This window comes from Arachis stenosperma, chromosome 7 (assembly GCF_014773155.1).
Source record: "Arachis stenosperma cultivar V10309 chromosome 7, arast.V10309.gnm1.PFL2, whole genome shotgun sequence".
Lineage (NCBI taxonomy): Eukaryota > Viridiplantae > Streptophyta > Magnoliopsida > Fabales > Fabaceae > Arachis > Arachis stenosperma.
The window spans coordinates 28,954,203-29,019,024 of NC_080383.1; the positions used below are offsets into that span (position 1 = coordinate 28,954,203).

General features: G+C 35.6%; 1 long non-coding RNA gene across 5 annotated transcripts; it reads right to left on the bottom strand.

The window, feature by feature from the left end:
* Positions 1-17,139: 17,139 nt before the first annotated feature.
* Positions 17,140-24,701, bottom strand: LOC130941614 (uncharacterized). 5 transcript variants are annotated; one of them, XR_009070664.1, is made up of 4 exons: positions 24,169-24,701; positions 21,121-24,074; positions 20,586-20,884; positions 17,140-18,735 (listed from the first exon to the last, which is right to left on the bottom strand). It is a non-coding gene; the product is annotated as an uncharacterized LOC130941614 (long non-coding RNA). The 5 variants fall into 5 exon arrangements; XR_009070663.1 differs by lacking the exon at positions 17,140-18,735 and having other exon boundaries at positions 19,061-20,704; positions 20,805-20,884; positions 23,347-24,074; XR_009070665.1 differs by lacking the exon at positions 17,140-18,735 and having other exon boundaries at positions 19,061-20,704; positions 20,805-20,884.
* Positions 24,702-64,822: the final 40,121 nt, after the last annotated feature.

A 64,822-nucleotide genomic window follows, 5' to 3' on the forward strand; every position in this document is an offset into this window, starting at 1 on the left:
CTCACATCCATCCTTCATAAAACCCCACCAACCTCACCCTTCAAATTCAAACCACTTTCCCTCCCAAACCCACCCTCAAATGGCCGAACCTTTACCCCCCTCTCTCCTATAAATACCCTTCTTCAACCCTTCATTTTCACACAACCTAAAGACCACTTCTTCCCCCTTTGGCCGAACACACTACCCTCCCCCTCTTCCTCATTTCTTCTTCTTCTACTCCTTTCTTTCTTCTTTTGCTCGAGGACGAGCAAACATTTTAAGTTTGGTGTGGTAAAAGCGTTGCTTTTTCGTTTTTCCATAACCATTATGGCACCAAAGGCCGGAGAAACCTCTAAAAAGAGGAAAGGGAAAGCAAAAGCTTCCACCTCCGAGTCATGGGAGATGGATAGATTCCTCTCAAAGGTGCATCAAGACCACTTCTATGAAGTTGTGGCCTTGAAGAAGGTGATCCCCGAAGTCCCCTTTTTACTCAAAAAGGGTGAATATCTGGAGATCCGCCATGAGATCCAAAGAAGAGGTTGGGAAGTTCTCACCAACCCCATTCAACAAGTTGGAATCTTGATGGTTCAAGAGTTCTATGCCAATGCATGGATCACAAAGAACCATGACCAAAGTGTGAACCCGAATCCAAAGAATTATCTCACTATGGTTCGGGGGAAATACTTGGATTTTAGTCCGGAGAGTGTGAGGGTGGCGTTCAACTTGCCTATGATGCAAGGAGATGAGCATCCTTTCACTAGAAGGGTCAACTTTGATCAAAGGTTGGACCAAGTCCTCACAGTCATATGTGAAGAGGGCGCACAATGGAAGCAAGATTCAAGAGGAAAGCCGGTCCAATTGAGAAGGCATGACCTCAAGCCCGTGGCTAGAGGATGGTTAGAGTTCATACAACGCTCAATCATTCCCACTAGCAACCGGTCCGAAGTTACCATAGACCGGGCCATCATGATCCATAGTATCATGATTGGAGAGGAAATAGAGGTTCATGAGGTTATAGCTCAAGAACTCTATAAAGTGGCAGACAAGACCTCCACTGTGGCAAGGTTAGCCTTTCCTCACCTCATTTGTCACCTCTGTTATTCAGTTGGAGTTGACATAGAGGGTGACATCTCCATTGATGAGGACAAGCCCATCACCAAGAAAAGGATGGAATACACAAGAGACCCCTCTCATCAAGAAATCCCTGAGATTCCTCAAGGGATGAACTTTCCTCCACAAAACTATTGGGAGCAACTAAACACCTCCCTAGGAGAATTAAGTTCCAACATGGGACAACTAAGGGTGGAGCATCAAGAACACTCCATTCTCCTCCATGAAATTAGAGAAGATCAAAGAATCATGAGGGAGGAGCAACAAAGACAAGGAAGAGACATTGAGGAGCTCAAGCACTCCATAGGACCTTCAAAAGCAAGGAAGAGCCGCCATCACTAAGGTGGACCCATTCCTTGATTTCCTTGTTCTTTATTCCTTTGTTTTTCGAATTTTATGCTTTATGTTATCCATGTTTGTGTCTTATGATCATTAGTGTCTTAGTGTCTATGCCTTAAAGTTATGAATGTCCTATGAATCCATCACCTTTCTTGAATAAAAATGTGCTTAATTGAAAAAGGAAGAATTGCATGAATTTTGAATTTTATAATAGTTTAATTATTTTGATGTGGTGGCAATATTTTTGTTCTCTGAATGTATGTGTAAACAGTGCATATGTATCTTGAATTTGTGGTTCATGAATGTTGGCTCTTGAAAGAATGATGAAAAAGGAGACATGTTACTGAGGATCTGAAAAATCAATAAAATGATTCTTGAAGCAAGAAAAAGCTATTCAAAAAAAAAAAAAAAAAAAAAATCGAAAAAAAAGAAAGAAAAGAAAGAAAAAGAAAAGAAATAAAGTTGTGATCCAAGGCAAATAAGAGTGTGCTTAAGAACCCTGGACACCTCTAATTGGGGACTTTAGCAAAGCTGAGTCACAATCTGAAAAGGTTCACCCAATTATGTGTCTGTGGCATGTATGTATCCGGTGGTAATACTGGAAGACAGAGTGCTTTGGGCCACAGCCAAGACTCAATAAATAGCTATGTTCAAGAATCATCATACTTTACTAGGAGAATCATTAACACTATCTGGACTCTGAGTTCCTAAAGAAGCCAACCATTCTGAATTTCAAGGGATAGATTGAGATGCCAAAACTGTTCAGAGACAGAAGGTTAAAAGCCCCGCTCATCTAATTAATACTGATCTTCACAGATGTTTTTGGAATTCATTGCATATTCTCTTCTTTTGATCTTATTTGATTTTCAGTTGCTTGAGGACAAGCAACAATTTAAGTTTGGTGTTGTGATGAGCAGATAATTTGTATACTTTTTGGCATTGTTTTTAGTATGTTTTTGATATCTTTTAGTTAGATTTTAGTACATTTTTATTAGTTTTTATTTAAAATTCACTTTTCTGGACTTTACTATGAGTTTGTGTGTTTTTCTGTGATTTCAGGTATTTTCTGGCTGAAATTGAGGGACCTGAGCAAAAATCTGATTCAGAGACCAAAAAGGACTGCAGATGCTGTTGGATTCTGACCTCCCTGCACTCGAAGTGGATTTTCTGGAGCTACAGAAGCCCAATTGGCGCGCTCTCAACGGCGTTGGAAAGTAGACATCCAGGGCTTTCCAGCAATATATAATAGTCCATACTTTGTCCAAGATTTGATGGCCCAAACCCGCGAAGAAATCCGGCCTCAGGAATTCCAGCGTTAAACGCCGGAACAGGAATAAAAGTTGGAGTTAAACGCCCAAACTGGCATGGGAGCTGGCGTTTAACTCCAGAAAAGGTCTCTACACGAATTTCCTTGATTGCTCAGCCCAAGCACACACCAAGTGGGCCCGGAAGTGGATTTTTATGTCATTTACTCATTTCTGTACACCTTAGGTTACTAGTTTACTATTAATAGGACCTTTTACTATTGTATTAGTAGACTTTGGTAGCTATCTTCACTTTTATGCTATCTTAGATCTTTGGAGGCTGGCCATTCGGCCATGCCTGGACCTTATGCTTATGTATTTTCAACGGTGGAGTTTCTACACACCATAGATTAAGGGTGTGAAGCTCTGCTGTACCTCGAGTATTAATGCAATTACTATTGTTCTTCTATTCAACTCCGCTTGTTCTTTATCTAAGATATCACTCGTTCTTCAACCTATGAACAAGGTGACTGACAACCATTCTTGTTCTACAAGCATTCGAGGCTTTAGTGAATATCTCTTGGATTCCTGATTGCACGATGCATGGTTGATCGCCTGACAACCGAGTGCTCGCCTGACAAACGAGCCAGCCATTCCGTGAGATCAGAGTCTTCGTGGTATAGGCAAGAACTGATGGCAGCATTCAAGAGAATCCGGAAGGTCTAACCTTGTCTGTGGTGTTCTGAGTAGGATTCAATGATTGAATGACTGTGACGTGCTTCAAACCTGTAACTTGCTGGGCGTTAGTGACAGACGCAAAAGAATCACTGGATTCTATTCCAGTAGGGGAGGGAACCACACCGGTGATTGGCAGCACTGTGACAGAGTGTGTGCATTAGCTTTCACTGCGAGGATGGGAGGTAGCTGCTGACAACAGTGAGACCCTATACGAGTTTGCCATGGAAAGGAGTAAGAAGGATTGGATGAAGGCTGTAGGAAAGCAGAGAGACGGAAGGGAAGGCATCTTCATACACTTGTCTGAAGCTCCTACACCAATGATATACATAAGTATCACTATCTTTATTTTCTATGTTATTTTCGTTCATCATCATATACAATTGAGTTTGCCTGACTAAGATTTACAAGATGACCATAGCTTGCTTCAATGCTAACAATCTCCGTGGGATCGACCCTTACTCACGTAAGGTATTACTTGGACGACCCAGTGCACTTGCTGGTTAGTTGTGCGAAGTTGTGTAATGCCATGGAATTGAACCACCAAGTTCTTGGAGTTCATGACCGGGGATTATGAGAGTTGTGAAAAGTATTGTTCACAATTTCGCGCACCACTTCTCCAGCACAGAGCTAACAAGAGCATCGTAGGTGGTTGTCGGCGTCACGATAATACATAGGGGATCCTTATCAGTGAACTTCACGCCGGACCGAGTTTTTCTCTTAATCGACCCTCTGTAATGTAGCAGAACTAGGAAACTCTCCTCACTAGCCATCTCCCCTCTTTGTTGAGAGCATCATGAGTTCACCGCATATATATACAGCCCTGGCTCGCACTATATATATATAATTCGAATCTATATGTTTCGAATTATGTAGTATCACAACATAACCTAGTAATTCGAACTAACTAAATTCGAATTAGTTAAGCGTAATTCGAAACAAGTTGTTTCGAATTACTTAACAATGGCTCCTTCCTAGTAATTCGAATTAACTCAATTCGAATTACCTTTGTTTCTTGCCTCAACATAATTCGAATCATATTGATTCGATTTATATAATAATTTGTTCTGGTTGATTCATGTATGGCTTTTTGAATTGGCTGAATTGGGTAATTTTGAGCTCTCCTTGGCTCATTTTGGTTTTTTACCCTAATTTTAAAGTGGTACCACATCTAAATTTATTATATAAAAAAGGTTAATTGTCCTGTCTACATGCATTTAGTGAATTATAATTTAGGATGCATTTCACATGTAACATGATGTGTAAGACGATATTTTAGTCATTTATCTCATTCATAAAATTAATGTTAACTATTAATTTTAATCATAATATATATAATTAATATTAATGGCTAAAAGTTTTAGAACACCTAATACTATATAGTACATTTAAAATATTGTCTATAGTTTATAGTATAAATTAATAAGATATTTCAGTAATTTTAAGGGATAAGTATTGTTTTGGTCCCTTACATTAAGGGTTGGAATCGAAATCGTCCCTCTTCTAATTTTGAATTTAAAATCATCCTTAACGTATTTTTTTGTATTAAAATCGTCCTTTTTGTTAAAATTTTTAATTTAATTCCTAAACTACCCCTATTTCTATTTTAATAATAAAATATATTAAATTAAAAAAAACGCGTGTTTGGGGAGGGGAGGGGGAAGAAAACGCGTGGATGGGGGGTATACGAAGGTGCAGGGGCAGGGGAGGGGAGGGGAGGGGAGGGGAAGGGAAGGGGGGAGGGGGATGGCACCGGGGAGGGAGCAGCTCGCTGCTGCTCGCGTTGCTGCCGTCAGACTCTGTCGCCGCCGTTCGTGCTTCAGTCGCCGCCACCATCGCGCCGTTTGCGTCGTGCCATCGTGAGCAGAACCACGAAGAGAGATGGATCGCGAGTGAGGGGGTCACGGGCTTGGAGCCGCCGCGTCTTCATCACCACCGCGTCCTCGCCGCGCTGCCGCCGTCGTCCTCACCACGCTACCGGGGGTGGAGAGAGAAAGAAGGGGGGAGAAACAGGGAGGTCGCCGCAGTGACCTCCTCGTCGTCGCCGCCTCGCCGCTGCTACTCGCCGCCTCTGCTTCTTGCTTCGCTGCTTCGTCTTCTGCTTCTTCCGCTTCTTGATTTGTTGAATCATTGTTGGTTTTGAGTTGTTGGTTTTCTTGATTTCTGAATTTCTTGATTTCTGAATTGTTTGCTGTTGATGGAAGAAGTTTGTTAATTGATGACTGAATTGTTTGCTGTTGATTTCTGAATTGTTGCTTTCTGTTTATGATTTGTTGATTTTCTGTTTCTGCTTCTCTGTGTGGAGGTGGAGGTGGAGGTGGAGGTGGAGGTGGGGGAAGGGCAGACGGGGAGGGGCGAGGGAGGGGACGCTGGGTGGGGGGAAGGGGGAGGCAGTGAGGGGGAGGGTGGGGGTGGGGGTGGGGGGAAGGGGAGGGGGAGGGGGAGGGGGAGGGGAAAGGGGAAAGCGGGGAGGGGGACGGCGGCGGCGTTGGTGGTGGTGGAGTGGCAGTGGGTGTTGATGATGATGATGATGTTGATTTTATTGATGTTTTTCTTGGTGGTGGAGGTAAATGTGGTGGTGGATGGTGGGGGGAAGGGGAGACCGGAGGGTGGGGGAGGGGGGAAGGGGGAAGGGGAGACGGGGAGGGGGAGACCGGGGGTGGGGTGGGGTGGGGTGGGGTGGGGGTGGATGGTGGGGGGAAAGGGGAGACTGGAGGGGTGGGGGAGGGGGGAAGGGGAGACCGGAGGTTGGGGGAGGGGGGAAGGAGAGACCGGAGGGTGGGGGAGGGGGAAACCGGAGGGTGGGAAAGGGGAGACCGTGTTTTATTTTTTTTAATTTTTTAAATTTTATTAAAAAGGAAGGGTAGTTTAGGAATAAAAATTAAAAAGGACGATTTTAATATAAAAAAAAACATTAAGGACGATTCTAAATCGAAAATTAGATCGGGGATGGGTTTGATTCCGACCCTCAACGTGAGGGACCAAAACAATACTTATCCCTAATTTTAATTATTAAATTTAATTATAAAATTAATCTTAACTATTAATCTAAATCAATGACTAAAATACTTAATTTCTTAATTAGGATTTTTAATAGTTTATCTTTGCAAAACATTCAATGTCGATAAACAATTGTAGAGTTAGGGATTTATTTCTGTGAAACAAGTTGGCGATAGCCAACATTATTTTATGGTAAAATTTTACATATAATTATTTTTAATTAAAATAATAATTAAAATTTATTAAATAATAATTTAATAAAATAAATTAAATTATTTAATAAATTTTAATTATCAATTTTACGTAAATATAACTGTACGTAAATTTTTATTTTATTTAAAATTTTTCTTCTCAGTTCAAAGTAATTTTAAAGTAATTATATTAATAAAATATTGTCTATTTGACCAATAAAAACGAACAAATGAGAGTAAAAATATCTTTGGTTTGAAAATCTTTTTAACATGTAATTATTTAAATGATGATAATTTAAAATTAGTTTTTGACATATTTAATTAAATTAACATCAATCACCATTAAAACAAAAACAGTATTTTTATTTTAGTAGGATAAACATTTTATTTAGGCAAAAATTTACATGTAAGTAGTTAAATTACTATTAAAATTAAATTTCTATGCCTTAAACTATAACGTTTGTAGAATTGTTGGTATATCATTTTATGGTTATTTATAACTGTCGCATATTAAAAAAAACATTGCAAATTTTCGGTTTTTGTACGGTAACAGTTGCTTTAAATAAAATTGATAATTATAAATTATCAGATAATTTAAAATTTAGCTAAATTATTATTTAAGAGTTTTTAATTATCAATTTTAACTAAAGAGTATTATTGCATGCAAATTTTGTTTTATTTTATGAAGAAGTATAGGGAGCCAACAGAATATTTGTATAATGTGTACAATGAAGGTTTAGAGATGTCCGATTCAGTATTAGAGATATAACTATTAGTGTTACCTTTTTCCATAAGCTTAAACTTTTAGGATGAGTGGTATCAATGAGGAATGAAGAAGATAACATCATACTCATACATTCATACATACAACCCCAAAGACTTTGAAAAATGAAAATCAATTAGTACATACCATTTCTGACAAAATGATTATCTTTTTCATTTTTATTTGTTTGTAAAATAAAAAGTACAGCTATAAAGCTGCGTAATGTTACTTCAGTAGATATTTTAGAATGATTTTTCAAGACAAATTTTAGACTGAAAAGGATAATAGATTTTATAGAGAGACATTTTAGTCAATAAAATAAAAATGTAAATACAAATCAGGAGTTGTTATTTGTGGTTAGGTGTGGTTTAATTTTAACAAGAAAAAGATGCATTGTTTTACTATAATTCGTACGTGATGAGCATTTGTTTTGAGAAAAAAAATTATTTGACGACTTAGTTGGTTAGCAGCATTTTTTTTCATTAGAGCTCCTTTCAAAGATGGACAAAGAAACAAAGGGCTATAAATAGTGATGATGGAATTGAAGTGAAACGAAAGAGTGTATCAGTTAGTATTCAACCGAGAGCTATTGCCTGCTATAGTAGCAGCTATAAAGGTTGAGCCAGGTCTGAAATATATGTTGTTGCTTTTTCTTTCTCTCGCTTTCCCTCCTCTTCTTGATCTTCTTCTTTTTTTTTTGTCTTCTTTTTTTATTTTTCTTGAAATGAAGAGTTAGGGTTCTCTTTTATTGTTGGAGCAAATAAATCATTGATTACTTGCTTACTTTTTTGAGATCTTTACAGCATATTTTGTACATAGTATTTTTATTAATATATTTCAAGTTTTTACCTTTTTTTTCCTTTTTTATACTATCTCTTAAGGAATATAAATGTCACATGCACATAGAGTGAAAACAACCCAGCGCCTCCCCAAGATGACTTCGGAATATGATCTTCTCAAACAAGCCTGGATAATTACAACTATAACTACCGTGATCCAAATAATTTACTTAGGTCGAGGATCTGTTCAAGAAAATCCCCAACTGGCTGTTATAACATTTCAAGATGCAAATACCCCAAATTCAGCACCCAAAAACGCTGCTTATCCGAGGTGATCTAGGTCGACTCAAATTCTGAAATAGATTACTTTTATATAAAATTGATAATTATAAATTATCAGATAATTTAAAATTTAACTAAATTATTATCTAACAGTTTTTAATTATCAATTTTAACTAAAGAGTATTATTGCATGCAAATTTTGTTTTATTTTATGAAGAAGTATAAGGAGCCAATGGAATATTTGTACAATGTGTACAATGGAAGTTTTGGGATGTCCGATTCAGTATTAGAGATATAACCATTAATGCTACCTTTTCCTATCAGCTTAAACTATTGGGATGAGTGGTATCATGACATGTTATCAGAGCTCTAGATCTGAAAGGTCAATTGTTCAATCTTTGGTGAACCCCATTATATAGAGGAGTATAGAAGGAGCCAATCAAGGAGGGATGAGCATTTGTTTTGCGAAAAAAACTAATGTGAGGGCTTAACTGGTTAGCAGCATTTTTCTTTCATGAGAGCTCCTTTCAAAGATGGACAAAGAAACACAGGGATATAAATAGTGATGATAGAATTGAAGTGAAATGAAAGAATGCATCAGTTAGTATTCTACCGCATTTTTCTTTCATGAGAGCTCCTTTCAAAGATGGACAAAGAAACAAAGGGATATAAATAGTGATGATAGAATTGAAGTGAAATGAAAGAATGCATCAGTTAGTATTCTACCGAGAGCTATTGCCTGCTGTAGTATTAGTCACCAAAGGTTGAGTCAGGTCTGTAATATATGTTACTTTTTATTTTTCTCGCTCTCCCTTCTCTTCTTGATCTTTTTCTTTTTCTTTGGTCTTATTTTTTTATTTTTCTTGAAATGAAGAGTTAGGGTTCTCTTTTATTGCCGGAGTAAATAAATCATTGATTGCTTGCTTACTTTTTCGAGATCTTTACAGCATATTTTGTACATAGTATTTTATTGATATATTTCAAGTTTTCACCCTTTTTTCTTTTTTATACTATCTCTAGAGGAGTATAAATGGCACATGCACATAGAGTGAAAACAACCCAGCACCTCCCCAAGGTGACTTCGGAATATGATATTCTCAAACAAGCTTGGATAATTACAACTACAACTACTGTGATCCAAACAATTTATTTAGGTCGAAGATCTGTCAAAGAAAATTCCCAACTGCCTGTTGTATCATTTCTAGATGCAAATACTCCAAATTTAGCACCCAAAAAATGCTGCTTATCCGAGGTGGTCTAAGTCGACTCAGATTCTGAAACAGATTGCCTTTATTTAAAATTGATAATTATAAGTTATCAGATAATTTAAAATTTAACTAAATTATTATCTAACTGTTTTTAATTATCAATTTTAACTAAAGAGTATTATTGCATTAAAATTTTGTTTTATTTTATGAAGAAGTATAGGGAGCCAATGGAATATTTGTACAATGTGTACAATGGAGGTTTAGGGATGTCCGATTCAGTATTAGAGATATAACCATTAGTGTTACCTTTTTCCATCAGCTTAAACTTTTGGGATGAGTGGTAACATGACATGGTATCAGAGCTCTAAATCAGAAAGGTTTTATGCGGAGGACTATAGAAGGAGCCAAACAAGGAGGGAAGCGCTTGGGGCAAGTGACGACACCTACCCTTACTTTTGAACAGTCAAAAGTGTACCTCACTGACGAATGAAGAAGATAACATTATACTCATATATTCATACATACAACCCCAAAAGGCTTTGAATAATGAAAATCAACTAGTACATACCATTTCTGACAAAGTGATTATTTTTTTCATTTTAATTTGTTTGTAAAATAAAAAATAAGGCTATGAAGCTGCATAAATGTTACTTCAGTAGATAATTTAGAATGGTTTTTCTAGACAAATTTTAGACTGAAAAGGATAATAGATTTTATAGAGAGGCATATTTGTCAACAAAATGAAAATGTAAATACAAAACAAAAGTTGTTATTTGTGGTTAGGTGTGGTTTAATTTTAGCAAGAAAAAGATGCATTGTTTTACTATAATTCATACGTGATGAGCATTTGTTTTGAGAAAAAAAATCATATGAGAGCTTAGCTGGTTAGCAGCATTTTTCTTTCATGAGAGCTCCTTTCAAAGATGGACAAAGAAACAAAGGGCTATAAATGAAAGAGTGCATCAGTTCATATTCTACCGAGAACTATTGCCTGCTGTAGTATTAGTAATCAAAGGTTGAGTCAGGTCTGTAATATATGTTGCTTTTTCTTTCTCCCGCTCTCCCTCTTCTTCTTGATCTTCTCCTTTTTCTTTGGTCTTTTTTTTTTATTTTTCTTGAAATGAAGAGTTAGGGATCTCTTTTATTGTTGGAGCAAATAAATCATTGATTGCTTGCTTACTTTTCCAAGATCTTTACAGCATATTTTGTACATAGTATTTTTATTGATATATTTCAAGTTTTCACCCTTTTTTTTCTTTTTTATACTATCTCTAGAGGAGTATAAATGGCACATGCACATAGAGTGAAAACGACCCAACCAAGGTGACTTCGGAATATGATCTTCTCAAACAAGCCTTGATAATTACAACTACAACTACTGTGATCCAAACAATTTACTTAGGTCGAGGATCTGTCCAAGAAAATTCCCAACTGCCTGTTGTAACATTTCTAGATGCAAATACTCCAAATTCAACATATAAAAAATGCTGCTTATCCGAGGTGGTCTAGGTCGACTCAGATTCTTAAACAGATTGCCTTTATATAAAATTGATAATTATAAATTATCAGATAATTTAAAATTTAATTAAATTATTATCTAATTGTTTTTAATTATCAATTTTAACAAAAGAGTATTATTGCATGCAAATTTTGTTTTATTTTATGAAGAAGTATAGGGAGCTAATGGAATATTTGTACAATGTGTACAATTGAGGTTTAGGGATGTCCGATTCAGTATTAGAGATATAACCATTAGTGTTACCTTTTCCCATCAGATTAAACTTTTAGGATGAGTGGTATCATGACATGGTATCAGTGCTCTAGATCAGAATGGTCAAGAGTTCAATCCTTGGTGAACTCCATTATATAGAGGAGTATAGAAGGAACCAATCAAGGAGGGAAGCGCGTGAGACAAGTGACGACACCTACCCTTACTTTTGAACAATCAAAAGTATACCTCACTGAGGAATGAAGAAGATAACATCATACTCATACATTCATACATACAACCCAAAGGCTTTGAAAAATGAAAATCAATTAGTACATACCATTTCTGACAAAGAGATTATTTTTTTTCATTTTTATTTGTTTGTAAAATAAAAAATATAGCTATGAAGCTGCGTAAATGTTACTTCAGTAGATAATTTAGAATGGTTTTTCTAGGCAAATTTTAGACTGAAAAGGATAATAAATTTTATAGAGAGGCATATTTGTCAACAAATTAAAAATGTAAATAAAAAACAAGAGTTGTTATTTGTGTTTAGGTGTGGTTTAATTTTAGCAAGAAAAAGATGCATTATTTTACTATAATTCGTACGTGATGAGCATTTGTTTTGCGAAAAAAAAAAATCATTCGAGGACTTAGTTGGTTAGCAGCATTTTTCTTTCATGAGAGCTCCTTTCAAAGATGGACAAAAAAACAAAGGGCTATAAATAGTGATGATGGAATTGAAGTGAAATAAAAGAGTGTATCAGTTAGATTTTACCGAGAGTTATTGCTTGTTTTAGTACTAGTCATCAAAGGTTGAGTCAGGTCTGTAACATATGTTCTCCCACCTCTTCTTGATATTCTTCTTTTTCTCTGGTCTTCTTTTTTTATTTTTCTTGAAATGAAGAGTTAGGGTTCTCTTTTATTATTGGAGCAAATAAATCATTGATTGCTTGCTTACTTTTTCAAAATCTTTACAGCATATTTTGTACATAGTATTTTTATTGATATATTTCAAGTTTTCACCCTTTTTTTCTTTTTTCATTCTATCTCTAGAGGAGTATAAATGGCACATGCACATGGAGTGAAAACAACCCAGCGCCTTCCCAATGTGACTTCAGAATATGATCTTCTCAAACAAGCCTGGATAATTACAACTACAACTATGTGATCCAAATAATTTACTTAGGTCGAGGATCTGTCCAAGAAAATCTCCAACTGCCTGTTGTAACATTTCTAGATGCAAATACTCCAAATCCAGCACCCAAAAAATGCTGCTTATCCGAGATGGTCTACGTCGACTCAAATTCTGAAACAGATTGCCTTTATATAAAATTGATAATTATAAATTATCAAATAATTTAAAATTTAACTAAATTATTATCTAACAGTTTTTAATTATCAAATTTAACTAAAGAGTATTATTGCATGCAAATTTTGTTTTATTTTATGAAGAAGTATAGGAAGCCAATAGAATATTTATACAATGTGTACAATGGAGGTTAAAGGATGTCCAATTCAGTATTAGAGATATAACCATTAGTGTTACCTTTTTCCATTAGCATAAACTTTTGGGATGAGTGGTATCATGACATGGTATTAGAATTCTAGATTTGAAAGGTCAAGAGCTCAATTCTTGGTGAACCCCATTATATGGAGGAGTATAGAAGTAGCCAATCAAGGAGGGAAGCGTGTGGGGCAATTTACGACATCTGCCCTTACATTTGAACAGTCAAAAGTGTACCTCATTGAGGAATGAAGAAGATAACATTATACTCATACATTCATACCTACAACCCCAAAGGATTTGAAAAATGAAAATCAATTAGTACATACCATTTCTGACAAAGTGATTATTTTTTTCATTTTTATTTTTTTGTAAAAAAAAAATCCAGCTATAAAGCTGCGTAAATGTTACTTCCGTAGAATTTTTAGAATGATTTTTCTAGGCAAATTTTAGACTGAAAAGGATAATAGATTTTATAGAGAGGCATATTAGTCAACAAAATGAAAATGTAAATACAAAACAGGAGTTGTTATTTGTGGTTAGATGTGGTTTAATTTTAGCAAAAAAAAAAAGATGTATTGTTTTACTATAATTCGTACGTAATGAGCATTTGTTTTGCGAAAAAAAAAATCATTTGAGGGCTTAGTTGGTTAGTAACATTTTTCTTTCATGAGAGCTCCTTTCAAAGATGGACAAAAAAACAAAGGGCTATAAATAGTGATGATGGAATTGAAGTGAAATGAAAGAGTGCATCAGTTATTATTCTACCGAGAGCTATTGCGTGTTTTAGTACTAGTCATCAAAGGTTGAGTCAGGTCTGTAATATATGTTCTCCCACCTCTTCTTGATCTTCTTTTTTTTCTTTGGTCTTCTTTTTTTATTTTTCTTGAAATGAAGAGTTAGGATTCTCCTTTATTGTTGGAGCAAATAAATCATTAATTGCTTGCTTACTTTTCCAAGATCTTTATAGCATATTTTGTACATAGTATTTTTATTGATATATTTCAAGTTTTTACCATTTCTTTATTCTATCTCTAGAGGAGTATAAATGGCACATGCACATGGAGTGAAAACAATCCAGCGCCTCCCCAAGGTGACTTCGGAATATGATTTTCTCAAACAAGTCTGGATAATTACAACTACAACTACTGTGATCCAAATAATTTACTTAGGTCGACGATCTGTCCAAGAAAATCTCCAACTGCCTGTTGTAATATTTCTAGATGCAAATAGTCCAAATCCAGCACCCAAAAAATGCTGTTTATCCGAGATGGTCTACGTCGACTCAAATTCTGAAACAGATTGCCTTTATATAAAATTGATAATTATAAATTATCAGATAATTTAAAATTTAACTAAATTATTATCTAACATTTTTTAAGTATCAATTTTAACTAAAGAGTATTATTGCATGCAAATTTTGTTTTATTTTATGAAGAAGTTAGGGAGCCAATGAAATATTTGTACAATGTGTACAATGGAGGTTTAGGGATGTCCGATTCTGTATTAGAGATATAACCATTAGTGTTACCTTTTCCCATCAGTTTCAACTTTTAGGATGAGTGGTATCAAGACATGGTATCAGAGCACTAGATCTGAAAGGTCAAGAGTTCAATCCTTGGTGAACCCCATTATATGAAGGAATATAGAAGTCGCCAATCAAGGAGGGAAGCATGTGGGGGCAAGTGACGACACCTACCCTTACTTTTGAACAGTCAAAAGTGTACCTTACTGAGGAATGAAGAAGATAACATCATACTCTTACATTCATACAGACAACCCCAAAGGCTTTAAAAAATGAAAATCAATTAGTACATACCATTTCTGACAAAGTGATTTTTTTTTCATTTTTAATTGTTTGTAAAATAAAAAATACAGCTATAAAGCTGCGTAAATGTTACTTCAGTAGATATTTTAGAATGATTTTTCAAGTCAAATTTTAGACTGAAAAGATAATAGAATTTATAGAGAAGCATATTAGTCAACAAAATGAAAATGTAAATACAAAACAAGAGTTGTTATTTTTGGTGAGGTGTGGTTTAATTTTAGCAAGAAAAAGATGCATTGTTTTACTATAATTCGTATGTGACGAGCATTTGTTTTGAGAAAAAAAATCATTTGAGGGCTTAACTGGTTAGCAACGTTTTTCTTTCATGAGAGCTCCTTTCAAAGATGGACAAAGAAACAAAGAGCTATAAATAGTGATGATGGAATTGAAGTTAAACGAAAGAGTGCATCAGTTAGTATTCTACCGAGAGCTATTGCCTGCTGTAGTAGTAGTCATCAAAGGTTGAGTCAGGTCTATAATATATGTTGCTTTTTCTTTCTCTCGCTCTACATCCACTTCTTGATCTTCTTCTTTTTCTTTGGTCTTCTATTTTTTTCTTGATATGAAGAGTTAGGGTTCTCTTTTATTGTTGGAGCAAATAAATCATTGATTGCTTGCTAACTTTTCCAAGATCTTTACAGCATATTTTGTACATAGTATTTTTGTTATATTTCAAGTTTTCACCCTTTTTTTTTTTCTTTTTTATAGTATCTCTAGAGGAGTATAAATGACACATGCACATAGAGTGAAAACAACCCAGCGCCTCCCCAAGGTAACTTCGGAATATGATCTAAAGCTCTGATACCATGTCATGATACCACTCATCCCAAAAGTTTAAGCTGATGGGAAAAGATAACACTAATGATTATATTTCTATTACTGAATAAAAGAAAAAAAAGGGGTGAAAACTTGAAATAAAAAAGAACCCTGACTCTTTATTTCTTTCAAGAAAAATAAAAGAAGAAGACCAAAGAAAAAGAAGAAGATCAAGAAGAGGAGGGAGAGCAAGAGAAAGAAAAAGCAACATATATTGCAGACTTGGCTCAACCTTTGATGACTACTACTACAGCAGGCAATAGCTCTCGGTAGAATACTAACTGATAACTAACTGATGCACTCTTTCGTTTCACTTCAATTCCATCATCATTATTTATAGCCCTTTGTTTCTTTGTCCATCTTTGAAAGTAGCTCTTATGAAAGAAAAATGCTGCTAACCAGCTAAGCTCTCGAATGATTTTTTTCTCAAAACAAATGCTCGTCACGTATGAATTATAGTAAAATAATGCATCTTTTTTTTTTTTGCTAAAATTAAACCACATCTAACCACAAATAACAACTCCTGTTTTGTATTTACATTTTCATTTTGTTGACTAATATGCCTCTCTATAAAATCTGTTATCCTTTTCAATCTAAAATTTGTCTAGAAAAATTATTCTAAAATATCTACTGAAGTAACATTTACGCAGCTTTATAGCTGGATTTTTTATTTTACAAACAAATAAAAATGAAAAAATAATCACTTTGTCAGAAATGATATGTACTAATTGATTTTCATTTTTCAAAGCCTTTGCGGTTGTATGTATGAATGTATGAGTATGATATTATCTTCTTCATTTCTCATTGAGGTACACTTTTGACTGTTCAAAAAAGTAAGGGTAGATGTCGTCACTTGCCCCACGCGCTTCCCTCCTTGATTGGCTCCTTCTATACTCCTCCATATAATGGGGTTCACCAAAAATTGAACTCTTGACTTTTCAGATCTAGAGCTCTGATACCATGTCATGATACCACTCATCCCAAAGTTTAAGCTGATGGGAAAAGGTAACACTAATGGTTATATCTCTAATACTGAATCGGACATCCCTAAACCTCCATTGTATATATTGTACAAATATTCCATTGGCTCCCTATACTTCTTCATAAAATAAAACAAAATTTGCATGCAATAATACTCTTTAGTTAAAATTGATAATTAAAAACTGTTAGATAACAACTTAGTTAAATTTTAAATTATCTGATAATTTATAATTATCAATTTTATATATAGGCAATCTGTTTTAGAATCTGAGTTGACGTAAACCTCCTCGGATAAGCAGCATTTTTTGGGTGCTGGATTTGGACTATTTGCATCTAGAAATATTACAACAGGGAGTTGGAAATTTTTTAGGACAGATCGTCGACCTAAGTAAATTGTTTGGATTATAGTAGTTGTAGTTGTAATTATCCAAGCTTGTTTGAGAAGATCATATTCCGAAATCACCTTGGGGAGGCACTGGATCGTTTTCACTCTATGTGCATGTGTCATTTATACTCCTTTAGAGAAAGTATGAAAAAGAAAAAAAAAAGGTGAAAACTTGAAATATATCAATAAAAATACTATGTACAAAATATGTTGTAAAGATCTCGAAAACATAAGTAAGCAATCAATAATTTATTTGCTCCAACAATAAAAGAGAACCCTAACTCTTCATTTTAAGAAAAATAAAAAAAAAGAAGGCCAAAGAAAAAGAAGAAGATCAAGAAGAGGAGGGAGAGCGAGAGAATGAAAAAGCAACATATATTACAGAACCTGGCTCAACCTTTGATGAGTACTACTACAGCAAGCAATAGCTCTCGATAGAATACTAACTGAAGCACTCTTTCGTTTCACTTCAATTCCATCATCACTGTTTATAGTCCTTTGTTTCTTTGTCCATCTTTGAAAAGATCTCTCATGAAAGAAAAATGCTGCTAACCAGTTAAGCCCACAAATAATTTTTTTTTCTCAAAACAAATACTCATCACGTACAAATTATAGTAAAACAATGCATCTTTTTCTTGCTAAAATTAAATCACACCTAACCACAAATAACAACTCCTGTTCTGAAATGTCTACTGAAGTAACATCTATGCAGCTTTATACTTGTATTTTTTATTTTACAAACAAATAAAAATGAAAAAAATAATCACTTTGTCAGAAATGGTATGTACTAATTGATTTTCATTTTTCAAATCCTTGGGATTGTATGTTTGAATGTATGAGTATGATGTTATCTTCTTCATTCCTCAGTGAGGTACACTTTTGACTGTTCAAAAGTAAGGGTAGATGTCGTCACTTGCCCCACGCGCTTCCCTCCTTGATTGGCTCCTTCTATACTCCTCCATATAACCAAGGATTGAACTCTTGACATTTCAGAACAGGAGTTGTTATTTGTAGTTAAGAGTGGTTTAATTTTAACAAGAAAAAGATGCATTATGTTAATATAATTTGTACGTGATCAGCGTTTGTTTTGAGGAAAAAAAATCATTTGAGGGCTTAGCTGGTTAGCAGCATTTTTCTTTCATGAGAGCTCCTTTCAAAGATGGACAAAGAAACAAAGGGCTATAAATAGTGATGATGGAATTGAAGTGAAACGAAAGAGTGCATCAGTTAGTATTCTACCGAGAGCTATTGCCTGCTGTAGTAGTAGTCATCAAAAGTTGAGCCAAGTCTGTAATATATGTTGCTTTTTCTTTCTCTCGCTCTCCCTCCTCTTCTTGATCTTCTTTTTTTTCTTTGGGCTTCTTTTTTTATTTTTCTTGAAATGAAGAATTAGGGTTCTCTTTTATTGTTGGAGCAAATAAATCATTGATTGCTTACTTACTTTTCCAAGATCTTTACAGTATATTTTGTACATAGTATTTTTATTGATATATTTCAAGTTTTCACCTTTTTTTCTTTTTTATACTATCTATAGAGGAGTATAAATGGCACATGCACATAGAGTGAAAACAACCCAGCGCCTTCTCAGGATGACTTCGGAATATGATCTTCTCAAACAAGTCTGGATAATTACAACTACAACTACTGTGATCCAAACAATTAATATAGGTCGAGGATCTGTCCAAAAAAAATCTCCAACTGCCTATTGTAACATTTCTAGATGCAAATACTCCAAATCCAGTACCCAAAAACGCTGCTTATCTGAGGTGGTCTACGTCGACTCAGATTCTGAGATACAAAAAAGAAAGGAATCCAATAGATCTAGCCACGAGGAAGAGGATCCAATGAAAAAAGACCCAGAAGAAAACTCGGAAGAGGATCTGGAAGAGAAATTCCATGCAAAAGTATTGAAAGGAGATGGCAGATATTCCATATTTTGTTAAAAAAATAATTAAAATAGAGTATTCTAATTTTATAACTTTGTTATGTTTTTTAATAAAATATTTAATGTAATTTTGTACCTCTGTTCTCAAGCTTTGTTTTTCATATATATGAAAAACAAAGTCTGGAGGTACAAAATTACATTAAATATTTTACTAAAAAACATAACAAAGTTATAAAATTAAAATACTCTATTTTAATCAATTATATATATATATATATATATATATATATTAATTTTCTAGATATATATAATGTGTCCTTAGTGACTCTGCTAAATGTTTATCAATAAATTTCGAAGAAATAGCTATACCAATAATTCAATTTATCGGATAACCTGTTTTAACTTTCGTTTAGGCTGTTTAAATTTGTAGAATAAGTTTTTTTTTTTTTTGGTCGGTGGATTGGACAACCCCCAATTCTAAGTACCCCAATGAATTGGACAACCCCCAATCCTAAATACACAACACACCCACACACTCCTCACATATTTATCACATTTTTTTCTCAATTGCATCTTCTAGGGTTTGAACCCTAGACCTTGAGGTAGGGAGAGGGGAGAATTACCACTAGAGCCAAGACTCATTGGCGTAGAATAAGTTGGAATAGAAGGAGAGGAAATAAATGTATTTTAGACTTGAATTCGGGGGCTTCAGAAGTGACCATTTGAACTATAACTAGTTGGGCCTTTTTTGGAACTTTAGATTGAATTAAAAATTAAATGTATATAATGGAAAGTCTCTCTTTATTTTGGACTTGATAATCAAAAGTCTAAATGATATATTCTTCTCTTCAGGAGGCTAGGTTAGCATGTGGGCCCAGTGGCCCAACTGGAAGACTTTGGTCTGTTCACAACTTTAAAGAGGACAATGTACAAGCCCAGTTATGTATGTTACCAAAGTTAAGAAAAGAGTAGTATCAAAAAACAATTAACAAATTAGGGTGTATACGAAGTTGGATGAAGTCAGATTCATCTTGATCCGATCCGATACTAAATAATGATTGGGTCTATTTCCAAAACTCTTATCCGATTTAAAATTTAGTGAAATTACGAAATTCTTATCTAATTTTAAATTTGGTGAAATCACACTACTTTCCGGTCACACTAAAATCCGGTCTAGCCCAGTGAAGTCCAAGTCTTAATATACTTTATGTCAAAAAATTATTATGCATTTATTTATAAAGAAGAAAAAAATATACTTATTATCGAAAAGTTAATATCTATATTTGAATTTAAATTTGTCCATAAATTTTAATTTCATGCTTCTTTGATCTATTTTCTAATTCAACAAGTATGATTAAAAATAAAACAATAAACTTATAATTAATATAACATAATATTAGAATTAATTCAAAAATATATACTTTTTTTAGTTCTTTTAAGGTGCATATGAGATCGGATGAAGCCGAATTTACCTTGACTCGGTCCCAACTTTAAATAATAACTGGATCTATTTTTGAGACCCTTATCCGACCCTAAATTCGATAAAACTACACTAAATTAGCCCAAAAAGTATTCGGAGCAAAAATTCGGACCGGATCATGTTCACCTCTTCATCAAATAACACTGATATTAAAAACGAAGGCTTTGTTTGCTAACATGTATGTAGATATATATCTACATGTGAAAAAAAGTTATTAATAGAAGTTTTTTATTTTTTTTAATAGATACATAATATATACATAAAAAATTTTAAATTTTATCACTTTTTCTATGTAATTTTTTTTTTTAATAATTTCAACATCTATCTTAAAGAAACATATCACTTAACCTTTAAAACTATATTACCTTTAAATGCAAAAGCGAACTCAATAAATCTTGAGACACCTTGTGCATACTCAAGAGAATTTCGTGGTCTCTTAATCCACGATTTATCCAGAACTTCCATAGCTTTAAAGTAATTTGTTCTGGTTTAAAGCCATGTGCACTATTTAGTAACAACTATGTAAATATATATTTTTTTAAAAATACTAATCTACCAACCATAGGGAAAGAGATGTTACTTACTTGTTTTTCAAAAAAAAAAAATCAGCAAATAAGTAAAATGGAATAGGTAGGTATGTTACTTCCAAACAAAACAGCATTCACTGCGAAAGAAAAATAAAAAAAAAGAATCAGAATTAGAATCAGAAAAATGAATTAACATGGATGAAAGATAGTAGCTATGTAGATTGGCAAAATCCACAAGAGGTTGGATTGTTATCCTCCCAAATGCACATCAAAAATACAATTCCAAAAACCAGCTCAAATCATAGTTTTTCTCTGCCCCCTCCCCTCTCCTAAAATAATAAAATTTGGATGTCATTGCATGCATTTACCGTACCTACGGGTTGGAATAAATATTCTTGTACATAGCACCAATTTCAGACATAAAACGCAGCAGTTCCAGATGCAGTTGCATTTGCAGTTTCACAAAGAAAGTAAGAGAGAGATGGTACTACTCTTAAGTCTTAACTGTTAATGCATCATCACTATTTACTGTACATTCTCCATTCTTTCAATTCTATCCAAAAAAAGGTTCCTAATTAGTTAGCTAGCTATGCACTCAAAACTAGACAATTTAACTTCAAGACCATCTTAACAACAAAATAAATATCTCTATAGCAAATGCATGAAAATATGATCAGAATAAACGCACGTCCGGTGTTGTTTACGGCAAGTAAAACTAAATAATCGCATACCACGGAGAACACACTAATGAATGATTATGTAAATTAATTTATGATCTAGAGTTTTTATGCAAGTTGACTAATTTTTACGATCCATTACCAGGCTATCTGTCATGTTTAGAAGTTAGGTACTCATTCGGATTTACCTTTAATTAAGTACTAATTATATTCAAAACTAGTCTGAAGTCCTTATTCAACCATATAAGAAGTAATTTTACTCATTGAGCTCTCATTCATGAAAAGTCCTAATGTAAAAGTCTACAAAAATATCAATGATAACACTACGTGTGACTTTTAAATAGACACAAATCTATTGCACAAAATAGCCCAAAGCATGCTTCAACTATTGAATTCCTGATCTACATCTTTATTCCAAGAAATGCCCTTGATATCTGTGTTTCTCAATTAGGTACCACTCATCTTCAATTTAATACTAATAAAATAATAAGTGAATCAATCTTAAAAATAAAAAATACTATTTCTCTTTTATTTCTAGTATTCTCTAGCTAAATCTTTAATTTTTCCCTAACAAATATAATAATAAATAAAAAATAATTTAACTAATATATACTTTAAAAACACTTGATAAAATTACTAATTAAAACAGTTTATAAAAAAAATAACAGGGTAATCCCCATCAACAACCAACTTTGATGAATATGTCTCCATTAAACTTCGCAGTTAGCATAATACTAATTGTTTTAGTCATATTCGCTATGTAAAGTTGAATGGTCTATGCTTCAATAGAGTAATGCTTATTGTTCTCTGCATGGAGTCTCTGCATCATATGATCTATTGAAGTATATAGTAAAATGTCAATAAAAAAGGTGCAGAACAGAGAACATGAAAGAGAAGTAGTGGATAGGAAATCAGCTGTTTTAAGTTTATGTAAAGAACTAATTTCATCCATCTTATTTGAGTATTCATGAACTATTTTAGTTTATAAAAATTTGTAAAAGCTAAATGACTCACATATGTATATATAAAGAGGCACAAAACTAACAAATAACTGTATAATGAATCAAGCCTTTTGGACCTCTAAATGTGTGTGAATGTGTTCTGTTTCTAATCAAAGAAGAGCATGTAAAGTAATAATAAAAAAATCAGGTTAACTTATTCTTTAGCTTGCACTTATGTCCAATTCCTTCTCTTGGGTTGTTTTAGTTTTCAATTAGTTTAAATCCTGAAATCTTCCCTGAGACCTTTTTTGGTTTCAGTTGAAGACAGCAGCAGATGCATGTGACATCAACAAAAAACAGAAGCAATGATGTTTCATCCATGGACATGAATCTCTTATCTTTGCCATTTATCAAGTTTTTAACTGTTTACGGTAGTATAAATTATTATCTTAAAGGAGAATTTTGTTTAAATTGCCCAGTTTTTCTTTTTTTTTTTTAAATTTACAGAAATAGAGAAGGGATAAACTAGAGAAGCTATCAGGCTGTAGGCAATTCTCATAACACGTGTTCATTTCATTTTTTTAACACTTGTTTTTCTGTCATGGTTTGGATACTGTTTTCTTCAAGCATCTCTCACAATTTTCTATTACAGCGTGATGCAATGCAAGGCTCTCAGATTTGATAAATAAATAAAAAAATTGGGACCCTTAATATCAAGCACTAGTGGTGTGGATAAATATAGAATATAGATACATTATAGTACAGCTTTAATTTACCAAAGTTTTACCAAGTATAGACGAGACAAACACAAAGGGATAGTATTGGCACTTGGCAGTAGCTATTTGACTATAGAAGTATGAATACATCAATACCAAACAGGGCTAGCATTCATAATAGAATAAATAATCCAATTTTGCTAACTTTAATTATCAATATTCATCAACAAAATATGACAAATCTAAAAATACTAATAATTATTACCTGTGCCAAAGTTGGTCTTGACTCAATTTGGCTCCCTTTGCTAAAAATATAGACCAGAAAGAATAACTATTTCAGATTAAAAACCTGCAAAACCCTATTAATCAAACACTTCAAATACCTCTCTGATATGCATGCGTGGTGGTTTCTTTGGAGTTTTATTATTCCATTGTAGTCAAATTCTACCTGCAATCAGTTTTGGGTCTATTTCTTCTTGTGTTTTGTATCTCAGATTTTGCTTCTTTTTTTATTTGTCATGATTATTATTCTCTGCAGAATTTTTACTTTGCTCACAAATAAACAAATACACCCTCCCTTCTTCTCTTAGTTGCTCATTTTACTTCATAATTTAGACCTCAATTGAGAACTAATTTAAACAGAAAATATGATCAAATATGCAACTCCGATCCCAATGATGAATTCATCAATGAAATTAGACTGATTGAATACAAATCAAATCACATAAATTGTTCTTCAAGCGCAATACTTCATCGGACAATTTTCCATTATTAGTTTCAAGCTAGATTGTCTTTTAATTAATTAAGTAATAAGTACGAATTCATTCTAATACCAAAAAAAGAAAGTACGAATTTCTCTTTACAATTTATATCCAATAAACCCCTAAATTCCTAATAGTAGAGAAAGAGACAGAGTAACCTTAAATTGCAAAAATTTGCACTTCCAGGAGAGAAATTCGTGCGTTCAGAGCGATGAACAAGAAGGAGAAACAACTAGAGAATAAGATAATCATCTATCAGTGATTGTTAACTAGAAGAAGCATAACATTGAATCAGAAAAGAACAAAGAAAAACACGATTAGCTTACCAGGGACAGGAACAAATGCGTATAATTTTGCTAATCAATGATTTGTTGCAGACTTTCGTTTTGAACGAAGATTTTCTTTTCACTGCACTTGGGGTTCTGGGCGCGCTAGGTTTGGGAAGAACGAAAAATTGGGGTCATGGCAGATAGTAGTGGGTAGTGGAGCTAGCGAGAAGTGCGAAGGAAAGAGAAATTAGGCGGTCTGAGCAAGTAATGGCGCGAATTCATGAACCGCCGTGGAACGAGTGTGATGGCTGCCGCTGGATTTGTGCTTCAGAGGCGGTTGTGTTTTACCGCTGGTATGTGAATGTAGAGATTGCAGCAACGGCAGTTTTGAATGACCGCTTCCCCCAAATGGTCATCTAAATTAGGTTTTGTTGCAGTGATGGCACTCTCTAGTATGAAGAGTATAGGTTAGAATAGAATTGTTTTTGAAAACTGGTTTAAAGAATCTAACTAATTATGGTAATGAATAAAATCACACATGATAATTCAACATAGAGCATAGGTTTTAATTAGTGTATACTGTGCTACAAATTCCTTCGTCTTCAACTCTAATTATTATACGTGCCTATATCAGCTTATTTCATATTAAATGCATTGGTCACTATTAAGTATTAACAGTTCTTTTTAATAGACAAACGACAAGGAGTCACATGTGCGCCACCATATAGAAACAAAATGCCAATATTTTTGACATTTTTCAAAAGCAAGCAAGCTACGCATCCCTATATAACAAAGTATTTTATTGATGAAAAATATTTTTGCATGATTTTATATAATGCTTTTAATACGTAAGTTAATATAACATTTCATGATTCCAATCAATTACTTTTATGTATAGTATTTAAATTTTTATATAATAAATCTTTTTCAGTTTTTTGAAATTCAGAAAATAAAAGTTATAGAAACATACATCGTGACATATAAAAATAATATTCATTTGAACATATTAATATTAATGAGTCTGAAAAAAAATTAGATAGTAACAGGTTATTATTTATTTAGTATACATATGAAAGAGAAGTAAGCATATTTTAGAATAATATTAGATTAGATAATACCACATTAAATAGGACATGACAATAGACTAATTAAGGGTGCGTTTGGTAAATTGCATTTATTTTAAAAGTTGTAATAGTCATATTTGTTCAAACAAATCAAAATATTTTTTAATAATAAGCACAGGTGGCAACAGATTTGATGAAATTGTTTTTAAAATTTAAAATAATTTTAATAGACATAAAGTAATAGAGAATAGTTTAAAATTAAATTTAAATATTAATTGATATATATATATATATATATATATATATATATATAAGACTTTTATTTTAAAAATAAACAAATCACCTTTAAAAATATAGATATTTTTAAAAATACCCAAATTATTTTTAAAAGCTATAAATACAAATGAATTTTTTAAATAAATAAAATAAATATTTTAATTACAAATATACGTTAATTTGAGAATATTTACGAATTTTCATTAAGTGACTTATCTCGTTTATAGTGTAAACGAGATAAATTTGGCTATATCCTGTTTACTTATCCGTTTACACAGTAAACGAGATAAGGCACGACTACGTGGGAAATAGTTGTTTAGTCATATTTCGTTTACACTATAAACGAGATATGACTAAAATTATCTGGTTTACACTGTAAACGAGATACGTGAAAATAAAAAAATGTTTACACAATAAACGAGATAGAATAGGACAAAAATCAATCCCTTATAAAAGAATTAAAAAATCGTTGGTATTCCTCAGAAATCTCTCAATTCTTCTTTCTCTTTCATTTTTCTTCAAAAAGCTTAACAAAAATGTCTAGTGCCAGTGGTTTCTTTTAGGGGTGCACAGACCCGGCCCGGCCCGGTCCCGAACATTTTAGGGGCTAATTTGGTGTGATTTCATCGGGTTTAGGGCCGGGTAAGGGTCTCAAAAATAGACCCGGTCATTATTTCGGGTCGAGTCCGGGCCATAGCTCGGGTCACCCGAAGTCGGCCCGGTGGCCCGGTCATCATACACAATTAATATTTTGTGTTATTAGTGATGGATCATGACTATTCTTATGTGGAATTTAAGTATTGTAAACCTTAATATTTTGTGTTATTAGTCATTATAAGACTATAAGTTAATGTTTTATGTTTAGAATGCATAAGACTTTAGACTAATGCATAATATTGTGTTATTTGTATTGATTTAAATATTTGGTATTATTAGACAATATTAGTATTGATTGTGGTTTTGCTTTAATATTGATTGTGGTTATGCTTTAATTTTAAAGAAGGGTTGGTTCTTATTATATTTTTCTAAGTGAATTTTACCATGTTAAATAATGGTTGGAGTTTTGGAAATTTGGATATTTTTACATGTTAGCTTACAAGAAGGTATTAACGTAATGTAATATTAACGGCCCGGTTTCACCCGGTTTTTACCCGGTATAATTGTGACCCGAAAGTGTATTGGTTTCATCGGGTCTAGGGTCGGGTTCGGGTCTAATAAATAGACCCGGTATATATTTCGGGTCGGGTCTGGGTCCTATCAAACCCGGCTTCACCCGGCCCATGTGCACCCCTAGTTTCTTTGTTGTGATGGTGTATCCCAACTATCATATGAGAAACAGTACAGCAGGGTTATATTTGAGTGTGAGAGTCCTACGTTGTTTCGAACTCGAAGAGTAATTTTGTTGTCGGAGTTAAAGAGTATGATATTGACGCACGTGGGCGGTGGTGAGAGAAAAGAGGTTGATAGGTTTGGGTATAGGACGCTAGCACCGATGAGAAACGGTGTATTTCGGTTTCGTCTATTCTGCCTCAATGGCGATGAGCATGGGCGCCTAATGTTTGATGTGCGTGGCAGAATTATGGTAGAACAAGTAACGGAGCTTCCTACAAAGGTTTGTGGTGTTGGTGGTGGTGGTGCTGGTGGATCAAATTTTGTACCAGATGACCCTCTACTCGCACCACCATTGTTGCACTGTGCTAGTCCAGTGCAGGACATGAAGGTTGAGGACAAGCGATTCGACGAAGAGTACGTTGTCGATAGTCATGAAAGTGGTTCCTCTGATGATGATGACGACGATGAGTTCATACTTGAGACTCTTGTTAGTGGATCAATTTGATACTTTTTGCCTGCTCCGCCTCAAATTTCAGAGTTATCATCTATACCTAGCCACTACCATACATTGGATTTGGATGCGATGCATAAGAAAACTTTGTATTCGAATATGGGGGCCGATGATTATAACACCGATGATGGTGTGGAGTTTCGGGTTGGTCACAGATTCAGGAGTAGAGAGGCAGTGTTGTACGGCGTGAATAATTACCAAGGTTCTGAATACCGGAACGGACCGGTCGGTTCAATCGAGTTAACCGAAAACCGATCACCTAGCCGGTCATGTTGAATGTCAGAATCGTTCTGTAAAAAATCGATGAAAAAACCAGCCGAACCGACAGTTAACCGGCAAACTGGACGGGTTTTTTTGAGTTCCTGTTTCTTAACATTCCCTAAAATGGTGTCGTTTCCAACACTGAATAAAAACAACAAGTCACTCCCCTACCTAACCCAACGAAGTCACCACGCCTCCCAACCCTCCCTCAACCCTAATTTCCCTTTCCTTCAATGAGCAGAACTGCAGAAGCCAGAAGGAACTCCACCATCCCTAGCCCAATCGACGCCGGCAACGACCACTAGCAGTTGCCACCGTCGCAGTTCGAAGCTTTAATCGGTGTATAGTCGTCGTCTGTTCGTCTAAACTCCGAAGCTTCTATTGTCGGAAGCACGGTTTGAAGATTCTGTCGTCGTCATCGTCGGCTGGTCGGTTCAAACTTCGAAGCTTCTGTCGTCGGCCACCTCTGTCCTACCGACCATCTGTTCTGCCGCCGTGGACTTTGGACCTTCTTTCTTCTCTCTGACGTAGTGAGTTCTTCAATTTTTTAATTAAATCTTTTTTATTTTGTTAACTATATGAAGCTGCAGTGAGTTCTTCAGGTTTTTATTTCAGTTAATTTTTTTATTTTGTTAATTATATGAATTTTCACAGAGTTCTTTAGTTCTTCAGTTTTTTAGTTTGTTAATTTTGTAATGCTGAATAGAATTTTGATATAATTTTGGATTTTGAATTGTTATAATTCTGAATGTTGCTAGAATTGCTGTAAACATTGAATCTTTTTATGCTTATGAATTTGAGCATGTGCAGTGTTTATCTTAGTTGTTGTGAAGAGGGGTGAGGGGGAGAAGATGGGATATTGTTGGTTCATTATTCTGATCATCTGGGGAGTTTCTAGCTAGTACTGGAATTGTGGATAAAATTATTGCAAAGTTTTCTCATATGAATGGTTCTGATTGAGGCTTGTAATGAAAATGTGATAATGGTTATTGTTTGCTTTTCTGATAATAGAAATCCTAGTAAATTAGTTTCCAAATACCTGATTTATAGTGGTTCTAGGAAGTAAAAATGAGCTGCCATAAATTGGGTGAAAAAGCTATTTAATTAGAGATAAGATTTAAGAGTGAAAGTATATAAAAGGTAGGGGGTGAGAAAGGCACTAACTCTCTTGAATCAACCATGAGTATAAATGCTGATGAGAAGCACATTGTTTTTATTGTATAACAAAGCTTGGCAGCAAACCTTGTTGTGTATGTAAGATTCAACTGATAATACCTTTTGAGTTCAAGGTTTTAAATTGCATTACACATGCAATTGAGGCCTATAGTGGTTTTAGAAGTCTTTGAAACTGCTATGAATTTACAGCTGTGTTAGTATAAACTGCCTTTTTTGTTATTGTTTGTAATTTCATCAATTGCAATGTAAACCACAACGGAAGTTGTATACTTTGAATTTTATTAAGTTAGAAATTATTGAAATTATATATTAAATTTTTAATAATTTTATTTAATATTTAATTAAACCGGTTGAATCCCGGTCAAACCCCAGTCGAACCAATGAACCAGTAACCTTACCAGTTTATTGACCGTTTCGGTTCTCGCAACCTTGGTTACAAGTGGTTGACTCAGTGCAAGTTCGGTTGGGATGAGTGTGGGAATTGGTTATAGCTGTGGTAGTTACAAATTCTGGAAAAAATCAAATTCCTAGTTTGCTTTGCCTTTATGATGCGGTTCCAATTATAGAATTTCGATTTAAGAAAAACTTTGCAACTTACAATCTTTGTTTGAGGTGTCAGTCTACACCGGAAACCATTCTGCATTGCTTTAGGTGTTGCCGAAAGACCAGAAACATTTGGAAGAAGTTGAATTTTGATCTACAGTGCTTGGACCTGGTTTTTTGGATTAATAATTGTTAGAGTACTAATGTATTCTTATTTTTTGCTTGCCTTTGGTGGATTTGGAGGGATATGAATAATGATATGTTCAATTCTAATGAAGTCTGGTCTATTGATAAAGTGGTGGGTCTTATCTATGCTTTATACTCTAAGCTTCATAATATTTTTTCAAACAAGGTTCTTCACGCTGCTCACTCCATCAGCTTTACTTGGACTCCTCCTCAAGATTTGATTAAGGTTAATTGTTATGCAAGTGTTTTTTTATGATAGTTGTAAGGCGGGATTTGGCTGTGTTATTAAAAATTCAGATGGTTTATGTAACACCCTATCACACTAAGCTTCACCCTATAGCCATGAAGCAAAGGCGATAAAGCATCACGACAGTTCTAAAGCTCCATACAATAATTTGTAATCAAGATATAATATAACTAGAAGCCCGATGAAAGGAATAAAGGATTCAAGACACATAGAATAGAGATACAATGTGTGAAACGTTCACACATGATAACTAAACGTGTTGGCACAAAAGGTAGCAAACATAATATATAAAACCTTATAGATAGTTCTAGGATACACAAGGTAATAATTAAAGTAAATAAGCTATACATATGTATAATATACAAAAGAGAACTAGTCACAGCCTGCAAAGTTTAGGCCGGCTAGCTCAAACTGAAATACAACAGAGCTTTGAAGTTTAAAATAGCAACATCCCATCTCTCAAAGTTAAGCCTCTAAGGCAATGAGTACAATATACAAAAAGTGAGAGAACACCAAAGCAAAATAAACAAAATACAAAAGATAAAAGCGATCATCTGCTCTGCCATCATCCTACAAACTCACTGAGGTGGGTTACGACCTGCATCTGAAAAATAACAACAACATGTGGTATGAGAACCAGAGGTTCTCATTATGATAACAGTGCCCAATAGATAAGATATATGGTTTCAGAAAGCCAAAGGCAATCCTAGAACTTCACATCGATACAAATATTCAAGTTTAAAGAATTATATAAATTCAACCATATACAAGATAATCTAACTTAAGGGATTTCTAACTAATACTAGTCACCGCTGTCCCGCAGCCTTCACTAACCTATCCTCCATGCGATCCCATCGCCATCGCCTATCGAGCCTCTTCAATCCCAGCAGAAAACACAGGTAATGCAAACAAATAAAGTACAAATAATATACATATACAGCAAGTAAAACAAATAGCAAGTAGGCATGTGATTCATTTAGACATAACAGAAGTTAAGCAAAGGAAACAAACATATAGAAGATGCATATGATGAATGCATGTCCTATTGACTGTGATATCACATTGTCGGTTCAAAGTTGCCAATCTGACACATCCTTTCGGATGTAGCCTTTCTGCCACGCCAGGGATATAGTGCCCTACACACTCTTGTGCACTCAGGGACATAGTGCCCTGCACACTATCATTCTAGGGATATAGTGTCCGGCACACTATAATGCGAATCCCAGGGATATAGTGCCCTGCGCACTCTTGCGGCAGAGAAGGTTATGCGAGCAGGATACTACCTTAGCCCTCACATCTGAATGTAGGCGAGAGACTGCCACAGTCCCTACGCTAGCATCGCTATCTCGACAAGCAAGATTCACCACCGTCCTTGCCTGAGGTGCATAGCGACTTACCAGAACAATTAATCACCATAATTTATCATTCAGAGATCACTTTCAATATCCAATAAGTCCACTATTCTTTTCCAAGTTCCAAAATCATCATCAGTGCTCCATTTCTCGAATTCATCATCAATCTAGCGCTCCATCAATTCGCATAAATAATCCATCCACATTATATCCCAAGCCTAAGTCACCATCTTCTAAACTCATAATAGAAAATATCTAATTTAAGTCACCTATCCCATCTTCACTAGTCTTAAAGCCTAATTACTAGCTAATAATCCTAAATAGATATTAAAGGAATTTAGAAAACTAGAGGAACCATTCAAATGTTAAAAAAAAAAAAGTTTTCAGAAAAACAGGAATCATGCGTACGCGTGCCCGTTCTCACGTACTCATGAGTGTCAAATCGCCAAGGTCGCGTACGCGTACGCGAACACTTGAAACAGCAAGGGTTGCCGTGTCACATGTTACAAGTCGCATGGCATGCCTGTAAAAACGACATTCTCACGTACACATGTCAGTGTCGCGTACGCATGCCTCAAAATCTTTGAAAAAGTTAAAAAGCTACAGTATTCAGAATTTTATCCCAAACTTCAAACGCGCATAACTTTCTCATTTTAAAACATTTTTCATCCATTCTTCGAACGTATTAAACCTCTCAGATCCAAATTTCACTTATATTAAGTTTCATCAAAATTAAATATCTGGAGGCCAAGTTATACCTCATCAAAGTTCATCAAAAACAAGGTTTTATAAAAAATTGCAAGGTTATCTAGTTTTCCAAAACTTTGAACCAAACCAAATTCAAATACACTCAAATCCAATCTTACACTTTCCTACAGTATTCAGAATTTTATCCCAAACTTCAAACGCGCATAACTTTCTCATTTTAAAACATTTTTCATCCATTCTTCGAACGTATTAAACCTCTCGGATCCAAATTTCACTTATACCAAGTTTCATCAAAATCAAAGATCCGGAGGCCATGTTATACCTCATTAAAGTTCATCAAAAATAAGGTTTTATAAAAAATTGCAAGGTTATCTAGTTTTCCAAAACATTCAACCAAACCAAATTCAAATACACTCAAATCCAATCTTACACTTTTCTACACATTACCAGTTACAATTTTATCATTGTTCAACCCTACAACACCTAAGCATTTAGGCTATGTTTGGTTGAAAGAAAAGAAATAGAGAGGAAGGAAATAGAAAGGAAAGAAAGGAAAGGGAAGAAATTAGGTGGATTTTTATTTTCTTTAGATGTGTTTGGATGGAAGGAAAATAAGAAGGAAAGAAATATTATAAAAAGACAATTTTACCCCTATATTATAAAATATATTAAAAAAGTGAAGGGATAGTATTGGAAGTAGAGAGAGAAACATTAGTTTTCTCTCCATTTTCTTTCCAATGTTGTAGAGAAAAAAAATTAGTGGGCCCCACCAGTTTTTTTCCATCCATTTTCTTTCCTCTCTAATTTTCCTCCTCAACCAAACAATGGAAAATAATCATTTTCCTTCCCATTTTCTTTCCTTCCATTTTCTTCTCAAACAAACATAGCATTAGTTCTAAAATCAACCACTATTTCTACAATTTTCATGCATACATCACCACTCTCCACAATTACCAATTCAAACCATCACAACTCATTATTCATCAATTTCATCATTGTCAAAACCCTTAATCCGCATCATTTATCAACAACAATCAATATTCATCATCAATTATCAACAACATCATTATTCATCATCAATCATCAACAATCATCAATAACCAATATCAATTCAATCCTATCCTAAGGTCTATTAGCCTAAGTTTCGTAAAACATTACATATTAACTAAAGAAAATTGAAACCATACTTTGACTGATTCTCAACACGCACAAAACACCCAAAAATGGTTTCAAACAGGCTTCCACAAAGCTTCAACAACCAAGGTGCAATCCAATAGCTAAAAACCAATTCCACTAATCACCAAATTCAAGCTATACACAATTAATTTATTATAATCAATATCTAAGGCTCACAAATACACCAAACCACAAGGATTTCGAAGTGACTTACCTTATCCGACGGTATTAGGGACAAAATCCAACAATAACCCAATGCTAGATCACCCCTAAACAACCAAAATCAACGAATCTACTCAATAACTAAAACCAAAATGCAAAATCTATTAGGGCAGAAAACTGGAGTATGAATGTCGAGATCTTACCAACTTTGTTTAGATAAAATGACGGACTCGGCGAGAGCTACGCGTGATCACAAATGGCACGCAAATCGGAGCATCGTAACCCAAGTTATGAGCAAATGAAGAGAGGAGTGAATAGTAAACCCTCTTCTCCTCTCCCTCAACCCAGCTGCTGTATTTCGTGTTGTTATGACGTTGAAGGCTTCATTTTTGTGTATTTATATGTTGGAATTGGGCCCAACTTAGGTCCGGTCTAACCGCTTAGCATTTTAGGTTCGTTTGTCCCAACTTTGAACCAAAATCTTTAAAATTAGCGTCTAATTTTCAATTCTAAATATTTTTCTGAACTTTTCTACTATTTTTATTACTCTTATATAGTACCAGACAGGCTTAAGCTGGTACTGTCATCTAATTTACCGGTACACGTTTTTACGTAAAATTTTCATAGAAAATTATATTTTTCAAGTCGGAAAAATATATTGAATTCGATTCTCATCTTTAACTTTTTAAATTAAGATGTCTAAATTTTTGAACCTATTACGGACAATTAATTTATTATTTTATCTTATTTTAAACTGCTATTAAATTTTTTGTTCTTACAGTTTATGGTTGAGAGGCTACATGGGAGCTCTCCCTCATGCGAGTGTACTCTGATCTGAATTATTTACAATTTGGCAAAGATTACTATTATCGTGAAAGGCTGACCATAGAGAAGTAACTTGTGAAAAAGATTACTTAAAAGCTTTTAATTTGATTGGTGATCAAAACATGGGAGCTCATTGTTTGGACAAGGATTTGGTTAGCAAAATCCAAGAGATCTTGAAGTGGAGATGGAGGGTTAGTGTTGATCTTATTTAGCAAACTGCCAATACATTGCTGACGCCATAGCGAGATGTCCTGCTCTAAACATGAGCCCCCCAAGTTGAGCTATTCTAGCCTTGGAGAGAGCTTGGAGATCTTCTCCAACGAGATATATATTAATTCTGTTCTAGCTTTATCTTTTGTTTTTCTTTATTTTCTTGTCACCAAAAAAATATAATCAAACGCAGAACTCTCCTCTTGTTCTTCGTTGTGTTTCATTTCTTCGGACATTCTCATACTCTCTTCCTCTGGTCCCTTAGCTCAAGCTCTTCTTTTACGAGTCTTGTTCTTCTTCATTTCTTATTTCTTCCTACATTCTTCTCATATTCTCTATCTCTTATCCTTCAATTCTTCAGAAGTTCTTCTTTTTTTTCTATTTCTAAAACTCATAGTTTGATTTAGTGTTTTCAATTTGAGTAGAAAAAAGTAGATGATAGAGTTATGTTAAAAGTATATTATCATGGTCAGATGTTGTTACAAACATATGAAGGAGTGGAATTTGTTTGTGAGAATTGATTAGATATTATTATTCCATTCCCACTCTCATTTGAAGAACTAAAAGGTGTAATTTGTGAGAATATAGATTCTTAAATACCAAGAAGAGTGTCATGTATTTCATACAAGTATCCTATGTCAATATTTGGTGTGTTCGTTTAATTTCAAACTAAATATATAATCGATGAAGCGAGCATGCAAGAAATGTTTTCAATATATATTGAAACTCGCTCACAGATGTTGTTCATCTAGTTGTATATTGAGTTTGAACAATCTGAAGCCAACCAAAATATTGAATCAAAATATTACAATAGTGATAGCTTAGAGGACTTTGAAAGCAACTACGAGATCGTTGATCCAGATGAAGATGAAGATCAAGCTGATGACACTCTGGAGACATATGTGTCGAAGGTGGTAAATACAATAGCAAACCAACATTTGTTTGAGGTGCCATCTTTTATATGCATATTAGATTTGGAGGCCATGCATGCATTGAAATTTTCTAAATATATGAATGTAGGTATGTAATAAAGATATTTGTATATATAATAGATTAATACTGTAAATTTAGTTAATTTTGGAATAATTACTTGACTAGTATAAGAAGAAATAATATTCTGTCATTATCTAGATTGTAAATCGATGAGTAATATATGTGATCTGTATTTTATAATTTATTAAATAATATTTGATTACTTATTTACTTAGTTAAAGTCTAGGATAATCACCTGATTTTGGTAACTTTTTAGTTAAAATTTTGGATAGTTAGTGATTATGAATAAATATATATATTTATATTTATATTAATTATTAAGTATTTATTTATTAAATATTTATTTAAATATATATTAATTGTTAATTTATATGTAAATTAATTTACATTAATTTATTAAATATATATTTATATGTAAATTAATTTATTAAATTTATATTAATTTAAGAAAATATATTTAAATAAGCATTTAAATATATATTTATTATTTATGTGTAATTTAATTTACATATTTAAATATTATTTATAATGTATAATTGTTAATCGATTTTAGAAATATAAATTCAGAAATATTTGTTTATAATTGATAGATAATTTATAATTTTAAAAAGTATATTTATTAGTTATTTATTAAATATATATTTTGTGCAGAACCTCCTGTTATGGTGGACAGTGAATTCATCGTGAGAATAGAATTCAGTTTCAGGGAGATTGTGATTATGGCTATCAAAGATTGTATCATCTGTAGAGGTGTAGACTATCGAGTGTATGAGTCTAAGTTGGTGACATTTTATGCCAAATGTACACAATACGACGCAAGTTATAATTGGCTGATCGAAACTAGCATAATGCACAAAAAATACTGTTGGGAGATAAAGAAATACAATAGTTGTCACAATTGGAAGATAAGGTTTACCGGTTGCTTTCCTACACATGGCGGGATTAGGACATAAACGTGTACCACAGCTTCTCACATGGTATCGGGGGGAAGTCAACCTTGTACACTTTGAACACAGTCTATTGCGTGTACATCGAATCAACATATGTTTTTCACTCGACACTTGCGGTGGCACAAGCAGCAAGTACATGACGACATAAGGAAAATAAAAAAAAAAAGCCAAAATCACATGTGCCCATATTTAATTGAATATGAAATGAATTTTGAGACCAACCCTCAAAAGCTCTAACTCTTGTACCATAAATACTGAGGCCCTCTTATCGCAGTGTGTAACATGCATTTTGGGAATTTTTTCCCTGTCCTTCTCAACAGTAGCTAGTAACTACTCAGAAAACCAATTACCGACTGTCATTTGTGCCTGTGTCTCTCTATGCTTCCTAACGAATAACTGCTGCAACCTCTCATAAATACATCTAACAATGACTGAAATCAGTAAATACTGCGTACAGGAGCAATAAGCTCTCTTGATTTTCAAGAATATCACTTATATTGGTATTACCCACATGGATGCAAGAGGTTAGACACACCACAAGTTTGGTATGCAGAACCAAAATTTCTTCAACACTGTTCGAATCTACAAAGAAGATATATCAGTAAAAAAGTTTGTACAGTCTATGGCATCAACATCATAAACCAAACGCCATTGCTATATAGTATCCAAAGATAAACCAAATATATAAACAGACCATTAAAATCTCAAATCTTTCTTAAAATTTCTATCTATAGTTTTTCTTCCTTTTGCTACTAATTATTGGAGTACCCTCCATCGGTCATAAACTATCTAATGAGTAAAAAGAATTGCAACATATAAATGAAGATCTATAACTTTTCATCACTTGTTTTTGCAGTATCACCGGCCAAAGGTTGCTGGCCAGATTTCAGGGCGCTGACTTGGTCATATCAAGCAACAAAGGAAATACCATATTCAAGAAATCTGGATTGCCAAATGCTTTTATAACCTGGTAAAGTATACTAAAATTAATCAAGATTTGATACTAGTTATCCTCCACTATTTTATAGTAAAAACACTAAATTACTGAAATAGTTATCCTCTGCTGTTTTTAATAAACTCAATACTAGGCACAAACCTGTTCATATAGCCTGGGAAGACTGCAGGTACAACAGAAAATTTGTGAATCTTTGAACGAAAATAACTCAGCTGAAATAAAGTTTAAATCAATCCAACAGCTAGGGCAGAAGAAAATCACTTACTTTTCTTTTACTTGCCTATGATGATGATAACATGCCTCACAAATAAGGGAAACAATTTCACCTAAGTACCAAGTTAAGGGTGACTCATTCCCCACTGGTATATTCTTCCCATAGTTCTTCAAATATGTTGGAAACACTTTTATCATCTTCAAACCTGCATGAGAATTAATATTTTTTGGTATTCATGCAGTACTTTTATTATCACCATGAGATTGTGTTAGGTGAGCTGTGAGCATATTCAGTAAAACAGTTTAAAATTCATATGCCTGAACTAATTTACACCCAGGTATATTCATTACATAATCTCACCAGTGCATATTCAACCAATACAGCACTCCACGTAAAAGGTACATCTTTTAGCAACTGTTGGTCCTCAAATGGCATTAAAATCAAAGCATGATCTACAAAGGCCAGTTTTGTCATTTATCTAAATAATTATAACTACAGCACGACATATGTTGCAGTGAGATGTGTCCACCTTACAATCTAAAGTGACCTAGAGTTGGACACGTTTCAGCTATATTCTTAAAATTCTTTTTATTAAAACAGGAAAGATATTTCTCAAACTGCCAAGTGATAAGTATAAAGTGAAACATATCAAGGGTGACATCAAGTTTTAAGAAATATAATGAAGCAGCTACTTCTTAAACAGTATAATTGGAATTGATGAATTTTTGTTTCTCCTACTTTAACAACAAACAAATCTTTACTAGTACAAAGATATGCAAGTTTCGGGTGAAAACCTCCACAATAAGAATTAAAAAAAAGCATAGAATGAGGACAATCTAAATATCAAAACAACAATGATTGAGAACCAAAGTATCATGATAATCATCATATTTATCACCGAAATTGTATTTTATTTATTTGAGAAATATACATTATGGAAAACATGATGCATCTACACAATTTGCACACTCCTTTCTACTAAACCCCCAAAACCCTGTCTACAAATCCCTATCTGAATTGACAGAAGCTTCTCAAAAGCATACCTGGTATTGGACCCACCCCAGAACGCACTAAATGAGCAAGTCGAGGTATCAATGTGTTCAGTGATTCTGCATCAACAACTCTTATGCACAAGTCCAAAGTCTCCCACATAGGAGAGCCTTTAGTAATGGAAATTCTCAATTTTCAAGCTTATCTGACTGTATTCTGACATTTGCTGTGAAGCTATAAGAGATAAAACATATGAATGAACAAGCCTTAGTGAGTAAATTATGCAAAAATATGAATGTATCACTCAAACAAACCTCAATGTAATTGAGCCCTTGGTCTTCTAGGCTTGATAAACTTTCGAGCATGCAGCAAATCAGATTAGCCATATGTGGACGGATTGCAGTTCCAGCATGCTGAAAAGGAACCATTCTATTTCAAGATAAAGAAATTTTTACAACAACATAGTATAGCTTCTTAAAAAATAGATCACTTATTAATTGAATATAATGAGTCGATACCATTGGATAAATTCCTAACCATTGTAAGCTTCATTACAACTCCAATTGAAGCCTTCCAAACATTGTCAACCTTACTTAGTATACCTTCTGTAAGCAAAAGGGGTAAAACTATATTCAATTCTTTGTGTGCATCTGATATATCAGTTAGAGAGACATCACAAATCCTTGTTATCAGTGTGGCTACGGCACGACATAATCTTTCACCAGAAATTCTAACAGTTTCCTTTATATCATCCATTGAACGAAATGCAACAGTCCATAATCCTATTAAATGCTTTCAACCTGTGGATGGAAAAAGATAAATGAAAAGCATAAGAACTGGACAGGTTATAATTGCTAATATGGTGACAATTTCTCCCTTTTCACCTCTTCTTTAGCATTATATTTTTCTCGCTTAAAGATTACCAAAGGAAGAACATCCAATAAAAATGTGACGCATGCCACCTTTGGAGTATGCTGACCATAGAAGTTGACTTTGTGAACCACGGTAAAAATGCTAATGAAGGTAGGGTAATTATTTTGGCTCTGTGCTAAATGTTAATTACGAAGTTAATTAGAGAAACAGGTGATACGATGTAGTTGAAAGTCGTTTTAGGGTTTATTGTTCTTAAAGGAGGGTTCCTTCTCCTAGCGACGGCGGAAAATCGATAACAGCGATTGTGTACCACAAATCGAGCAGAGCGTAAAGGAAGACGTACCGGCATAGCAAGTGAGGAAGGGATTTGCATCGATGATGGAGTGGCATAGTGAGATCGATATCAAATCCGTCGTGGGTGGCTTGGAGGCTTCACAAATCAAGTAAGAGCCTTGGTAAACACATTTGAAATTTCCTTTTGAACATGCTATGTTAATGGGGTTCAACACAAATGTAATGCAACAATGAATACTGTGGGTACAGGACATTCATTACCGGGAAGCATTGTGGGCGAAAAGTGGGGTTTCAGGGAAAATGAGACATTCATTTACTCCATTTTTTCAATTGAAGTATTTTGGTTGTGCCAAGAGACGAGAAATTTTCAGAAAATCATGATCTCCTCAGTTGTGTTTGTACTAGAATCATAATCTATTACTTGTTTTCTCGATATTTGGTTTTGATTTTTTTTCCTTTTTTGAATTTTCAGATTAAGGTTGAATTTAATTTTTTTGTTATTTTAAAAAGATATTTTACTCACAAATATAGAAAAAGATAATGCAGTCTGATACTAGAAATCGTAATGGTATATATTAATATATGTCTACTTTTAATTATTTATAAGGTAGCGTTTGTTTTGAGGAACTGGCACAGAGACTGAGAGTCTGAGACTCAGTATCATGTTTGTTGGGTCAGAGACTGGTACTAAAAATTCTGTCTCTGTCCCTAAAATTTCAGTATTTCAGTACCTCCAAAAAGTAGGGATACAGGGGACTGAAATTTTTAGAGACGGATACTGAAACTTATAATAACATTTCATACCTAAAATACCATCATTTCAATTAATTAATTCCAATTTTATCATTTGTACAAATTAAATTAGAGCTTCATTCTTGTTTCAATTTCTGTCTCCCACTTTGCACCAAACAGAATACTGAAATTTATTTCAGTCTCTGTCTCTAAATCTCTGTCTCTCAATATCAGTCTTTCAGTCTTTGTCTCTCTACCAACTGCTACCTAAAAGTATTTTACTGTATATATTGACATAATATATTTTGAAACAATAAATTTCAGGTTTCAGCTAAGAAATAAATTTCGAAAAAAAAAAGACTACAACTCATAAGTTGTTTATTTGGCTACAAATAAAAATAGTGTCTTAACAAAAGTTGATTAATAATGAAAACGTAAATTATGAATAAAATTGATTTAACAAATAAATTAAAAAATTTAAAATTACAAATAATTAAATTATCCAAACTAATAGATTATAAATTAATGTTTTTAACTAATATTAATTTAAATAAGATTAAATTTCTTAAATCAATGCTAAATTATTTTTTTTCAAAATCTTCATTTTACAGTAGATTTTATTCAAGAAAATCATAAATGTATAAAATTTTTTAGACTAAGAATAAAATAATTAGCTATAAAAATTGATAAATTAAAATATAAATCTTAAAAAAATATTATTAAACAATTATATCAATTATAAAAAAAATTATCTCATAAAATTCGAATTATTTCATACAAGTGTTACTAACAACACACAAAGAAATTTGACGTCTTCACGTGATTTGATAAAAAATCAATAGTCTAAAAAAGAATTTAAGTAAAATAATTTTATACGCATATCTAATTAGGTAACGTCACATTATTAAAAGTAACTATTCTTTTTATTGACTGTGACGTTGTATGAAACTATAAATGATCATCCAAATGACAAATGTAATTGCACGACAGTGTAAATTATACTATTAATGTAAAGCTGTTTTATACGTATATTTAATTACATAATGTTACATTAGCAAAAACGATTATTTTTTATATTGATAATGTGAATAGTTATAAAAAAATAGATATAATTTAAAATCAAATATCATTATGTTGTAAAGTAATTTTATTTTTCAATCCAAAAAAATTTCATCTTTTGCCCATCCACATTTTTGGATACCCAATCATTTTTGGACTACCAACACCCTGGTCCATATGAAATCCATATTTTTTTTATGTCAAAATCTCTCAAATGCCCCTGTAGTAAACCACACATTGTTACTGCACTTACAATAACTTTCACGTTTGACTTAAGTTTCATGCACTCATTAGATACACTAACCACTCTACAGGTGTCATATGGCTGTTGGACAGTCAAATATAAGCCATCATATCTCCATGCCACCGTAGAACACGCCTATATATAATGAAATATAAGAGAAAAATCCAAAACTGCCACTGGAAATTACCTCAAAAGACAACGAAGTCTTTGACAAAAAAAAAAATACCAACCCGGCTCCTAAACTTTATTTTTATGGGACGGATTAGCCCCTATGCCAAAAAAGTCAATGTTATTTTTTTGGCACAGGGGCTAATCAATCCTAAAAAAATATCAGGGGCCGAATTGGGTGTTTTTTTTCTTGGGGGTCTTGTTGTCCTTTCGAGATAATTGTCAAGGTCCGGGTGGGGTATTCACTCAATATATAAATATGGATAGAAGGACATAATTTTAAGCATCTTTTTTCTATAATACTATATGTTAGAAACAAGAGACTAAACTGAAGAAAGGATTGTGTATTATTCAGAGTTATGTCTAAAGTACAATGTATAAGAGGTATATATAGTCGTTAGAAGAATTAAAGTAATAAAAGTACAGAATCTTACAATTAATATACAGATATGCTATATAAATATAAATGATATAATTGATTCTAATGATTTTCTAACATCCCCCCTCAAACTCAAGTGGGAGCTAAGGACACCATCTTGAGTTTGGACAATGATAAACCCCATTTTTAGGGTTTATCTTGTATTGAATTTAGAGTATTTTGATAACCTTTTCTCGCATTTAACCTATGAATTGACATGGTTTTGTAATCTCTCCCGTATTTGTGCTTAAGTGTAAAAACATGCTTTTTAAGCCTTATTTTGATGAATTCTAGTTCCTCTTTGATTCCATAAGATGCCTTGATATGTTTGCTAGTAATCTCAAGTTGAAATAGGCTAGTCATGGATCAAGGGAGCAAGGAAGAAAGCATGCAAGTGGAGAGAAGCACAAAAGCCAAAGAAATTGATCTCGACCAAGCACGCGCACACGCACAAGGCGCTCGCGCGCACATTGCAGAATCGGCCAGGGACGCGCACGCGTACCGTGCGCGCACGCGTCGATGACCGCACATGACTTCATTAATGCAACACGTGCCTGGCGATTTGAGGGGGTTTCTGAACCCATTTTGGCGCCAATTGCTAAGAGAAAGGAATAAAAAGCTCAAGGATTAAGGGGAAGGCATCCAACAATTCTAGCATATAGTATACTTAGGATTAGTTTAGGGTTAGTTTAGGGAGAGAAGCTCTCACTTCTCTCTAGAATTAGGATTAGGGTTAGATTAAACTCTCTTCTTAGATCTAGGTTTAACTTTTGCCTCAATTTACTTTTCCTTCATCAAGTCTTAATCTTCTCCTCTTCCCCTTTCTAGCTATGCACTTTAACAATTGTAATTCTTTATTTTGTTTTGGATAGATTGTTGTTCATTTGTTTTCTTTTAATAATGCAATTTGAGGTAATTCATGATAATTGTGATTTCCTTGATTTGTTGTTGTTAATTCTTTGCAATAATTGTTGCTAGATTTCATTCTTGTTGTTGATTTACTATGCTTTCCTTTTATGCCTTCCAAGTGTTTGATGAAATGCTTGGTTGGATTTTAGTGTAGGTTTTGTTCCTCTTGGCTTAGGTAGAGTAATTAGTGACACTTGAGTTATCTAATTCCTTTGTTGATTGATAATTAGAAGTTGCTAATTGATTTGAATGCCTCTAAAACTAGTCATTCCTCTAGGAGTTAATTAGGACTAGAGGGATCAAATTGATTCATCCACTTGACTTTCCTCCATGGTTAATAGGTTAACTAAGTGGGAGCAATGAACAATTCTCATCACAATTGAGGAGGATAACTATGATAGGACTTCTAGTTCTCATATCTTACCAAGAGCTTTATTAGTTGTTAGTTTATTTTCATTGCCATTTACTTTCATGCCTCTTATCAAAACCCCAAAATAATTCATAACCAATAACAAGACACTTTATTGCACTCCCTAGGGAGAACGACCCGAGGTTTGAATACTTCGGTTTATAAATTTAGGGGTTTGTTACTTGTGACAAACAATATTTTGTATGAAATGGTTATTGTTGGTTTAGAAACTATACTTTACAATGAGATTTCATTAGTGAAATTCTAAACCGTCAAAAATCCAATCATCAAAAAATGGCGCCGTTGCCGGGGATGTGCAATGGTGTTATGTTATTGGTTATTATACATATGTGAATAGTGTGAATATCTTGCTTTTTGCTTTACTTGCTAGTTGTAGAATTTTATTTTTTTCTCTTTCCACCATGAGTTCTCACTTTGGCTATGAGTGTGATTACAACTATGTTGTAGGTGATGAGAACTTCAATGAAGATGTGTATCAAGGATGGGACAATCAAAGGTGGGAGGAGCCATATGCTTATGATCAATCCTCTTGGCAACAACCTCCACCAATGCACTATGAAGAAGAGCCATTCTATGATGCACGCCAATCAAATGGCTATGGTGAATCTCCTTGTAACTTTCAAGCACCACCACCATACGCCTATGAGACATACCCTCAACATCAGCCTCAATCACACTCACAAGCCTATTTTCACCAAACACTTCCATATGAACCCAATCCATATTCACCACACCATCCAACTTTTGAACCATATGAGCCATACATGGAACTACAATTCCAAGATCACTACTACCAAGAACCACCTTGATGCACACCACCTCCACAATTTCACCAAGAAGAACCACCTTCCTACCATAAACCATCTTCCCAAAATAATGACCCTTCTTACTCACCCCGAACCCCAATAGACGATCCTTTCACTTTGTTACTCCAAGGACAAGAAGCCATGAAGCGGGATACACTTGAGTTTGTGACCAATTTGACCAAGGTGGTGCACACTTTAGCCCACCAATGTTTGAATACTCAAGGTACTTCCATGACGACATGTGAAAAGTCAAAAGAAGAGCAAGGTATGAAGGAAAAATTGGACAATCCGGTAGAGAAGTAGAAACCAAGTTTTGCGTTGGAACAATTGGAGGAGGCTATGATCATTGAAGAAAAGGAAGAAGTGGTTGAAGATTTGGGAGATGTTGAAAGTCCATGGGAATGTAGCATCATGGAGCACTCTTCCAAGAAGCTTGATATTGATGTTAAGGAGGATGCGCAACCTCCAAGGCATACCATCGTCGGAGATTTGGAAGAAGCTTATCAAGAGATGGATTCAATCATGGATGAATTTCTCTCTACAATGGGATCCTCTCCCCTTGGACATGAAGTTAAAATTATGAAAGAGTGTGCACAACCTCCCAAGGAAGACGGAAATGGCATGGTGTATATTGAGATTGAAGACTATGAAGAGGTTGATCAAGAGATGGATTCATTCATCAATGAATTCCTATCCCAAATTGAATCACCTCTCAGTGGCCAAGATGAAGTTCTTGAAGATAACACCAAGCCAAATGAAAAAGGGGATAAGGTTGAAGCTAAAAAAGTTTGTGAAGAGGTGGAAACAACCAAAGAAGAGCCTAAAGAAGTAGACCTTGCATTGTCTAAGTGTGGGGAGGTCTCCCTTCCCAAGTCACCATCCAATACAACATTCAAGTGGGTAAAACTCTCATCCCTAAACTTCACTTTCTCACTTGAATATGGTTTAATTGAAAATGATGGTCAACTTAGAGCTCTTTGTGGAATTAAGAATAGGAGAGAGTTGTGTAGTGGTTGGAATTTTGGTATAATAATCATAAAGGCCAAGACTCTAAGGTATAGGAATGAGGATGGAACAGAAATCACCGTATATGGGCTTAGAAGGAAGCATTGGTGGAATAAAGAGAATTCTATGTGTCAATCACCCTTATATCAACCACCCCTACGAAAAAATCATGAAACTCAACTAACGGATGGGTGTGAAGATAAAATATGGGATCCCGGTTCGCTATGTGAAGACCAACTACGGGAACTCATATCTTGGGTAGAACTTTGCCCAAGCTCGATGAAAATGGTTGGAAATTCTGTCAACCAATTGAGAAGCAAGGATCCTTGGAGATTCAAGGATGAGTACAAACATAAGCCACCATGACAATAAGCGCTTCAAAATGTCCAACTTAAGGACTTAAACTAAAAGTGCTAGGTGGGAGACACCCCACCATGGTAAACTCTTTCCACTCTCTTTTAAAAAAATTTGCTTAATAAGTGATTTGAGTTACCATTGTAGGTAGATGTTTCATATAAATTTGTTTGTACAACTTAATTGTTAGCTTAGTCACATGTATGTTGTGTTTAGTAGTAGATGAATAATATCATATTGCATTTTTGTAAATTGCATTTTTGTGTTTAGTCGTAGATGCATAAAAAGTTGTGAGCAATATGAGGAGCACTTCAGTATATTTCTCTCGAAAAAAAAAAGCGGGGGGTGGACGCGCGCGCACAATGCACGCGCATGCGTCCCTGAGCGGATGCACCATCACCCAGATTCCAGAGAGTTGGGCCTCTCTTGGGCAACCACTATGCCATGAGCCCAACATGACCCACGCTGACGCGCACTTGCCGCGTGCGCGCCCATATGCCCAAGGAGGAACAGACGCGAGCGCACGCATCGCGCTAGCGCGCCTAATAGCAAATTACCAACGTACGCGGACGCGCGCTTGCCGCGTGCGCGTCCCTTACATGCTGCCGCCACTCTAGGCCTTTGCCCCGAGAGTTGGGCGTGCGTCAAGCCCACTCTAAGCCTCAGGCCCAACCCCATGTACGTGTGCGCGCGCTGTACGCGCACGCGCCCTTGCATAGTTGTCCATTGGTGGACGAAATTGTGATCCATATTCTTTAAGTTGTACTCCTTGTACTTTTATGGAATTTGAAATTGGCACGAGTGGACACAACTCCGTTCAACTAACCAGCAAGTGTACTGGGTCGTCCAAGTAATACCTTACGTGAGTAAGGGTCGATCCCACAGAGATTGTTGGTATGAAGCAAGCTATGGTCACCTTGTAAATCTCAGTTAGGCAGATTAAATTTGTTTATGGTTTTGAAAATTAATAATAAAATAGAAATAATAAAAGGGATACTTATGCAGATTCATTGGTGGGAATTTCAGGTAAGCGAATGGAGATACTGTATGGCTCAAGAACGCCTACTTTCCTACTGCTTCAACTCAATCCTTCTTACTCCTTTCCATGGCAAGCTGTGTATAGGGGTTCACCGTTCGACGATGGCTACTTTGTATCCTCTCTGGAAAATGGTCCTCTGCGCTGTCACTCGCATGGCTAATCGTCTGGAGGCATCACACTGGCCGAAGGCTACATCCCATCCTCGCAGTGAAAACTACGCTCACGCGCTCTGTCACAGCACGGCTAATCACTGGTTGGTTCCCGCTCCTGCTGGAATAGAATCCCTTGATTCTTTTGCGTTTGTCACTAACGCCCAGCACTTGCGAGTCTGAAGCACGTCACAGTCATTCATTACCGGAACCCTACTCGGAATACCACAGACAAGGTTAGACTTTCCGGATTCCCAGGATCCTACTCGGAATACCACAGACAAGGTGAGACTTTCCGGATCCTCATGAATGCCGCCATCTATCTAGCTTATACCACGAAGATTCTGTTGGGGAATCTAAGAGATACACATTCAAGCTCGGTTGCATGTAGAACGGAGGTGGTTGTCAATCACGCGCGTTCATAGGTGAGAATGATGATGAGCGTCACATAATCATCACATTCATCATGTTCTTGGGTGCGAATGAATATCTTGGAATAAGAATAAGAGAGAATTGAATGGAAGAAAATAGAATTGCATTAATACTTGAGGTACAGTAGAGCTCCACACCCTTAATCTATGGTGTGCAGAAACTCCACCGTTGAAAATACATAAGTAAAAGGTTCAGGCATGGCCGAATGGCCAGTCCCCAAAACATGATCAATAGCCTCTTAAGATGAAGAATAAAACAAAACTGAGACCAAAGATATCTAATACATTAGTAAATCATCCTATTTATAATAAACTAGCTTCTAGGGTTTACATGAGTAAGTATTTGATGCATAAATCCACTTCCGGGGCCCACTTAGTGTATGCTTGGGCTGAGCTTGATCAATCCACGAGCTGAGGCTTCTCTTGGAGTTGAACTCTGAGTTATGACGTGTTTTGGACGTTCAACTCCGGATCATGACGTTTTTCTGGCGTTTAACTCCAGACAGCATCATGTACTTGGCGTTCAACGCCAAGTTACGTCGTCAATTTCCGAATGAAGTATAGACTATTATATATTTCTGGAAAGATCTGGATGTCTACTTTCCAATGCCGTTGAGAGCGCGCCAATTGGAGTTCTGTAGCTCCAGAAAATCTATTTTGAGTGCAGGGAGGTCAGATTCCAACAGCATCAGCAGTCCTTTTGTCAGCCTTTTTTCAGAGTTTTGCTCAAGTCCCTCAATTTCAGCCAGAAATTACCTGAAATCACAGAAAAACACACAAACTCATAGTAAAGTCCAGAAATATGAATTTAACATAAAACTAATGAAAACATCCCTAAAAGTAGCTTAAACTTACTAAAAACTACCTAAAAACAATGCCAAAAAGCGTATAAATTATCCGCTCATCACAACACCAAACTTAAATTGTTGCTTGTCCCCAAGCAACTAAAAATCAATTAGGATAAAAAGAAGAGAATATACTATAAATTTCAAATTATCAATGAATATTAATTATAATTAGATGAGCGGGACTTGTAGCTTTTTGTTTCTAAACAGTTTTGGCATCTCACTTTTTCCTTTGAAGTTTAGAATGATTGGCTTCTCTAGGAACTTAGAATTTCGGATAGTATTATTGACTTTCCTAGTTAAGCATGTTGATTCTTGAACACAGCTACTTATGAGTCTTGGCCGTGGCCCTAAGCACTTTGTTTTCCAGTAGTACCACTGGATACATAAATGCCACAGACACATGACTGGGTGAACCTTTTCAGATTGTGACTCAGCTTTGCTAGAGTCCCCAGTTAGTGGTGTCCAGAGCTCTTAAGCACACTCTTTTGCTTTGAATCACGACTTTAACCACTCAGTCTCAAGCTTTTCACTTGGACCTTCATGACACAAGCACATGGTTAGGGACAGCTTGATTTAGCCGCTTAGGCCTGGATTTAATTTCCTTGGGCCCTCCTATCCATTGATGCTCAAAGCCTTGGATCCTTTTTACCCTTGCCTTTTGGTTTTAAGGGCTATTGGCTTTTTCTACTGCTCCTTCTTTTTTTTTTTTTCGCAAGCTTCTTCTTTTTCACTGCTTTTTCTTGCTTCAAGAATCAATTTCATGATTTTTTAGATCATCAATAACATTTCTCTTTGTTCATCATTTTTTCAAGAGCCAACAATTTTAACATTCATAAACAACAAGATCAAAAGACATATGCACTGTTCAAGCATTCATTCAGAAAACAAAAAGTATTGTCACCACATCAATATAATTAAATTAAATTCAAGGATAAATTCGAAATCCATGTACTTCTTGTTCTTTTGAATTAAAATATTTTTCATTTAAGAGAGGTGAAGGATTAATGGATTTTATTCATAGCTTTAAGACATGGTTACATACTAATGATCATGAAGTAAAGACACAAAACATAGATAAACACAATATTAAAAACCGAAAACAGAAAGAAATAAAGAACAAGGAATGAATCCACCTGAGTGAGGGTGGCGTCTTCTTGAAGGTCCAATGGTGCTCTTTGAGCTCCTCTATGTCTCTTTCTTGCTTCTGTTGAATGATTCCTAATAATTTTGGTGTTCCTACCCTTAGTTGCTTCCAATATTTGTGTGGAGGACAATTTATCCCCTTAGATATCTCAGGGATCTCTTGATTTGCAGCCACATGTTCTACCACTGAGCTATGACGGCTTTATATGAGTCTTTCCATCTCCCAAGACTCAGAGGTGGAAGCTTTTGTCTTCCCTTTGAGGTTTCTCTGGCCTTAGGTGCCATTAATGGTAATGGAAAAGCAAAAAAGCTATGCCTTTACCACACCAAACTTAAAATATTGCTCGCCCTCGAGCAAGAGAAGAAAGAAAAGAGGAAGAAGAAGAAGAAAAAAATGGATGTGAGGGAGGGGAGATGGATTCGGCTATATGGGTGGGATTGGGTGGGCAAGAGAAGTTGAATTGTAAAGGTAGGTGGGGTGTATAGGGAAGAGTGGATAGATGTAGGTGGTGAATGAAAAACAGAAGGGATGACCATGAATGGAAAGAGAGAGGGCGAGGTAGGTGGGGATCCTATGAGGTCCACAGATCCTGAGGTGTCAAGGAATTCCATCCCTGCACCAAATAGGCATGTAAAATGCCTTTTGCACACCATTCTAGCATTTAAACGCCCATTGGTGCACATTTTGGGCGTTCAACGCCCATGTAAAGCATGTTTCTGGTGTTGAACGCCAGTTTCATGCTTGTTACTGGCATTCAGCGCCAGTTTTTCCTCTCTGGGCACATTCCTGGCGTTCAGCGCCAGAATGTTGCTTGTTTCTGGCGTTCAGCGCCAGAATGGTGCTCTGTTCTGGCGTTGAACGCTAGCCAGATGCATCTTGCTGGCGTTGAACGCCAGCCTGTGCGTCCTCCAGGGTGTGAATTTTTTCTTCTGCTGTTTTTGATTCTGTTTTTAATTTTCTTGATTTTTTTGTGACTCCTCATGATCATGTACCTAATAAAACACAAAATAATAATAATATAGAATAAAATAAAAATTAGATAAATAAAATTGGGTTGCCTCCCAATAAGCGCTTCTTTAATGTCAATAGCTTGACAGTGGCTCTCATGGAGCCACAAGGTGATCAAGTCAATGTTGTATAGTTGCCAACACCAAACTTAGAGTTTGGATATGGGGTCTTAACACCAAACTTAGAGTTTGGTTGTGGCCTTACAACACCAAACTTAGAGTTTGACTGTGTGGGCTCTTCTTGACTTTGAACTGAGAGAAGCTCTTCATGCTTACTCTCTTCTGTCACAGAGGGATGGCCATGTGCCTTAAACACAAGGTAGTCCCCATTCAATTGAAGGACTAATTCACCTCTGTTGACATCTATCACAGCTCCTGCTGTGGCTAGGAAAAGGTCTTCCAAGGATGATGCAATCATCCTTTTCCTTCCTAGTGTCTAAGATTATGAAATCAGCAGGGATGTAAAGGCCTTCAACCTTTACTAACACGTCCTCTACTATTCCATAAGCTTGTCTCAATGACTTGTCTGCCAGTTGTAATGAGAACAAGGCAGGTTGTACCTCAATGATCCCCAGCTTCTCCATTACAGAGAGTGGCATAAGATTTATCCCTGACCCCAGATCACACAGAGCTTTTTCAAAGATCATGGTGCCTATGGTACAAGGTATTAAGAACTTGCCAGGATCTTGTTTCTTTTGAGGTAGAATTTTCTGAATCCAAGTATCCAGTTCATTAATGAGCAAGGGAGGTTCACTTTCCCAAGTCCCATTACCAAATAACTTGGCATTCAGCTTCATGATAGCTCCTAAATATTGAGCAACTTGCTCTCCAGTCACATCTTCATCTTCTTCAGAGGATGAATAGTCTTCAGAGCTTATGAATTGCAGAAGAAGATTCAATGGAATCTCTATGTCTCTGTATGAGCCTCAGACTCCTTTGGATCCTTAATAGGAAACTCCTTCTTGCTTGAGGGACGTCCCAGGAGGTCTTCCTCACTAGGATTTTCGTCCTCCTCCTCCCTTGTGCATTCGGCCATATTGACTATGTCAATGGCTTTGCACTCTCCTTTTGGATTCTCTTCTGTATTGCTTGGGAGAATACTGGGAGGAGTTTCAATGACTTTCTTACTCAGCTGGCCCACTTGTGCCTCCAGATTTCTAATGGAGGATCTTGTTTCACTCATGAAACTGAAAGTGGCCTTTGACAGATCAGAGACTACATTGGCTAAATTAGAGGTGTTTTGTTCAGAATTCTCTGTCTGTTGCTGAGAAGATGATGGATATGGCTTGCTATTGCCCAGCCTATTACGTCCACCATTGTTAAAGCCTTATTGAGGCTTTTGTTGATCCTTCCATGAGAAATTTGGATGATTTCTCCATGATGGGTTATAGGTGTTTCCATAAGGTTCACCCATGTAATTAACCTCTGCCATGGCAGGGTTCTCAGGATCATAAGCTTCTTCAGAAGCTGCCTCTCTAGTACTGTTGGATGCATGTTGCCATCCATTCAGATTTTGAGAGATCATGTTGACCTGCTGAGTCAACACTTTGTTCTGAGCCAATATGGCATTCAGAGTATCAATTTCAAGAACTCCTTTCTTTTGAGATATCCCATTATTCACGGAATTCCTCTCAGAAGTGTACATGAATTGGTTGTTTGCAACCATATCAATGAGTTCTTGAGCCTCTTCAGGCGTTTTCTTCAGGTGAATAGATCCACCTGCAGAATGGTCCAATGACATTTTCGAAAATTCAGAGAGACCATAATAGAATATATCTAATATGGTCCATTCTGAAAACATGTCAGATGGACATCTTTTGGTCAGCTGCTTGTATCTTTCCCAAGCTTCATAGAGTGATTCACCATCTTTTTATTTGAAGGTTTGAACATCCACTCTCAGCTTGCTCAGCTTTTGAGGAGGAAAGAATTTATCCAAGAAGGCAGTGACCAGCTTATCCCATGAGTCCAGGCTATCCTTGGGTTGTGAATCCAACCATATTCTAGCTCTGTCTCTTACAGCAAAAGGGAAAAGCATGAGTCTGTAGACTTCAGGATCAACTCCATTCGTCTTTACAGTCTCACAGATCTGCAAGAACTCAGTTAAAAACTGATAAGGATCTTCAGATGGAAGTCCATAAAACTTGCAGTTTTGTTGCATTAAGGCAACTAGCTGAGGTTTCAGCTCAAAGTTGTTGGCTCTAATGGCAGGAATGGAGATGCTTCTTCCATCAAACTTGGACGTTGGCTTTGTGAAGTCACCAAGCATTCTCCTTGCATTATTATTATTTTCGACTGCCATCTCCTTCTCTTGTTCGAAAATTTCTGAAAGGTTGTTTCTGGATTGTTGTAATTTAGCTTCTCTTAATTTTCTCTTCAAAGTCCTTTCAGGTTCTAGATCAATTTCAACAAGAGTGCCTTTATCCCTGTTCCTGCTCATATGAAAGAGAAGAAAACAAGAAAAGAAAGAGGAATTCTCTATGTCACAGTATAGAGATTCCTTTTTGTTAGTAGAAAAAGAAAGGGGTAGAAGAATGAAGAAGGATGGATTCGGATTTATGGATGAAGAGAGGTGGAGAGAAGTGTTAGTAATTAAATAATTAAATAGAAGAAGAAAAGAGAAGGGATATTTCGAAAATAATTTTTGAAAAAAGGATTAGTAATTTTCGAAAATTAGAGATAAATTGTAATTAAAATTGAAATTATTAATTAATTAAAAAGAATTTTTGAAAAAGAAAGAGGTATTTTCGAAAATTAGAGGGGGAGAAGTAGTTAGGTGGTTTTGAAAAAGATAAAAAACAAACAAAAAGTTAGTTAGTTGATTGAAAAAGATTTGAAATCAAAATTTAAAAAGATAAGAAGATAAGAAGTTAGATAAGATATTTTGAAATTAAATTTTGAAAAATATAAAATTTTAAAAAGGATAAGATGAAAAGATAAGATAAAAGTTTTAAGAAAAAGATATTTTGAAAAAGATTTAATTTTTAAAATGACTTAACTAACAAGAAACTACAAGATAAGATTCTAGAATTTAAAGATTGAACCTTTCTTAACAAGAAAGTAACAAACTTCAAATTTTTGAACCAATCACATTAATTGTTAGCTAATTTTCGAAAATTAGATATAAAAGCTAAGAAAAAGATTTTTGAAAAATAATTTTTAAAATTTTCGAAAATAATAAAAAAATGAAAAAGATATGATTTTTGAAAAAGATTTTGAAAAGATAAGATTTTTAAAAATTGAAATTTTGACTTGACTTGTAAGAAACAACTAATTTTAAAAATTTTTGACCAAGTCAACCCAAAATTTCGAAAATTTGGAGGGAAATAAGGAAAAGATTTTTTTTTTATTTTTGAATTTTTAATTATGAGAGAGAAAAACAACAAATTTACTCAATGCATGAAATTTTTAGATCAAAACAATGAATGCATGCAAGAATGCTATGAATGTCAAGATGAACACCAAGAACACTTTGAAGATCATGATGAACATCAAGAACATAGTTTTGAAAAATTTTTGATGCAAAGAAAACATGCAAGACACCAAACTTAGAAATCTTTAATGCATGGATTCTAACAAACAAAAAATGCATATGAAAAACAACAAACAACACAAAACAAGAAATCATCAAGATCAAACAAGAGGACTTATCAAGAACAACTTGAAGATCATGAAGAACACTATGAATGCATGGGATTTTCGAAAAATGCAAGAAAAATTTTAAAGCATGCAATAGACACCAAACTTAAAAATTGACTCAAGACTCAAACAAGAAACACAAAATATTTTTGGTTTTTATGAATTTCTAGTTTTTTTGGATTTTTATTGATTTTTTTTCGAAAATATTTTTGGAGAAAATGAAAAAGAAAAGAAAAATTTTGAAAAAGATTTTTTTGAAAAGAAAATTACCTAATCTGAGCAACAAGATGAACCGTCAGTTGTCCATACTCGAACAATCCCCGGCAACGGCGCCAAAAACTTGGTGGACGAAATTGTGATCCATATTCTTTAAGTTGTACTCCTTGTACTTTTATGGAATTTGAAATTGGCACGAATGGACACAACTCCGTTCAACTAACCAGCAAGTGTACTGGGTCGTCCAAGTAATACCTTACGTGAATAAGGGTCGATCCCACAGAGATTGTTGGTATGAAGCAAGCTATGGTCACCTTGTAAATCTCAGTTAGGCAGATTAAATTTGTTTATGGTTTTGAAAATTAATAATAAAATAGAAATAATAAAAGGGATACTTATGCAGATTCATTGGTGGGAATTTCAGGTAAGCGAATGGAGATACTGTATGGCTCAAGAACGCCTACTTTCCTACTGCTTCAACTCAATCCTTCTTACTCCTTTCCATGGCAAGCTGTGTATAGGGGTTCACCGTTCGACGATGGCTACTTTGTATCCTCTCTGGAAAATGGTCCTCTGCGCTGTCACTCGCATGGCTAATCGTCTGGAGGCATCACACTGGCCGAAGGCTACATCCCATCCTCGCAGTGAAAACTACGCTCACGCGCTCTGTCACAACACGGCTAATCACTGGTTGGTTCCCGCTCCTACTGGAATAGAATCCCTTGATTCTTTTGCGTTTGTTACTAACGCCCAGCACTTGCGAGTCTGAAGCACGTCACAGTCATTCATTACTGGAACCTTACTCGGAATACCACAGACAAGGTTAGACTTTCCGGATTCCCAAGATCCTACTCGGAATACCACAGACAAGGTGAGACTTTTCGGATCCTCATGAATGCCGCCATCTATCTAGCTTATACCACGAAGATTCTGTTGGGGAATCTAAGAGATACACATTCAAGCTCGGTTGCATGTAGAACGGAGGTGGTTGTCAATCACGCGCGTTCATAGGTGAGAATGATGATGAGCGTCACATAATCATCACATTTATCATGTTCTTGGGTGCGAATGAATATCTTGGAATAAGAATAAGAGAGAATTGAATGGAAGAAAATAGAATTGCATTAATACTTGAGGTACAGTAGAGCTCCACACCCTTAATCTATGGTGTGCAGAAACTCCACCGTTGAAAATACATAAGTAAAAGGTTCAGGCATGGCCGAATGGCCAGCCTCCAAAACGTGATCAATAGCCTCTTAAGATGAAGAATAAAACAAAACTGAGACCAAAGATATCTAATACATTAGTAAATCATCCTATTTATAATAAACTAGCTCCTAGGGTTTACATGAGTAAGTATTTGATGCATAAATCCACTTCCGGGGCCCACTTAGTGTATGCTTGGGCTGAGCTTGATCAATCCATGAGCTGAGGCTTCTCTTGGAGTTGAACTCTGAGTTATGACGTGTTTTGGGCGTTCAACTCCGGATCATGACGTTTTTCTGGCGTTTAACTCCAGACAGCATCATGTACTTGGCGTTCAACGCCAAGTTACGTCGTCAATTTCCGAATGAAGTATGGACTATTATATATTGCTGGAAAGCTCTGGATGTCTACTTTCCAACGCCATTGAGAGTGCGCCAATTGAAGTTCTGTAGCTCCAGAAAATCTATTTTGAGTGCAGAGAGGTCAGATTCCAACAGCATCAGCAGTCCTTTTGTCAGCCTTTTTTCAGAGTTTTGCTCAAGTCCCTCAATTTCAGCCAGAAATTACCTGAAATCACAGAAAAACACACAAACTCATAGTAAAGTCTAGAAATGTGAATTTAACATAAAAACTAATGAAAACATCCCTAAAAGTAGCTTGAACTTACTAAAAACTACCTAAAAACAATGCCAAAAAGCCAACAAATCTCCCCCTTTTTTCATGTTAGGATTAGTTAGAAATAATTGCGGTTAGGTAGCTAGGGCTGGATAGAGGATTCTAGGCCTGATAAGTGCTCCGTTTGTGTTTATTTTCCGTTTGTTCGCTTGTCTGATAAATGCCACCTTTGAGTTGCTCTGTGTGCAATCTATGTTGCCTGGATGCTATCTTGTTGTTGCTGTGATTAATTGATATTGTAATCATGTTGTTTGTGCTTGCTACCTGGGAACGTCCAATTTTAAGCCGAAATGCTGCCCAATTTTCAAGAAATTTAATTTCGTTTTGCTCTCTATTACGAATTTGGGCTACCTTTTGTTATTTTCAATTTCTGGGATTTGCATGATACATTGTGACCATGATTTGTATGCTTGAAATGTTCATCTCTCATTATGCTACTAATTTTTAACTCCATTTTTTTTCTAACTCACTGCCTCCTTTCCTTCCCAACTTGCATTTTAACTCTTTTAACCATTCTTTTGAGTCTTGATGATGACAAGGAGGTTACTATTCCTTGGGGTGGTTGGGTACACGAGAAGCCACCAGCTAGACGCCGTTCCAGGGCTAGGGCAGTGATGGGGACAGCTGGACCGTCAGCCCCTACAGCAGCCCCATCCTCCTCTACAGCAGCAGCTCCCTCTTCATCGACAGCTCCACCTTCCGCACCGGAGCCTACTTATTTACTGGTCCAACGTCTATTTCGGTTTTTAGAGCGCAAGAGGCTCCATGTCAGATGCCGACTGGATCGGATGGACCAGGCGCTCCTTTCTCTTGGCGCCGAGTTACCTCCACTCCCCGACTCTCTGGCCTCCGATGAGCTGGATCATTAGGAGGAGGACGCGGAGGCACCGACTCAGCAGGATGCACCTCCAGCTGCTCCAGACACTACAGAGACACCACAGACCCACGCGGAGCCGGTCCCATAACCAGAGCCAGAGCCTACCGTTGTGCCTTCCACTGATCCTCCGGTTTAGCATCGAGGACGATGCTTGATCTTAAGTGTGGGGAGATCACCGGTAGCATCATTAGAGGACCGGTGAACATTTTGGCCACTTGCCTAGTTATCTTATTCTGCATATCTTTTGTAGATATTTGATGCATTTTGAGTTTACATTGGATACCTTTACTGCTTATTTTGGATTTTAGATATTTTGATGCTTATGGATATCTTTAGAGGTTTTAGATGATAGATTTTATACTTTTAAGTTGGATTTTTATCTATACATTTTTGCATATCTTTCTTTTTAGTTTGTGGTTGTGATTAGAAATCATACTTTGAATTGCAAAAAAAAAAAAAACTTAGTCACCCTTTTTGCATAAGAAATTGGTTTTAAGCGGAAAAAAAAAGGGTAAACTAAGAAAATTTTTGAATATTTCAATCACAACAATGCTTAGTCGAATATTGAGATTTTTCAAGAAATCTAATCACAGGGCATTAACCCAATTGATTGAGAGAAAATTTTTGGTGAAACTTGCTTGAATTCATACTTTGTGAAGCATGTATTGAATTAAGAACACAAGCTTGTGAGACTTGAGCCTATTGATGTGGTTACATATTATAACCACTTATTTTCTATTCTTGTGTGAAATTGTTCTCTTTCTATGATTGTGATCCTTGAGTTGCTTGATTCTATATGTCCATTTATTTCTTGTATTTATGCATTTGTATGATTGAGGCCATTATTTCATTAGCCCACTTACCCAAATAGCCTACCTTTTACTCTCCATTGTTAGCCAATTTTGAGCCTATGCTTAACCAACTTATCCTCATTTTAGCACATTACAAGCCCAAAGCGGAAAACCAATGAAAAGTCCTTGTTTGGATCTTTGATTAACCTAGGCTAGTGAGAGTGTTTATTATTCAAAGTTGGTAAGGCTTGGGAACATTGGATGGGATAAAAAGGGTAGCGCACTTTCATATTTAGGAATTGGGAACATATTCATGGATAGATTAAATGTATAAGACCTTATGCAATTGATAAAGTGAAAATGAAAGAAAAGGGATATAGAAAAAAAAAAGAAAAAAATAAAAAGGAATATAAAAAAAAGAGGGGGACAAAATACCCCAAGGTGAAGTTCAACAAAAGGAAATCAATGCATAAGTGTTATGAATCAAGAATAGAATGCATGAATATGTAAGAAGAAAAAAAAAGAAGTGAAGAATGGGTAGTTAGAATAGTTTGAATTTGTATAGGTCATTATATAGTTAGGTGGGAAAGTCTATACTAATCAAAGATCTAAACCCTAGTCCACTTAACCATAAATGATCCTACCTTGACCCTAACCCCATTACAACCTAATTGAAAGACCTCATGATGAATGTATGCATGCATTGAATAAGTGTTGATTGTTAGAAGAAAATCAAATGTTGGAAAGTATGATTAGAAGAGAATTGAGTGGATTAACCCTTAAACACTTGAGTGAATAGAGCGGATACACATCCGGTGAGGGTTCAAAAGTTCAATCACATGTGCTCACCCATATTATTTATATTCTTGCAAGTTTGAACTCTTCTTAATAATTCAATACAGTTGTGGTTTGAACTTAATTCCTATTGCCTAGCTCTTGTGCTTACACATGCTCTCTTGGGAATTGATTTGTTTGAACTAAGCATTTTCATTTGCTTTGGATAATTGCATCTAGATAAGTTCATATAGTTTAGTGCATTCAAATAAATGTCACAACCCTTAGTTCCTTCTTATTTTAGCATGAGGACATGCTAAGGTTTAAGTGTGGGGAGGTTGATAAACCCCATTTTTAGGGTTTATCTTGTATTGAATTTAGAGTATTTTGATAACCTTTTCTCGCATTTAACCTATGAATTGGCATGGTTTTGTAATCTCTCCCGTATTTGTGCTTAAGTGTAAAAACATGCTTTTTAAGCCTTATTTTGATGAATTCTAGTTCCTCTTTGATTCCATAAGATGCCTTGATATGTTTGCTAGTAATCTCAGGTTGAAATAGGCTAGTCATGGATCAAGGGAGCAAGGAAGAAAGCATGCAAGTGGAGAAGCACAAAAGCCAAAGAAATTGATCTCGACCAAGCACGCGCACGCGCACAAGGCGCTCGCGCGCACATTGCAGAATCGGCCAGGGACGCGCACGCGTACCGTGCGCGCACGCGTCGATGACCGCACATGACTTCATTAATGCAACACGTGCCTGGCGATTTGAGGGGGTTTCTGAACCCATTTTGGCGCCAATTGCTAAGAGAAAGGAATAAAAAGCTCAAGGATTAAGGGGAAGGCATCCAACAATTCTAGCATATAGTATACTTAGGATTAGTTTAGGGTTAGTTTAGGGAGAGAAGCTCTCACTTCTCTCTAGAATTAGGATTAGGGTTAGATTAAACTCTCTTCTTAGATCTAGGTTTAACTTTTGCCTCAATTTACTTTTCCTTCATCAAGTCTTAATCTTCTCCTCTTCCCCTTTCTAGCTATGCACTTTAACAATTGTAATTCTTTATTTTGTTTTGGATAGATTGTTGTTCATTTGTTTTCTTTTAATAATGCAATTTGAGGTAATTCATGATAATTGTGATTTTCTTGATTTGTTGTTGTTAATTCTTTGCAATAATTGTTGCTAGATTTCATTCTTGTTGTTGATTTACTATGCTTTCCTTTTATGCCTTCCAAGTGTTTGATGAAATGCTTGGTTGGATTTTAGTGTAGGTTTTGTTCCTCTTGGCTTAGGTAGAGTAATTAGTGACACTTGAGTTATCTAATTCCTTTGTTGATTGATAATTAGAAGTTGCTAATTGATTTGAATGCCTCTAAAACTAGTCATTCCTCTAGGAGTTAATTAGGACTAGAGGGATCAAATTGATTCATCCACTTGACTTTCCTCCATGGTTAATAGGTTAACTAAGTGGGAGCAATGAACAATTCTCATCACAATTGAGGAGGATAACTAGGATAGGACTTCTAGTTCTCATATCTTACCAAGAGCTCTATTAGTTGTTAGTTTATTTTCATTGCCATTTACTTTCATGCCTCTTATCAAAACCCCAAAATAATTCATAACCAATAACAAGACACTTTATTGCACTCCCTAGGGAGAACGACCCGAGGTTTGAATACTTCAGTTTATAAATTTAGGGGTTTGTTACTTGTGACAAACAATCTTTTGTATGAAAGGGTTATTGTTGGTTTAGAAACTATACTTTACAACGAGATTTCATTAGTGAAATTCTAAACCGTCAAAAATTCAATCATCAGACAACAGAGTCCGAAAACGAGTCGGATGATGAGCTTTCGTGAAGATATCAGCAGTCTGGTCCAGTGTTTCAATAGCGATGAGACGAACAACATTAACAAGGATACGTTGCGAATAAAATGACAATCAATCTCAATGTGTTTGGTGCGTTCATGAAACACATCATTATGGGCAATCTGAATAGCACTGCGGTTGTCACAAAAAACATTAGTAGGGGACGATTGAGGAGTACCCAAATCTTCGAGAAGCCAACGAATTGAGACAACCTCAGCAATTCTGTCAGCGAGAGCACGGTACTCAGCTTCTGTGCTTGATCGAGCAGTGAACGTTTACTTCTTAGCACGCCAAGAAATGAGAGCATCGCCAAAAAACAAACAGTAACCAGTAGTAAAACGACGATCAGTGGGATCACCAGCCCAATCAGCATCGGAGTATGCTTGAAGGGACAAAGATGAATGGGCAGAAAAATAAAGGCCATGAAATAGGGTGCCTTTGATGTAGCGAAGAATGCGAAGAACTACCGCATAGTGAGTAGTACGAGGAGCAGATAAGAACTGGCTAAGCACATGAACTGAATAGGTGATGTCTGGTTGGGTGACAGTCAAGTAGATGAGACCTCCAACTAATTGTCGATAGAGAGTAGGATTATCCAAAACAGTGCCATCTATAGGGGTAAATCGAACATTAGGCTCAAGGGGAGTCAACTCAGTGTGACTATCTGTAATTCCTGCACGAGCAAGAAGATCTGAAGCATACTTTGCCTGAGAGAGATAGATGCCATCATCTGTGGATATGACCTTGAGACCAAGAAAATAGCTGAGCGAACCAAGATCTTTCATCTCAAAGGTATGGTGAAGGGAGGCTTTGAGATCAGCAATACCATCAACATCATTGCCAATAATGATCATGTCATCAACATACAAAAGCAGAAGAACAACTCCATGTTCACTTTTAGGAATAAAAAGCGCATTCTCATGAGTGTTGTAAGTGAAACCGAGATTGCAGATAGTGGTGTTGAATTTGTCAAATCATTCACAAAGAGCTTGCTTAAGACCATAAAGTGCCTTGCGAAGGAGACAGACTTTGCTAGAAGGACAAGGATAACCTGGAGGTGGTTTCATATAGACCTTCCTTTTCAAATCTCCATTAAGAAATGCATTCTTTATGTCCATCTGACTAAGAGACCATTTTTTAACCACAGTTGATGAGCGGATATTTTATACGCTTTTTGGCATCATTTTCATGTAGTTTTTATTATGTTTTGTTTAAGTTTTATTATGTTTTCATAGGTTTTAGTGCAAAATTCATATTTTTGGATTTTACTTTGAGTTTGTGAGTTTTATGGTGATTTCAGGTAAATTCTGGCTGAAATTGAGGAACTTGAGTAAAAGTCTGATTTAGAGACAGAGAAAGGACTGTAGATACTGTTAGGATCTGATCTCCATCTACTCGAAGGAGCTTTTCTGGAGCTAAAAGAGTCCAAATAGCGCGCTCTTAATGGCTGAGGAAAGCTAACATACATGGCTTTCCAGAAATATATAACAGTCCATACTTTGCTTTGGAAATGAAGGCCCAAAACTGGTGTTCAACGCCAGCCACCTGCTCTATTCCTGGCGTTGGACACCCAAAAGGGAGCAGCTGGCGTCCAACATCCAAAATAGAGCCCCTAGCCAGCGTTTAACGCCCCTAAGGGGTATTGGCTCGTAGAGACACCCTTGGCTTAGCCCAAACACTCACCAAGTAGGTTCGAAAAGTGGATTTTTGCTCTACAAGACTAGTTTATCTTATTTTTGTAATTCTTAGTTAGCAGATTAGTATATATAGGAGGAGATCACCTTTATTTAGGATCTTCTTCCTCCCCCACTTTTATTCGAACACTATTATTGTACAGTATGAGTCATTAACCTCCTAAGGTTAAGGTTAGGAGCTCTGCTGATTCTTATGAATTAATAATATCACTATTCTACTTCAACCTATGCTTGATTCTATTCTAAGATGTATCTTCATTCTTCAACCTTATGAATCGGATGACCCATGACAATCATCCTCATTCTACATGAGTTCTTGCGAGTCCTTGACGGGATAGCACTTAACCACAAGCTTGATTATACATCTCTTAGACAGGTAATCAACGGCTTCGTTGGAGACTTCTTGAGACATCAGTTCAGCCGAGGTGCGGGGAAATTAGGGCCTTTGTGGTATATGCTAGAACCCAAGGAGCAGCGTTCTCTGATCTGGAAGATCCGACCTTGTCTGTGGTGTTTTGAGTAGGATCACCAAGGGAATAGATTGCTAGAGCTTCACCCCCATTCAGATTGGATGACCGCTGACCTGGCGTTTGATCTGAGGCAGAGGAGATTAATGACCGCTAACCCGGCGTTAATCATATACAGCCTGCCATGGAAATGAATCAATCAGAAGTTGGAGTAGATGGTCAGAAAAGTTAATCCAAAAGGAAGAAGCATCTCCGAAGCCTCAACCGTTCTCATACTATTGATTTCACACCTATCTAGTAACGTTCTATTTATTTATCTATTTTATGTGTTTTTCGTGACAAACTATATTTTCTATCCGCCTGACTAAGATTTTCAAGATAACCATTGCTTGCTCAAACCAACAATCTCCGTGGGATCGACCCTCACTCACCTGAGGTATTACTTGGACGACCCAGTATACTTGCCGGTCTATCTGTGCAAAACGTTCGGAGCCAGTTTCGTGCAGCAACAGCAATGGCAAGAAGAGCTCAAACAGATGTGAGACGAGCAACAGGAGCAAAAGTCTCTTCATAGTTAATACCATACTCTTGCGTACAACCTTGAGCAACTGAGCATGCCTTATAATGGTCAATAGAGCCATTGGAGCGGGTCTTGATCTTGTATACCCATATACTATCCACAACTTCCTGATTATAAGGAAGATCAACCAAATCCCAAGTGTGTGATTTTTCAAGTGCCTGTATTTCTTCCTACATTACTTGCTGCCAATTTGGATTTGTGGAGGCTTCTCTGAATGACTTAGGTTCATGTTGATGAAGAATAGTAGAAAAGAAATGATAATCAAGAATATGAGGAGGTGAATTTCTTACTTTGGAAGAGCGAGTGGTAGGAGAAGGTATGACGGTAGGAGCAGGATCGGCATCCGATCTGGAATCATCGGGAGATGGAGAAGGCAGAAGAGTAGGAGGCTGTAAAGAGTGACCCGAGATAGAACCTGTGGAATCATCACTAGGAAAAAGGTTAACATTGGGGTTAGTGAAGAAAGGTGACTGAGTCGAAGGAATGGACTCGAAGGAGAAAAATCGAGAAAACATGTGATGCTTCTAGAAGACAACATGACGAGATATATGAATACATTTAGAGAGAGGATCCCAACAACGATAATGCTTGTGTTCAGTGTCATAACCAAGAAAACAACACATGCGAGCTCGAGGTTCAATTTTACTATGTTCATGAGGCTGAAGAAAAACGAAACAAACACAATCGAAAACTCGAAGAGAATTGTAATCTGGAGAGGTATGATAAAGACGCTTAAAGAGAGTAACATTACCAAGAACAGAAAAAGGAAGTCTATTGATAACATGAACAGCAGTAAGAACAGCTTCACCCCAAGTACGCTCAGGACACGAAGAAGAAAGAAGCATTACACGAACAGAGCCAAGAAGGTAACGGTGTTTGCATTAAGCTCAGCCATTTTATTGAGAGGTACTAGGGTAAGAAAACTCATACAAAGTACCATGTTCTGCAAGAAAGACTAAAAGTTTGGAATCACAGTATTCCATAGCATTATCGCGTCAAAAAAACTTTAATGACCTTGGAAAACTGAGTTTTAATTATAGTGGCAAAGTTAATATAAATCTGAGGTAACTCATGGCGATTAGCCATCAAATAAACCCAAGTATAGCGTGAATAGTCATTAATGAAAATGACAAAGTATCGAGCTTCTCCCATAGAAGTGGTGGGAGCGGGGTCCCAAACATCAGAGTGAATAAGATCAAAAGGAGAGCAAGCAAGAGAGGAATTATTATGAAAAGATAAAGCAGATTATTTGGTAGTTTGACAAGAAATGCAATCAAAAGATTCATTAGGAACCTGACCTAAAATACCCTGAGACACAAGAGGACATAATTTTCATAAGGAGCTGTGGGCAAGACGTTGATGCCATAAGTGAAAGGTAGATGGAGAAGAAGCAGCACAGAGATTTAGCACAGGAGGAATATGAAGATTCTCGAGTTCGAACCACCTTTCGACCTTACGTCCAATCCCGATGATTTGTCCCGTCAGACGATCCTATACACAACAACCAGAAATGAAAAAAGTGACATCAAAACCGATATCAACAAGTTGACCAACAAAAATAAGGTTAAAGTTCAACTTGGGAATATAATAAGTATCAGGAAGATTAAGAGTTGACTGGAAAATAAAATCTTTGTATGTTACGTGCAAGAGGGAACCATTAGCAGTATTGACAGAAGGTGTATTTGTAGTGGTAGACAAAGACGAGAAGAGATGACGCAAAGGTGACATGTGATTAAAGCAACCGAAATCAAAGTACCATGTAGAATTACCTGGAAGAGTCGAAAAAGTAACAGGAGTATTATCAGAAAGGGAGAGAAGATGCTTACGAAAAGACACAATATCAGAGAGAAAGACAGGAGACGGGTTGACAAACATTCTTGGAGAAGTT